General features: G+C 42.3%; 2 protein-coding genes across 4 annotated transcripts in view; one reads left to right on the top strand and one right to left on the bottom strand.

Annotated features, from left to right (window-relative positions):
- Window positions 1-45,135: 45,135 nt before the first annotated feature.
- On the top strand, window positions 45,136-50,511 carry RFK (riboflavin kinase). The gene is made up of 4 exons (XM_081103714.1): window positions 45,136-45,562; window positions 46,199-46,350; window positions 48,857-48,959; window positions 49,289-50,511. Exons 1-4 carry the CDS (start codon window positions 45,481-45,483, stop codon window positions 49,417-49,419), a joined length of 468 nt encoding a protein of 155 aa, XP_080959840.1. The 5' UTR covers window positions 45,136-45,480; the 3' UTR covers window positions 49,420-50,511.
- A 17,716-nt stretch (window positions 50,512-68,227) lies between these two features.
- The window catches only part of PCSK5 (proprotein convertase subtilisin/kexin type 5), a gene marked incomplete at its 3' end in the record, with an annotated part of 420,910 nt that continues 417,048 nt past the window's right edge, over window positions 68,228-72,089 (bottom strand). For all 3 annotated transcript variants that reach the window (XM_081103066.1, XM_081103067.1, XM_081103068.1), the window contains 2 exons: window positions 71,882-72,068; window positions 68,228-68,631 (listed from right to left, as the gene is read on the bottom strand). In XM_081103066.1, coding sequence (XP_080959192.1) covers window positions 68,228-68,631; window positions 71,882-72,068 — 591 coding nt within the window. The remainder of the gene's footprint in view (window positions 68,632-71,881; window positions 72,069-72,089) is intronic.

Raw genomic sequence — 72,089 nt, 5'->3', positions numbered from 1 at the left:
AAATCAATATTTTTTTAAAAACTTTGGTGCTGTTATAATCAAAGTTATCTCAAAATTAAGGAAATTGTGAATGTTAGTAGTTAGCACGTATTTTGCCAAGCATTTTATATACATTTTCTCTTTAATTCACACATCGCTGTGAGTAGATACTTTCATTCCCACTTAGTAGAGAAGCTGAGAAACTGAGGCTTTAGCTGCTTTGAAAATGGTCATTTGCTCCAGTTTACCAGCAGCAAAGAAGTAGGGTGGAGTTCAACTCAGGGCTGACTCTCCAGGGGACCGAGGGAACAGAGCAGTCTCACTTTCTGGCCAAGAACAACACTGGGTCCGGTTATTAACACCTTTGAATTATACCTCACCCTACCTCACAACCTTTCAAGGAGCCTCAGCACCTTCTAAATTTTCCTGAGGGTATAAATATGACACTGTCCTGAAGGCTTCAGCCCTAAAATACATCACAGCAACCACTTCAACTCTCAGAGAACCATTTGTGATCTGAGCTCTGAATGTTAACCTTTAAGAAGCTTCACTTGAGTGGCAAACTTCGTCATCTTCATCTTATCTAAATTACTCTTAAGCATACTTGCTGAATTTAAAATAAGTGCCAAAGCCAAGAATGAAGGAATTCTCTATGTCATGACATGAAAAAAAGGTTCTTGAGATGAAACATCATTCAGAGATGAGCGGTATTTCAGTCTGTACAGAACAAAACAAAGCAAGCCAACGATAAATGTGCACTGGAAAAATCTGAGACGCACACACCCAAAACTATCTAGTGACCTTTTGATTTGGTGGGGGAGGGAGCCGGCATTTATTCAAACACATCTGTACTGCGTGCAATTTTAATTTTCACTTCAGGAATTCTTTTAAATTGCAAATTGAGACAAAATGGCCCCAATGTTCCAACATAAGCTCCAGTTAAATATGTTTGCAAAGCCTTCCAGATTATTTCCAAACAAAGGAAAAGTCACTTACAGCCCCACATCATTTCCATGTGCCTTGCTGATGTCTACCCAGGGACACTGCTGGCTTACATTTGTGCTCAGGTATAACAGCTGCAGGGATTCGGTTTCCTATTTTCCCTTTAATCAATATCAAAATCTCTTTTTTTTTTTTTTTTGGCCACAATTAGTTTGTGCCTCATGGTTGGATATTAAGGGTATTCCCAAATTATATACTGTTTTAAACGTGAGCTATGAACACTTTTAGCTTTGTTTTCTTTTGTCTTTTTAAAGGATTTCCTTGGAATTCCCAGGAAAGGGATTCTTGGATCAAAACCTCTAAATTTCTAGGCTCTTGATTGCCTTCCAAGTGGACTATTCTTATACTGCCACCAATAATGTTTGAGTACCATTTCCTCTACATTTGGTATATAATTACCTTCATTACATACAACATCTGCATATACTGTATAATTATTTTCATCAATATTGCAACAGTAAAATGGCACATCACTGAGGTTTCATTCTGTGTTTTGTTTTTACCAGTGGCTCAATATTTTCTCTTGAGAATGTTTACATGTAAGAGGTAGGAGGGTTTGGTAGCAATGATTTCAGCTCTGGAGCCAGATTGCCCAAGTCAAAAACTGGCACCATCATCCACAAACTCGGACCTCTCTTCAAGCTTCAGCTTCTTTACTGGTTAAAAATTTAATTAGTCAATTTAAGTGTTTTAATTGGGATAGGGATCATACATACCGCTGTTTTTATAAAAAATAAGTCAGCCAATGTGTAATGTGGTTACACTGTATTTGTCACATAAGGAGCCCAAAGGAACATTAGCAATTTATTCCTTATTATTATTGATTGATTGATTTTAGAGAAAGAGAAAAAAACATTGAACCTAGCCTGTGTGACTTGGTGGTTGAACCAGAGATCGTGGTTCAATTCCTGGTCAAGGTACATGCCCAGGTTGAGGGCTTGATCTCCCAGAAGGGGGCATGCAAGAGGCAGCCAATTGATAATGTTTCTTTCTCATCGATGTTTCTATCTCTCTATCCCTCACCCTTCCTCTCTCTCTAAAAATCAATAAAAACACATTTTAAAAAATATGTTATGCATTCATTGATTGCTTCTTGTATGTGCCCTGACCAGGGATCAAACCCGCAACCTTGGTATATCAGGACAATGCTCTAATCAACTGTTTCATTATTGTTTATATCTTGTCTTGTCTGGACTTTGTTCAGATCTTCAGTTCATGTCTAAATGTAACTTTTTCAGACCCCCCAAATCAGAAACTGTCTTTCAAGTTTACTAACAAATACCTGTCTATACCCAATTTAATTCCACAACAAGCATCTCTTGTACAAAACAGAATCCTAGGTTCTGGGGTTAAAACAGTCATAAGTAACGCATCTCCCAGTACCAAGGAGCTCACACAATGGGTATTTGCTGACCCTTCTGGGAGAAATTAGAGGGTTGGTCAGTAAAATTAGTTATTTTTAGAACAATGCATCCACTGTAGAGCAGAAAGGAACTTTGGAGGGCACCTAGTCCTGCTAGAAACACCAGCTCTGGGGCTGTTACTAGGTTGTGGGGGTGGGATGGACTCTGATCCAATATTACCAGAAATGTGATCATTAAGAAAGACAGGACTCTGGGCCTCTTATTTTTTAGCCTTTAAGTAAGGCTCCCTGTGAATGTTTCAAGACAGGGACATGGTATTCAGCATTTCTCAAAGTTATTTGATCAAGAAAATATTTTAGAGAGGAGTATATTACCAGCCCGTAAGGGAAAACTCCATCTAGTCCCAAGTCCGTCTCTCCTCTTTAACTCAAGAGGAAGCTGGGGCCCAGGGGTATAAGTGCTCTTCTAAGGGTCAACTTCCAGAGCCTGGCACTTCACCCTGTCAGAATGTGTCCCTTCACACTGTACTGCATTGCCTCAACTCAATTCTTTTTTTTTTTTTTTTTTTTTTTTGGAGAAAGTGGGGGAAGGCGTTTGTTTGGTGGGCCACCCAAAGAACCCCAGACAAAAAATCTGACAATCCTTTGTGGTCAATAAAACCAAAGAAAAAAAAATCTGTATGAGTCAAACGTAAAATCTAATGTATGTTCTCTCTTTATATTTACACTTTATTTTTAACCCCTTCCAAAAAATGGTATGACTGAGCATGATCAATCTACCTTGTAAGGCAGATTTTCTCTGTGTTGCAAAATCACACCCACCATCAAACACTGGTCTCCTTCCTAATGGGTCCAATTTGGCACCAAGGACAATCCTCAGAATGGTCGGAAATGTCTATTGATACTAAGCAAGGTGTTTATGTTGAAGGCACTCACTTTGACCTGTCCTCATATTTTAAAATCCTGTATTTTTACAGCCATGTCTCCTACTTTCTGGGAATTCAACGGTTCTTTGAGAAAAGACAATCAAAACAACACTGTCAGGTTGTCTATAATGTACTTGTAAAATAGTTCAGCATAACCAGTAAGATACGTGCAGGGTTTCATATATGCCCTGGGGGCTGGGGAGGCTAAGAGCCCAAACAGGATCACATTCCTGGGACAGCCACACTCCAGGTGCATCTACTGCTGTCCATGTGCCTCAGGCATTTTCTCTGCAAACCGGAGGTTTTGTTTAATTAGCAGGAGTGTTACAACTGGATCTTCCTAGGTGAGTTTGATGACTTTGATTAGTTTAACAAATGTGTGAAAAGAATGAAGGAAGATGAGATCAGGGTGCTCCATCTATGTGGATGGGTTAGGGACATTCAGAGGCACATCCTGAACTTACAGCAAAAGAACAAACAAGTCTGGCAAATCCAATAGCCTGCGAAGATGCCCTAGGTGCATGCCTGGGTCCAGCTGCTGATTCCAGAAAAGGCATGTTTATTAGTCTCCAGCCCAATGGTCAGCTGACTCTTGTCACTGGAATGATGACAAATGTGCCTCTAGTGAACCTTTTGTAGGAGATGCAGAGCTTCTAGGCCAGTGATGGCGAACCTTTTGAGCTCAGCGTGTCAGCATTTTGAAAAACCCTAACTTAACTCTGGTGCTGTGTCACATATAGAAATTTTTTGATATTTGCAACCATAGTAAAACAAAGATTTATATTTTTGATATTTATTTTATATATTTAAATGCCATTTAACAAAGAAAAATCAACCAAAAAAATGAGTTCACGTGTCACCTCTGACACGCATGTCATAGGTTCGCCATCACTGCCCTAGGGGCTTTGATGTACATCTGAGAGGTAAGCTCTCAGTTAAGCATTACTGCCGTTAGTCTTCAAGTGCAAGGTCAAAAGTGGGAAATAATTGTAGAAAAGATGGTGAGAAGATTCAGGTGTATAGAGCTGAGCTGTTTTTACAACACTTCTGACACCAATTCAATCCTGTCATTAACTACCCAGAGTTAGCACAGACCCCAGATTAAGGGATCAGTCACATAAGGCTGTCCCTTTCAGATGTCAACTGCAAATGGGTGCCCATTACCTTCCTTCAGGTTAGAAAAATATGCTAGCACAGCTAGGACTCCTGAAAACACTTTACGTACTAATGCCAGTTTATTAGAAAGGATTTTACTCAGGAACAGCCGGTGGGAGAGCCACAAAGGGCAAGGTACTGGGGAAGAAGCACAGGCTTCCATGCCCTCTCGTGGCACATCACGCCTTGAGGTGTTCATCAACCCAGAAGCTCTCCAAGTGTGACTGTTAAGACTTTTTATAACCCAATTTCTAGGCACCTCCTTCCCGTTCCAGAGGTCAGTGTGCAGGTCGGTGGGTAGGGCTGAAAGTTCCAAGTCTCTGGTCTGGTGGCCAACCCCATCCTGAGGTTCCCTAGGGGCCCCCACACCTAAGTCACCTCATTAGCATAAACTCAGGTGTGGAAAGGAGCTTCTTTATGAATAACAAGGTGTTCCTATCAATCACTCAGGAAATTCCAAGGCTTAGCAGCTGTGTCAGGAACCAGGACAAAGACCAAATATTTCACAAGGGCCAAGCCTAGTAGCAATCTACATCATTGCTAATACTTTCCAAGGTGCCTACCACAATGTTTGGCACTAGAAAATGTTTCATAAATACTGGCTGACGAAACATTTGACTTGGCACACAAACACGCCAAACTCACCAGATGCTTTTCGTCTGCTCCTTCAGAGAAAAGAGAAGTCCTTGAAATTCTGGTCCCCAAATCTAAGACCTCTTTACTCATCCTTTCTCTCCCTCTGTCCACCAAAGACCCATGGCCCCACCTGAATTCTGGAATCCATCCGCTTTCACCTTCTCTGAAACCTGGACCTGTTGTTTATTTCTCACTCTCTACCAGAAACTTCCCAGCAGCATTAGGATATGTTCAACTCTCTCCAATCTCAAGTCAGGTAAAAAATGTCCTCCCTATCCTGCATGCGTATTTGCCTTCCAAGTAGCCTTAACCAGCTTCTCCTCCTCCAAACACAACACTCTTACTTTCTGGGGCCAGCCTCTTTCTCTGCTCATCTGACACCCCAATTTGGATAATCTCTTTGTATAGGCATGATTATTTTTATGCAACAGCTCTCCAACATGGATTTCCACCAGTTGCCTTCTCCTTGATTCCACTTGGGTGTCTCAGAAGCAAACATGTCCAAAGGGAATTATCTCCCTCCCCCACTTCTTGCCAACCTGCTCCTCCTCCAGTGTTCTCTAGCACTATAAATGGTTTCACCATTCTGTCCCACTCAGTTCTTTATGCCAGAAACTTTTGAATTATTCTTGTTCCTTCTTCCATCAACTATAGCCAAATAACCACTACCTTCTCACTGAGTTTAACTACAAGCTCAGTCTCTCTCTGTCCTTGACAGGTTCAGCATCACTGCATCATCCCTGGGTGACAGCAAAACCTTGCACTATTTGCCCCCACCCCATCCCCGCTATGGTCCTGTGTGATTTTATAGGCTATGCCTGTGCAGGTGACTGGCTCAGGGGGCTAGAGCCTTTGGCCTGGCCTAGCCGGGACCAAGCAGGACATCTTTTCTAACTGGTCCACCAGGAAGGGAAGCCTTTTCGTAGTTTGCACAAAGGCACTGTGTGTGCCAACAGGACCTCCCCCACCAAACCCTTCTCCACCCAGCAACGATGATCATTTACAAAACCCAAACCTAAGCGTCTCATCTCCCATGTAAAATCCTTCAACTGGGTTCCCACTACCTTTTTGTTAAAGTCCAAAATGCTGAAAATGACCCAAGAGGCCTCACCCCAAGCCACATTCCTGCCTAGGTCTCAGCCCTTTCTTTCTGGAACTTCAACCCCTAATTCACCTATTTTCTACTCATTTTAAATATCTATTTTTAGGGAGACCCACCCTGAGTAACCCTTTCCTCTAAACCAGGTTAGGACCCCAGGTTAAATGTTCTTTGGATATCTGGTGCTTTCCTGAATTACCACTTATAATGTGATGGCCTGTGTGACTGTGCACTGATCTGTGCGTGCGGACACACACACACACACACACACACACACACACACACACACACATGCCTCCTCCCAGCTACTGGATTAGTTGGCTCATAAAGGCAGGGACCTTCCATCCTGTTCCCAGCTGTAGCCCCAGAGCTGACAATGTGTGGAGTCTAACAGGTGCACGGTAAATAGCTGTTCAATGAATGAATAAATAGGTCACTCAGCCGCATTTTGGCTATCTCTTTAATAAAAGAAGAAAAGTTAGTAATTGGGGCAATTTCTTAGTATATTTAATGCACTGATTACCAAATACATGTAGGACTCCTGATGGGCAATGAATCAATGAATCAGAAACTCTGAGTGTTCTGTGGCAGCAGTAACATTTCCTTCTTTGGATTTGCGTCTGTGATCGCTATCTTCACTTGAGCTTCGGGCAGTTTTACCAAGGCCAGCTTCATGGGTGTGCAACCGGTGTCGTCACACAGGACCCTGCACTTTGCTTAATGCCCATCTGTCGCCATCTTGAAATTCTCAATGAGAAACTTTGAGGTCTTAGAAAACAAGGGGCCCCGCAAATTATGTAACCTGTCCTGAGTCTTACAAATTAGTTTGATTTCTGGAAGGGATCCAATGGATAGCCCATCTCTAGCTAAGGATGCATTTTTTATAACCAGAGCTATGTTTTCAGCCTCCCCAAGCTTATGGTAAAAAAAAAAAAAAAAGAAGGTTATAGTTTAAGGACATTTTTTTCATCGATATGTTATCATGTATTGTGTAGGGGATGGGGTCTTTTTCATAAAGTTAGGATTTTTCAGACCACAGAAATACATGATTAAATTAGCAACAGGGAAACAGTATATAGGAACTCTGTATTCACAATTTTTTGAAAGTCTAGAACTTTTTTAAAATAAAAAAAGCTTATTTTTTAAAAAAATACATGGTTGTCTTAGTTCTTGTTATTAGGTAAAAAGCTTTGTAATTTTTCCTAGAACTAAATTCTAGTCTGCACATGATCTACACTGAATCTCATTATTCAAATTTTTGCTTAGAATTTTTTGTTTGGGGTTCTAATATCAGAGATTGTGTCAATTTTCCCAAATTAACAAGCATGGGCCACTGATACTCTATCACCTTCAAAAGGAGAGTCTACTAAAAGGAGAAAATTGAAAACTACCACAGAATTTGTTTTTAGTTTCCAACATTTTAAATTTTAAAAATTTAATAACTATATCAGAATTTCTTTGGATACAACCTGGCCAGACACATGTAGCCATTCATGAGGAACAACACTGGTTTAGTCATCTTTATTGTAAAAATATTTAAAAGTCAGATATTTGGTTAAACTTTACAAATAGCTTCTCAAGTCATTAGAAGGTTAAAGTTAATTGTTTTTACTTAATGTTTAGTTCATACATGTCTCTAGACTCTAGAGCACTTTAAATATTGGCTGTTTTTTCTTGTTTGTTTTTTTGTTTTTTTTCTCAAGTGGGTGACTTTGTCTCCCAAGGGATGTATGGCCATGTCTGGAGGCATTTCTGGTTGTTATAACTGGAGGGAGGGGACTATTGGCATCTAGTGGGTAGAGGCCGAGGAAGCTGCTGCACATCTTACAAGGCACAGGACAATCCCCACAACAAGAGGTTCTCTGGCCAAAGGGTCAAAAGTGCCAAAGTTGAGAAACCCTGGTCCTCCATACATGGCATTCGCCACAATTTGACAACCGTAAGCCATTCCTCCTCTGTCAAAGGCAATGTGGTTAAGAATTCAGTCCCCAGGAGGAAACACACCTGATTTATATGAACAACCATGTGGGAAGTGATGTATATATTTATATGAACAGTCATTTGGGAACTTCCTTTTTGAGGCAGGGAGTCAGGCATTTGACATCCTGAGCCAGAACCATGAGTACATTTTTCACTAGACTTAATATTAAAAACAATTACACAATTCCTTGGATGCCCCGTAAAGGACTCAATGCAGCGGAAATAATGTGCATGTCATAAATCAAAAGAGATCATTTCTAATAGTATTAATTTTTTCCTACCACCTCATTTCATGAAAAATGTACATTACCTACATCATAGAATTTTTCATTCGCCTGAAAATGTAATTAGCAGGTATAGCAGTTTCTAAGACAGATGCATGAACCAAATTTGATTTGTGTTTTTAAAAAAGAAAAATTAGCCAATACTTATATTAAATCTGATTTCACATTTTTTTAAATAAAAAAATTCCGCTATTTGTGGGGCAAGGGGATGGGGAGAAAAAAGCTCTGGCCAAACTGGGCCAGAATTCCTGCATTGTTTCGTGGAGGAAATGGCTGATATCCAACCTGATTTTAGCAAGTCCTCTGGAGGTCACCAGGGACCAGGCAAGTCCCACTCAGCTCTCAGGCCCTGCAGAGAGTTGATTTTGTAGATAGTTAATAGTTCTCAGGGAAAACATTTTTCTTCGTGTGTAGCAACTAAATTACAAATGGGAAAGAAGCAACTTGTGACTAGAAATAGTCCTAAAACTAGTCAATAATGAGCTGTAATTAGTGAAAGATGAATCCAGTACATATTCCGGGCCAAGACTAAGGAGGTCCTTGCCAGGGCCAGCCTGAAGGGAAGGAGCTGACAGGTAAACCTTCAAACCCTCACCATGAAACAGGGAAAAAAAAAAATCTTACTTGATGTGCCAGTTAAACTTTATAAAAGAAAATTCATGATATTGTTTTTTAAAGTAGAGGATTTATGTGATGATTTGGGGGAAGGTAGGAATAGAGGAGGGTAAAGGGGGGATAAATGTTGATGGATGGAGACTTGGCTTGGGGTGGTGAACACACAATACAGTGCACAGACAATGTGTTGTAGAACTGCGCACCTGAAACCTGTATCATATTGTTAACCAGTTCACCTCAATAGATATAGTAAAAAGGGCAACAAATTAAATAAATGGTTAAAACCTAAAAAAATAAATAAATAAATAAAAGTAGAGGCATTAGCCATTTCTAAGACCTCAAAGTTTCCCAAAGCTACCATCCTTAAGGCCTGCACAAAATTCATTAAGCAATAGCAGATATCCAGAGCTTTTCCTTCTTGCCAGAACTGAAATCTGTTACCAAATCCTCTGGCTTGTCTGGAACTGTCTGGGCTCCTAGCAGGTAATTTACACTGATCTTTGAAAACCATTCTCCCCTCCACCTCCCCTCTATAAAACAAGCCTGCCTTTCAGAACAGCTCTGAAAGGGGGGCAGGATGCCCAGAGGAGGGGACAGGTCCCTGAGAGAGTCCCTCACCTACCACTCACCGAATTCAGGCCACAAAAAGCTGTGGCCAGGTTCTCATCTCCAGACACTATGGCTTTCTCCGAGCACCCTATACCCTCCCGATTCGCCTCTTGTTCTACTTGTAAAACGAAGACTCTCTTCCCTCTAACAAAGAAATAGCAAAGCAAAGAATACGCAGGATGCCAGGTAACTACAAAACTTACCTCCACTGGGCAGCCCATGGGTCCAGCCTGGATCTGCAGGCGTCCACCGTGAAAGATGGTGTGTGGCAGGCAAGGGTGCCTCTGTTTTGCTCTGTATCTGAGAGAAAGCGCTGCAAGGGGGGAAAGGGCTGTGAGCAAGAGCTAACACGTCGGAAGCTAATGACCAAAACCTGGAAGAATGGTAATCAGAAATTGGATGCTAACAAAAATTTTAAAAAGAATCCTAGGTAGGGATTAAACTGTGTTTAAGAAGAATCGCCTGTTTTCATAATAGACCCGGCAGCACGAGTTTCCCAGCCCTGCGCATGAAGCACAGCGAGGGAGCAGGAAGACTGGGGAAGCCCCAAGACTAGCGCCTCTTTTCCAGTGGTTCCAGTCGCCCAGGTTGAGTTATTTGTTATCTGGCGTCGGCTTCTTGATCAGTAAACTAGAGGTAATGTCTCTTTGCAGGGCTATGGTTAGTGTTAAAGTCCCTGGCACCCAGAGGATGGCAGTGAGTAACTGTTTGCTTCTAGCCTGTCCATGCCTGCAGCCAACTCTCCCGATTTCTAAGCTTAGACTCCCTTTGCAAGGCCAGAAAAAGTGACTTCCAGGTGACACTGGGTACCAGAGTTCTGGACCCGGGCACCACTGATCAGGCAGAAGGGCAGGGTCAAGGGAGAGCGCCCTGCGCCATCCCTAGCCCAAGGCGCACTCGCTCGCCGCGGGTTCCCACCGCGCGCCCTCACTTCCAGCCCCGGCTCAGCTTCCTCCACCCGGATGGAGCCCATTCCACTCGGAGCAGGGGGGCCCCCCGACTAAGAGCCCGCTCCCTCCTCCCATCCATCCCATCTCTCCCCCGCCACCGGGCGGCGGAACGGGGAAGTCGGTGGGGAGTTGGTTACCTGCGGCGAGCGTCTGGCCCGGAGGCGCAAGAGGGTGCGGTACCGCGTGGCGCCCCAGAGAAGCCACGCGGAGCCGTTCCTCACCCGCCGCGCACTGGCCGGGGTCTGCGCTGAGCTAGCGGCGGTCTGGAACCGAACCGCACCTCTAAGCCTCCGGGTCCCCGCCCGCGCCACGCCCCTGGGACCGCCCCCCTAGGCCCCGCCCATCCTCTCGCCGCCTCACCCGCCTCCCCGCGTGCGGGGCTGGGGCTCCCTGCTGCTGGCCGGGTCCGTGCGCCCTCTGGGCATTTGCGCGCTCCCGGAGGAGAGCCCGCATCCATGTAGTTCCTCCCTCTGCTTCCTCAGGTTCGCCTTGGTTTTTAGTTCTCCGAAGGGGACAAGGGCTGGGCGCGTGAGTGGGGTCTTTTTCAGAATTTTATGTCCCCTTCCTCAGAGGCGGAAAACTGGAGGAAGCACTGCCTTTTCTGATTTTTTAAAAAATGAAAATGTTTTGTAACAAAAGGGGGAAAAGTAATGCCAAGGTTCTTGATCGCATACAAAGTTTAGAGAGGATCATGTATTTTTTTTTTCCCAATGAGCCTTGCTTACTAAATTTAGCATTTAAAAACTCCTTATGTCCAGGTGTATTTTCACATAAAAACTAAGATTAAGAGTGGAATAAACCACAGTGCCGTGCAAAATAGTAAACACCTCTCTCCGGCCCTGACAGCATGTGGCCTGGTAGTCATTTATAAAAGTTGACACAGTCTCCTTTGTTGCAAGAGGAACGTTGTGCATTTGTCTTCTTCCGTTGTTCTTAGTAGTGGTGTCATTTATTAATTCAACGACATGCATTGAAGTAAATGAAGGAGCATACGCAGTCCCGCCCACCGTGTTCTGCTGGATCTCTATGGTAAAGCTGAGACCCTGTGAGTAGGTGGGTTTCCCTGTAACTGGAAGCTTGCTTGCTGACCGTCATTCTAACAAAAGAAGGTCATTGCTAGTCTAGGGAGACACAGGAAATGCAGAAGGCAGGGCTGGGCTGGCCTAGAGGGCACCGCTGAACTCACCCTTTTGGGCTTTCTACCTAATGAGGTTAAATGGGAGGTGGGGCATTCTGGCACAGGTCCATACAGAGCAGAGGTTGGCATTGCCCCCTAAGTGGGGCTAATAATAAGTGGAGCTAATGAAATATTCCTGGGGGAAGGTAAATCTTGCCTCCTTCCCAAGGAGATTCCTGCTCCAATGATAACCTTGGAGCACCTTACTTTAATTTTATTTAGGAAAGTAATCTTTTTATAATACATTAAGAACTCATGAGCTCCTTTTAAACTGTGGCATATACATATATATATTATATATTTTTTTTATTGACTTCAGAGAGGAAGGGAGAGGGAGAGAGAGAGAGAAACATCAATGATGAGAGAGAATCATTGATTGGCTGCTTCCTACATGCCCCCTACTGGGGATCCTCCAGAAACCCAAGCAAGTGCCCTTGACTGGAATCAACAGGGGACCCTTCAGTCCATAGATAGATGCTCTATCCACTGAGCCAAACTGGCTATGGCTAAACTGTGGTTTATATTTTTTTATCATGGGAACAAAAGTGTGAATCCTAAATACTTTCTGCAAATATACACAGAATTTGCATTTCGGTCAAAACTAAACACACACACACACACACACACACAAAAAAAAAAGCACACAAGTAATTGCAATTTGTTTTCTCTGTCTATTGCTAATCCAGGTGACCTCTTTTACTAAGGTACCTAATGATATTTTTATGTAAAGACATTATGAAGGCAAATATATTATAAAAAGCTTCACAGGGCATTATGGAATTAAATTCCTAACTATTATTAATTCAATGTTTGAAACTAAACCTCACTTCTTTCCATTAGACTAACCATGTCTCCTTGACTCTCACCTGACCAGTTTTTTCATACTAGGCTTACATCAAGGATATTTTAAGTTTGTTTCTAATCATCAATACTTAGAATATCTACAAGAATACTCTTTAATTTCTAAAGAGGTAATCAGATTTGCTTCCTTTTGAGTTACCTACTCATATCATTAAACATTTGTATCTGAAAAACAGAAAGAGAATAAAATGTACACATCCTATGATCTAACAATTCTACTCTTTGGCATATACTCAACAATTGTATTGGCTAGTGCAGTAGTCACTTAGCCACATGTGGCTATTGAGCAAATGAAATGTGTCTGGACTGCATTGAAATCTGTCGAAAGTGTAAAATACACATATTTTAAAGATTTAATATAAAAAAATTTTAAATACCTAATTTAAATGTATTTTTAAATATTGATTATAGTGGAAACAGGAATATTTTTGGATATAATAAAGTTATTAAAAATTTTAAAATAAAAAGTAAGAAGATGAATAAAACTTATTAGCACAATAGTTGAAACTTTGAATATGCATTTCTGTTAAAAAAAGAAACCCAAACCTGGCTGGTGTGGTTAAGCCATTGATTGTCGACTTATGTACCCAGAGGTCACCAGTTCCGTCAGGGCACATGCCCAGATTGCAGGCTCCATCCCTAGTGCAGTGGGTGCAGGAGGCAGCCAATCGATGTTAATGGTTTTCTTATCAATGTTTCTATCTCTCTCTCCCTCTCCTTTCTTCTCTCTCTAAAAGTCAATAAAAACAGATTAAAAACAAAAAAAGAAATACAGGCCAAAATGCAGTCACTTTGCTAAGCTATGTCACCAAACCAAAGTTTAATAACTAATTTAATTGCAGTTTCAGCCTCAGTAGAATTTTGAACCAATCACTCTGGAATTTTCTGATGAAATAGTGAAGTAAACCGCCTGATAAGACCCCTACCTTCCCAAAGAGAAGGTGGCTTTGCCTAAAATAATCCACTCTTTTAGCTTTTTTCTAACTATAAAAACCTTCCATTTTGTACAACTCGTGGAGTTCCTCCTAGTTGCTGCCTAATTCAAGAAACTATATATATATAAAAGACTAAGCAACCGTTACAACTGGTCAACCGAACGACTGGTAGACTGGTTGCTATGATGCACACTGACCAACAGGGGGCAGATACTCAATGCAGGAGCTGCCCCCTGGTGGTCAGTGCACTCCCACAGCCAATCTCCTGCAGCCAGCCAACCTCCCTCAGTCCCTCCCCCACCGGCTGACCCCGATCGGCCCCAATCGACCCCATCACCAGCCAGGCCAAAGAATCCCACCAGGGCACAAATTCATGCACTGGGCCTCTAATATATATATATGCCTAATATGCTAATTATCCCTCTGACCATTCAACCAGTTGCTGTAATGTGCGCTGAGCACCAGGGGGCAGACGCCCCAACTAGTAGGTTAGCTTGCTGCTGGGGTCCAGCAGATCGGGACTGGGCAAGACAGGCTGGACACGCCCTGGAGCCCTCCTGCAGTCCCTCCCTGGCCCTGATCATGCACCCGTGGGGTCCTTGGCCTGGCCTGCACCCTCTCGCAATCTGGGACCCCTCAGGGTATATTGAAGTGCCGGTTTCAGCCTGATCCCCGCAGGCTAGGCCAACGGACCCCACCAGTGCACAAATCTGTGCACCAGGCCTCTAGTTACTTAATAAAGCCAAATTTGCTCCACTGAATTCTGTTCTTTAACATTGCCAAAACAATGCTAATTCTGTTCCCTAACACAATTTGTGCAATGTTGTGCTTCAGATATATTACGAGCTTTGGTGAATTGATCTGCTCATCAAATTTTAATGTGTAATATTGTTTTACCTGGAAAAATAATTTCAAGATTCAAACAATGGATTTATAAATTAACTTTTAGAATATAGATTTTTGTCAGTTGGACACTGGGTGTATCCTATAAATGTCATTTAGTTACCACAATAACAAACCTATCATAAATCTATACAAGGAGTTCAAAGGGTATTTCTGAGTTTCTTAGGGGTGTCAGGGTCTACTCATAAAACAGAAATCTCAGCAGCTATTTTTACAGAAAAACTTTAAGGAATTGCTTAAACAGGCAATGGAGGGTTAGAAAGGCAAGAGGAAACATTGCAGTAACCGAGAGATAGTAACTGCAGGAAGCAGCTGCCACTGAGAGATCTGGATAGAGAAGTACTCGGATTATCAGAAACTAAGAGATGGAAGAGGGCCTGGAGGGAGCTGGGACTCAGGCTTCCAAGGAAGGGACTGTACCCCCCAACCCCCTACCCCGGGGTATTTCTGAAGGTAAATGTTGAAGGTTGCTGGATCTGAGAAGGTAGATTAAAATCTAGAATTTGGAACCAATTTCTGCAGCCAGGGAAAAGAACCATTGCTGGGTGATGTGGCAGTTATGAAAACGAAATGTGCGGTTTGATTCCGAGTTCGTTGTCTCACGAAATAGAAGAATGAAGTCGCAGAACAAACCGGTCAGTGGAACCAGTTTATTAAGAGAAGGAAGTCCTGGCAAAGGGCCAGCTGGGGTTAGGAGTAAGCCAGTGTCCAGAGCTTCCTTTCCATGTTAGAGTCAGGCGTTCAAGTCTATTAGTCCATGTGCAGAGTCCCACATGGCCATAAGCCATGTGGGCGCAGGGGAGCATATCTCCTGCCATCAACCCAGGAATCTAGCACACATGGGTGGGGGGTGGGGGGTGGGGAAGCAAGAGCAAATGTCTGATTTTTTTTTTAATAATTTTTATTTCTTGAAGTATTACAAAGAGTATTACATATGTCTCCTTTTTTCCCCCCCTTGACACTCCCCCGGCCCCCACCCCCCAGTGTCTTGTGTCCACCGGTTATTCCTATATGCATGCATATAAGTCCTTCAGTTGATCTCTTAACCCCCCCAAACCCTCCCCAGGCTTCCCACTGTAGTTTGACAGTCTGTTCAATGCTGCTCTGCCTCTGCATCTACACCTGTTAATCAGTCTATACTGGTCCCCATTATCTGTCCCAATCTCACTGGAGCCGTCCCAATCTCACCGGGGCCCTGTCGGCATCACTGGGGCTGTTTCAACCTCACCGGGGCCATTATGACTTCACCGGGGCCATTTTGGCCTCACCGGGGCCGTCCTGACCTCACCGGGGAAACACGAAGTTTGGCACTCTGTCCCCTGCTGGGCAGTACTCCACCAGACAAAATTTCCCGGCGTTCCTGGTGGCTGAACATCCAGCACGCCTGCTCGGACTTCACCCTCCACCAAGTGCACAGACTGCCCGTCTGCCATCCCCCAGCGTCCCGCACGAGATTGGAGCCAGTGGGCGTGCTTGTGCGCCTGCTGGTACAACGGTTCCACATCGCCGACCCAGCCGGGACTGGCCCCGACCTGCCCCAAACCCAACTCCGCCCCCGATGCGAGGAACCGAAATCTGCAGCCTGCTGGGTTGGGCTCTGTACTTGGTGTCTCTGCACATCCTACTCAGTCTCAATTCTCTTCTTACTTTCCTTCCAGTTGTAGAGCTTCCACTGGGCCAGCTTTCCCATGGTTCCGTATGATAGCTCTTTGTCCTATAGTTGGTAGTTTCGATGTTGTTGTGGGAGGCAGCACACACAGGTCTGTACCTTACGCTGCCATCTTGGTTCTCCTGCTCCTTGAGCGCGTCTCCCATAGGTGTGAGGAGTTGAAGTCTGCAATTTGTTGGGTTAAGCTGCAAAAGCGCAGGTGGGTCTTTTTGTGCCCCTGGCACAGCTTGGATGGGGATGTAAATTGATTAGGGCTGGGTCTCAGGGAGTTGCTGGGGCGGGGCAAATAGCAATGGCAGCGTCTCTGCGCCTCCTCGCCTCTTCGGGAAACCGGGACTTCGTGTCCCCCAGTGCCAGCGAGCAGCTGCGCGCCAGAGCCTCCCTCGCTTTCCAAACGCTGCAAGGCTGTGCCGCCTCTCCCCGTGGGGTCTAGGGCCTCGGGGACCCGCCCCGAGCAATCCGATTGAAAAAAAACCACGCATCCAGTTGCAGCCCGCCTGGCGTGCGACTGTGTACCTTTGTTTTTGGCGCCTCTGTAGCTCCTACTCAGTCTCACTGCGCTTCCTTCTCTCCTTCCAGTTGTAGAACTTCCACTGGGCCAACTTCCCCATGGTTCTGAATGGTGGTTGTTTGTCTTAGAGTTGGTAGTTTCAATGATGTTGTGCGAGGCAGCCTGCACAGGTCTACTCCCTACGCCGCCATCTTGGTTCCTCCCAAATGCCTGATTTTTAATCTAGGGGGCTGGATACAGCCTTGCTAGCTCCTGCTTGGCCTTTTCAAAGAATTCTGCCATAGCAATATCCTTGGGGTTGGTTTATACGCCTCATTGCCTTGTGGTTGGTTATCTGAAACCTGCTTGTTTGAGCAACAGTCCATGCATTTTAAAGTTTGTCTCTCCTGTGTGCCCTTCTTTCCATGCCCAGCTGGGTTACCTAGCAATTCTGCCTAGCTGGGCTCCCCAGTGTTACTTCCTCTCTCCCCCAGCCCCAACACCACCATGGTCCCCGTTCCTGACTGCCAGCTTCCCTCTGTCTCCTCAGTTACAGCAAACTGATATCAAGAAGCAAGTCCCTTCTTTCCACTCCAGGCTTCCAGTCTCCCAAGCACCCCTTATGGGCAAACTTTACAGGAAATATGGTTTGCTGTGTCACAGCCACAGCATCACCAGAGTACAGAAGGATGGGTTTGAACTTCAAGATATACCTTCAGAACCAGCATAAGGAGCAAATCCATGATTACAACTATCAAGTATCCTAATATAGATGCAGGGAAGTCCTAGTAAACCGAGCTGTTATAGTGGTAATTTAAGACAATTATAATATATTTTTTAAATATACTATAACTATGGTTAAAAGTACAACTTCCCCTGGCCATGTAGCTCAGTTAGTTAGAGCATCATCCCAGAGGCTAAAAAAAAATTTAAGTGTAACTTAAGTAAGGGGATAATGTTGAACTTGACCCAAACTGTGCTTCCAGAAGATAGTGATGGCTAAAGAAACCTTCACACGCACACTATTCTGTGTTCCAGAAGACAGCTTACTGGGAAGAACCACCACCTTTGCTCATGACTCACTTAGAATAGACTCACAGAGAGCTTCCTGTTTACCTGTGATGAGGCCAGACACAGACCCTCCAAATTCTCTTTTTTGTCTCATAAATGATTCACTGAGCTGTTTGTCCCCACTGGCCAATCTGCACAAAATGCCTGCTCACTTTCCTTGATCAAACTTTATTCTGGCTTCCCTCCCTTCCCAAACCTTTGAGCTTTCATCCACCCTCAGCCTAAGCCAGCATTGGGATGCAGAACAAAGCCCTAATGGCCCCTTCTCATCTGAGCTCAAAGATGCCACCTGCGTATCCCTGTTGTAGGCAGTGGGAACAATACCAGGTGTCTGACCAATGGGGTCAGACCAAACCTGGGTTCAGCAACCTCGGTACTTGGGTTCTGGCTAGGAAAGAATTCAGAGCCAAGACCCAAACTGTAAGAGAACATTTATTTGGTAAATCACAGAGGTAGAAGTAATTCCTAGAAGTGAGCTTAGGAAACAAGTTATAGAGGTAAAGGAAGCGCCCTTGGAGCTTGGGAATGAGGAAGCTAATGGCAACGTGCTCCCAGAAGGAGAGCACTGGATCCTCCAGTCCTAAGGGTTTTAAGGGTGGGGATTTTAGGGGAAGCCCCAGGGGAAGATCTCAAAGGAGTATTCAGCAGTCTTCCAGGTGTGTCCTTTCAGGGTTGTGGTCTCCACTAACTGATTGGCCAGCACCAGGGCAGGGAGAGGTTCATTATTCAATGCAGTTGGTCCTGAGGCTGTTTTGTTGCTTGTCTGGGCCTGTAGCTGAAATACTTCTGAGGCCTAGATGTTATCTCTAGGTAGGAAAGGCCGAGTGGTCCTGGTCCAAACTGTGTGCCGGCAATATGCTAGGGGAGGAAAAGTCACCCTGGGGACTAGGTCCCATCCTACAATGGATTGTCTGTTGCTAGGCACCTGGGGCTTTCCACCCTGGTGATCTTCGGTACAGGTACCTGGCCCATCGACCTTGCTCTGCTCTACTCTGTCTAACTGCCTACAACAATCCCACTCCCTGAGATAGGATCTTTCTAGCCACTGGACTCCTCCCTATAAGAGACCTTCTGCCTGGCCTTTCAAAAGCTTACATATCTTACAATGGAAGCATTTTCCCTATTACACCCTCTCCCCCTTGTAGTCCAATAGACCCCTTCCCTGTTGTGGTAATTCCTTTGAACAAGTCTTCCCTTCACCTAAATTCAGATTTGCTTTTATTTGACAGTTTAATGGTGCTGTGACCCAGATCAGGATTATACCTCCCCTAGGGACCCCCACATTCAGCAATTTGAGATCCTTTGGTGAGTTCCATTCTTGAGCTAGTGCTCAGGACATCTTGTCTGTTGAAGTTACTTTAATTCTTTTCAGCAAAAAGAGAATATTCTCCAACAAAGATTCTTCTTTGGCCCTCCTGTAAGACCTTTTCTGTTCTCCTTTTGTTCCTCAACCCAGGGATTAGGCCAGGGAATTAATGAAGTGGGATTCTTTCTCAGCTTCTTTAAAGTTTATTTTTGGGGATTAACTACTGTTAATCCCACAGATAACTCTTACTCGATCCGGCACCCTCTATCTGTCTCTCCCATAGTTGTCATTATGGCATTAATTTAGTTTAATATCTTCAGGAATTGGCAAAATTTACCAAAGGCAATTCAGGACTCCCAAGGCCTTTTTGGGAAATTTGGTATCTTCCCAAACTATCTCATCTGAGACCTTTCCCTTCCCACTATCTCCATTTCTCTTTTTTATCACCTTAACATTCTCTTCAGCTGTCTTGAACCCTTTAATCTATCCTGTCAGCACCTCTACTGACTCTACCTCCTATGCACGCCTGTGATACCCTTCCCTACCCACTCCAGCCCCTTGAGATATAGGCTCCCTCTATCATGCTCACCTCTTCTTTACCTCATTGGTGAAGGAAGAATGATCCCTGACCAAATAGTATGAAATGGCCAAGATGGACACTGGACAGATGAGATTGATAACAGTTTATTAGTCACAAAGACACAGCCTGGGGAGGAGGACACTGCATGCCTTCATGGAGACAGAAGGAAGCTAGGTAGACAGGGAGGGGGCCATGGGGGAGGGTGGGAGGGGGTGGGGATGAAGAGAGAATTGTAGGACAAAACCAGAAAAAATGTAGAAAGTTGTAGAAGTTTCTCAGAGAGGGAATTTTGTCATTGTCAAAGCTGGCTAAGGTTTTTTTTTGTTTGCTTGCTTTTAAAGGTTTGATGGTTTCATTGATAAGAAGTTTTTTTACAGCTTTAGTGTCAAATATGATACTGATTTTAAAAAACAGATTTTGGGGTTCTTGCTGTTAAAATGATAAAATTTTCTTAGATTACTGGTCTGCTCTTAATAAGAGGTTGTAATCTAGTTTTGCTTTACCTTCTGAGTAATCTGCCTAGAAGGCAAAGATTCTATGTCTTAGAATAATTTTCTGCGCCTTATGTTTATCATGTTCTTGGTTTTTTAAAAAATTCTTCTCATTTTTAAAAGAGCTATGGTTATTTATAATTATGTTATCCCAAATGTTTGCTTTTAATATCTTCCACTGCCACCTTGACTTTGGTTTGACTTCAGTTTTGCATACCACAAAAACAAACACATGTTCTTGCCAGTTACATTATTTTTGGAAATAGTTCAATGATAATCGACAGGGCTAGAATTTATAACCCCAAAGGGTATGCTGTAGACAACGTATAGTCTTTCACTGAAACAGCATCTTTTAAAAACAGTTTTCATTGATAGTGTAGGGGTTCAAAACAAGTCACCCAAGATGTGCCCCTCTGCCATGTGAATTATTTAGATCTGAAAACGGTCAAAGCCCAGAAGGCTCATGAAGAACCTTTGACGATCCCCCTAACTGCCTAAAAGAATTTAGACAAAGGGACTTTCTGTAAAAAGTGAGCTACCATTATAGATGAGTAGCTATAATAATAAAAACGTAATATGCTAATTGGACCAGACGTCCTTCCGTACGACCTTCCGGATGAAGCCAGGGCTGCGAGGGAAACCCGGGTCCTGGGTGCCAGAGGGAAGCCGGTGCCAGCAGCTGGGGAAAGGAAGGCCTACTCTTGCACAAATTTCGTATATCGGGCCTCTAGTATTTTAATATAAATATAAATAGTTTAATATAAACTAGGGTGAAACCTAGCAAATCCACTTTGATCCACGTCCTCTCTGTGTCCCATTGTTCCAAGATGGTTCTGTATACATTTGTTTACTAAATAATAACTCTTTTCATCTCCCTGTGAATTGCCTTACTGCCCCCTCCTTAGTTCTGAATGACATGTATACCTCATTTTGCTTCACTGTGTTTGGTATTTTCATGCTTATGTGAATTCCCCATATACATGTATTAAAACTTGATTTTTCTTCCTTTAATCTACTGTATGTCATTTAGATTATTTGACCAGCCAGAAGAACTAAGAGGGGAAGGGGAAAGTGTCCTTGGCTCCCAACAGTAGAAAAATGGTTATTTGTGCTGGTATTATGCAGCTGTGAAAAAGTGGTGGGAATATCATTCTATATTGTCATAGAAAGTAATGTTAATATATGAGTGGATTTTTAAACAAGGGCATTCACTACACGAATTATTACTCATGATCAAAGATATAAATAAATAATGCATATTCAGTCATGTCCAGGGATTTTTACATTCTACTTCTTAAATGTTTGGATAAAGAAAAATATACATATGAATACTTTTTGCAACCATCATAGCTTTAAAAATATATTTCCACTTTGAAAAAAAGGATAAAATACATGAGTAAATAAACTAGCCAGTAATAAATTGAACATTTTTATCAGAAAGGAAAATAATTTACAGTGAGCAAATGCCTATCATGATGTTTATGAGAAAAATCAACCTAAAAGAAGTACCTGTCTGAATAGATTGTGACATATCCATGCAATGGAATACTACTTAGTTAAAAAACGAAACTGATTCACACAACAATATGGATAAATCCCAGAAACATTATGCTGAGGTAATGATGCCAAACATGTAAGAGCACATATCATTTGATTCACATTTGTGTATTTGGATTTCTTAATAGGCAAATTTAATTAGTAGTGATAGAAAGGAGAGTAGTTGGCTTTGGCTGGTGTGACTTGGTTGGCTGGGCATCGTCCTGTGGGCTAAAGGTTGCTGGTTCGATTCCTGGTCAGGGCACATGCCCTGGTTTCAGGTTCAATCCTCAGTAGGGGGCGTTCAGGAGACAGCCAATTGATGTTTCCCTCTCACATCAATTTCTTTCTCTCTCTTGCTCTCTCTCTCTCTCTCTCCCTCCCTCTTCCTTCCTCTCTCTCTAAAACTCAATAAAAACATTTTAAAAAAGAAAGGAGAGTAGTTGTTACCTGGGGCTGAGGGGGATGGACTTACTTTTTAGGGTGATCAAAATGTTCTTTATCTTGATCATGGTAGTAATTACATGGGTACATACATTTCTCAAAACTCAGTGAACTATACACTTAAAATGGATACATTTTAATGTATGTGACAAGAAGGAAAAGTAATTCTATCTCTATGCTTATAGATTCTTGGCTGAGAACCCCTGTGGAAAAAGTCAGATTAACAGGACAAAAACAAACAAACGTTTCATAGCGTACCTCCTGTAGATGTGGGAGATACCCAAGGAAACTGATGACTCCCTGAAATGGCCCAATCCACAACCTTAAATACCATCTGCAGCTAAAGACAAAAGAAGATTTGGATGGGGGTGGGGGGTGGGGGTGTGCAGTATGAGAGGTTACAGGAAAAGCACAGTAAACACAGCTATGGTTGTTATAGAGATATAAGTCTTTAAATTGTTGTGTTCTCCCCTGATAATTGTTTCTAGAGTTTTAGTCACCCTGTGTTCCTGGTACAGAGCAGGAGACACCCTTTCAAATAGAGATTTCCCTTGTAAACGTAAATATTCTTACAAAAGAGTCACCTGCTCAGTGTTGAGAGCTTCTCCCATGTTTGCTGTTTTAAAAAATAACCAGCTCAAGTTTATCCTTATGCCAAACAGGCATATTCTGGGGTCACAAGTTCTGTTCCCCTTCATATGTAACCTATACCTCAATAAAACAGATTTTTTAAAATGTCTGTTTAAAAATACTAGAAGGGCCAAATAGAAAGGAGAGAGCAAATGTTGGGCATGATTTGGACACTGAGTTTGAGATGATGATGAACTCTCAACAAGAGAAGCTCCAGGCCTCAGAGATATGCCTGGACTCCAGTTTTCCTATCTAGAAGCCCCTTGGAAAGGGGTGGCTGGTGCCACCAGGACACGAAATGCACTCTTTTGAGAGTGAGAGGGCCCAAGAGAAACTGTGGGGCATTTTTACAATTATGAGGCCCTGGCCCAGCAAAGGAAGGGGAAAGGGTTGGAGAGGGTGGAGGAGAAACAGATTAACACTGTGTCCTGGCCACCAGGGAGAGTGGGCTGACATCAGGTAGGCTCACAGAGTATTTCAAACTAAAATGCTAACTGAACAAGAACGTCCCAGATATAAATGTATTTATTTAATACTGACTTAACAGTCCAGTTTGAAATGTGGCAGAGGTGCCCTCTGGTGGTAGAATCCAAAACCAAATGTTTTACTTCTTTTTATTGAATAATAATAAAAGACATGTATGCCTCTATTCCTAGGAAAGCTGACTCTTCCACTTGGGCACTTGAACCCCACAATTCTGTCATAATCCAGAACATCACCCAGTAATTATCTCTTCTACAACATTTATTTATTCTTTCTACTGAATATTTCATATCAGCATACAAAAATGTTATGCGCCCCCCCCCCTTTTTTAAACCCTTTCTGGAGCCCCTTGATCCTTTAGCCACTACCCTAATTCATTCTCATTCTCTCTCTCTCTCTCTCTCTCTCTCTCTCTCTCTCTCTCTCTCTCTCTCTCTCACACACACACACACACACACACACACACACACACACTCACACCAAAGCTTGGTGATCTTTTTTTGTGGAAAGAGCCAGATAGTAGATATCTTATAGTGGGCTATGTGGTCTCTATTGCAACTGCTTAACTCTGCCCCTGTGGGTGACAGCAGCCACAGACAACACACAAGCGAGTGGGCGTGGTCATCTTTGCCTTAGTTCACTGACCCCTGCTTTACAGAAAGCTGATGTCATTCACCCTTGCAGTGACCTGTCAGGACAGAGCTCCAAGCTGCCCTGTGCCCTTACACTTGCAGGCATCTCACTGGGATCTCTAGAACATTACGGAGAACCCCAGGGGGCATAAACCTCTTGGGAGTAGCGCAAAGGGAATTTCTGGAAGAGTCTGATTGTTTGTGTCAGAAGAACTGTCTGTGTCTGCTGTCTCCAAATATTATAGTACTTCCCGCCATGCCCCTAGGGAAACTGCTCTTGTCAAATTCGGCTCCACAGTACTACATCCAGTAGGCATTTATCTGAACTCATCTTACTCGTCATCTCAGCAACATTTCCAACAAATAATCACTCTTTGTCCTTGTAACCTTTTCTTCAACTGGACACTGAATCCTCCCTGTTTTTCTCCTGTCACTCCTCTAGGACCTCACCCAGCTCATGCTGTTAAATATACCTCTACTTCACATCTATATTTAAACTGACAGCTACCTAATTTTTATCTTGACCTCTCTTTGGCCTCCATCTTCTACTCTTAAAGACCCTGTGATTTTAGGGGTCCGGGTAGCTCATTGAGGGGAATCTCCCAATCTTAAAGTTAGCAACCTTAATTTAATCTGTTAATCTTTTTTAAAATATATTTCTATTGATTTCAGAGAGGAAGGGAGAGGGAGAGAGAGAGACAGAAACATCAATGATGAGAGAGAATCATTGATTGGTCGCTTCCTGTACACCCCCTGTTGGGGATCAAGCCTGCAACCCAAGCATGTGCACTTCACCAGAATTGAACCTGGGACCCTTCAGTCCGCAGGCTGACACTCTATCCACTGAACCAAACTGGCTAGGATTGTTATCTTTTTATTTTTTATTTTTTTATTGTTCACACTATTGCAGATGTCCCCCATTTTCCTCCCCTTTGCGCAACTCCACTGAGCCTCTGCCCACTCTTCTGTGGCTCTCACCACACTATTTTTTTTAAATATATTTTTATTGATTTCAGGGAGGAAGGGAGACGGAGAGAGAAATAAAAACATCAGTGATGAGAGAGACTCATTGATCAGCTCCTGCACGCCCCCCAACTGGGGATCGAGCCCACAGCCTGGGCATGTGACTGAGAATAGAACCGTGACCTCCGCATTCACAGGGCCACACTCAACCACTGAGCCGCACCAGTCAGGCCCTCATCACACTATTGTCTGTGTCCATGAGCTATGCATGTGTGTTTTTTAGCTAATCCACTCACCTTCCTTTATCCATTCCTCCCCACCCCCTTCCTTCTGACATTTGTCAGTGTGTTCCATGTATTCATGCCTCTGGTTTTCTTTTGTACATCAGTTTATTTTTGTTTATTAGAATCCACGTATTAGTGAGATTTTTTTTGGTACTTGGCTTTCTCTGACTGTTTTGTTGTTTGTTTGTTTGTTTGTTTTTTCACTTAGCACAATAATCTCCAGGTCCATCCATGCTGTTGCAAAGGATAAGAGTTCCTTCTTTTCTTATAGCCTTACTAGAGGCCCAGTGCACAAAAATGTGTGCACTCAGGGGGCATCCCTCAGCCCAGCCTGCCCCCTCTAGCAGTCTGGGAGCCCTCACAGGATGTCCTACTGATGTCCCTGGGGCTAGCTTGAAGAGCTGGAGGAAGATGGCAGAGTAAGAGTTGGTATGAACCAGCGCCTGCTTAGCCAGACTTCCTAAGCTCCCCACTGGGCCCAGGCTGGGCCCCTACCCCACACCAGGAGGATCCCAGCTGAGGTCCCCTCCCTGCACCCATCACTCTCCTCCCTGTTCTACCACTGGGGGAAGGGAGCAGCTCACCTGCTCTGGACCCTGCCAACCTTGCAGGCTGAGGCACAGGAGGTGCAGCCTAGGGTGCTGGTGGCTGCGAGCCTTCTCCCCCTCCCTGAAGCATGGGTTGGGGTTGCAGCAGCTCACAGCCACCCCTGGGCATCATGCATAGAGACACCGCTCTCCACTGAGCCACCATCCACCTGGGACCTGTGGGGGTTGGGGTGGCCTCAATGGGCTCCCACTGGCCCCACTGAAGCCAGACTCAGCTTGGCCGGCTACCCGCCGCCGCCCAAGGGCTGCACATGCCCCTCATAGCCCTCATGAATCACCGGGGTCTAGCCGTCCCATCCCAGGAAGTGGCCATCCGGATCACCATGACTCACTCCCTCCCGGGTGCAGTTGGGCCTGCCCAGCAAGCATGTAGGCAGGAACTGGGCCTCTGAGGGGAAGGAGGAGGCATGCGCAGGACAGGCCAGAAGTGGGGAACTTGGTGGTATAAACAGAGCCCACACCCCCACATTGTGCCGGCCCCTCGGGCTGCATTCCCGAACCCCTGGGTGCCCCTGCACAGCACTGTGCTCTCGGACCTGGGGTGGGGGTGAGGGGCCTGGAGCTGTGGCCTGAAGGCAGCCCTCGCTGGCTTGGAATCACAGTGATCCATCAGGGAGGGATGTGGGATGCCAAATTCCGCCTCTCTAAATCTCTCTCTAAATCAATCTCTCTCTCTCTCTCTCTCTCTCTCTCTCTCTCTCTCTCTCTCTCTCTCTCAGTGGGCCCCATGTCTCCGGTGGTTGGGCGAATGCGAGGGCGAGGCGATGGGCACCGCTTGCCTTCGCCCCAGCCCCCACGCATTGGGACGTGTCTCTGGTGGGTGGGTGAGGTCTCGGTTGAGGCGATGGGCACCGCTTGCCTTTGCCCCAGCCCCCGCCCGCCCCCGGGTGGCATTGGGACGTGTCTTTTGTCAATTTTGAGTTTATTCTTGTGTATGGTGTAAGTTGGTAGTCTAGTTTCATTTTTTTTTTTTTTTTGCATGTACCCATCCAGTTTTCCCAGTGCCATGTATTGAAGAGAGTGCTTTTCTTCATTGTATGCTTAGCTTGACCAAGAGGCTGCTGGTTCGATTCCCGGTCAGGGCACATGCCTGAGTTCCAGGCTCAGTTCCCAGTGGGGGGAGTGCTGGGGGCTGCGGATCAATCATTCTCTCTCATACTTGATGTTTCTCTCTCTCTCTCCCTCTCTCTTCTTCTCTAAAATCAATAAAAATATATTTTTTTTAAAAGTTAACTGGGCACCCTGAGCTTTATCTGGTAAAACCCTAAGATAGCAAGGAATAGGGGGTAGATATTGAGTGGGGAAACCCACAAATCTGTCATGAGGGAGGTGACATTTATTCCAAAGGCTGAACCTGTGTTGGAAGAATCCAGGCCTCAAACACCGGCTGGGGGGAAAACTCTTCTGTGACAAAGTCTTTAGGGTCATATTGGCCTTCCGTTCATATAGTTGTAGGATATCCTGTGCAGTCTCCAGGTAAGCCAGGCTTTCAGTGGGGTTGACAGGAGGCGTCCACTCCGGTAATCCCCCCAAATCAAATGGCTCTAACAAGGGTCTGTCCTGCCCATCCCAGTGCAGAAATAGTTAAAGAGTGGAAAGGAAACTAGGAAAGTGACAGAAGCAGCCAACACACAGATCTGCTCAAATTAATCTATGCCCTTCTTTTGACTGATTCGCCTTCTGGTAATGATGGAGTTAGTAATTTCTAACTTCAGCCCTCAATTAATCGGAAAAAAAGTTAATTAAAAATATGAAATTCAATTTAAAACATTAATTTTTTAGAATAAAAACTCTTCCCCTATCAACTCCTTTCCTTGAATATTCCCCCTCACTGCTGCAATTTAAATATTCTGTAACCCCCAGGATGTGGGTTCGGTAGCCTCACAGTGCCTTTGTCTGACTGACATTTGTGTTAAGCCAGAGCTGTGAACAGAAGTGTCTCCAGAATCACACGGTGTGAATTGCTATGGAACAAGGTTAAACTATTTTGATGCTGATTCTGACCACATGTGAGCATTTCCCACAGCTGAGTCACATTTTATTATTAAAACCCAAACTACATGATTAATTTTTTTTAAAAGCATGACCATGTTACTTCTTCAAATTTCAGGTTTCTCAGATATATAACCTTTCAGAAATTAATACATAAATTAATACAGGGTGATTCCATTCAAATTGCCTATATTATCTCCTGTATCACCCATTCTCCAAACTCTTTTTGTGGGGGAGGTATTTTAGAGAGAGAGGAAGAGAGAAGGAGAGAGAAACATCCATGTGAGAGAGAAACATCAATCAGTTGCCTCCCGTATACACCCCAACTGGAGATGGAACCCACAACCTGTGCCCTGGCCCAGAATTAAACCTACAATCCCTTGGTGTACAGGACGATACTCCAACCAACAGAGTCACACCAGCGAGGGATCCAAAGTCTTTTCGGTCCCAGGAAACCTCAAAGAATAATATAGCATTTACCATGTTTTATGCTTAAATGGGAGCAGAGGTAGTGGAGTGTGACATCTCCTGTTCACCTTTATTAAACAGTTCATCTGTGGTCTTCCTTGTATGAGTCACATTTTCTCTTTGTGTTTCACATGTAACATCTGTGGAACAGAGAGTGTGATGGAAATGTAACTCATTGTTATTTGAAGCACTTTGAACAAAGTGGTTATAGTGTCTTGGCATTGTTTTTGATTTTGTACGCCACGTAGCCCAGCAGTTCTCAAATGGCTGCACATTGGAAATATTACGGGAGCTTGAAAAAAATACTGGTGCCTGAAGTCTGCACTAAGGATTCCAACGTAACTGCTGTAGGGTGTGACCTTCTTAAAGCTCCCCAGCTGATTCTAATGTGCAACAAAGCCTGACACCAGGGAATACTCCTCTCGGGTAGCTATAAATGTCTCTTTTGGATGTGCCACTTCCTGGACCAAGTCCCTGAATTACAATGCAGCCTTCATTCTCCCAATAACCACCAGGAGGGAGGCAAATGAGTGGTTTGCAGGACCCCAACCACATGAAGGGGGACTCAGGTTGGAACAACGATCTAAAAGGGACCCTGGAATCTGACCCAAACAAATTGGAAACAGATACCATTGTAACTCAGGTTTCCTCCCTGCCAAGGTGTGGGAGTGGAAGTGGAAGTCACCTTCCCTCAGCACAGCCTTCCTGGGGTCTGGGGACTGGAATGCTCTTGTTCACAAGGCAAACAAAGTCTTCTGGCTCAATATATTTCCTTCCGTTTCTTTGAAGAAGGTGGAGGTAAAAACTTTCAAAACTTTTATGGGACTGGAACGGAACAGTTCTTCGAAGAAAAGTTCAGAGAGAAGGTGTGGAAGGAGCAGGAAGAGAAAGGCCACCCAGGAACTGCAAAGTCCAGAAAAGAGGTTTGGGAGAAGAGACATCCCAAGGCTGGAAGGGTATTTTTTTTTAAAAAGCAAAATCCTGGTACCATTTTATCCTGCTGCTCTCCTCTAAAATATTGAGTACATTTTATATTCCTCACTAATGCCCTAATCTAGCGCAAAGAGAGTATGGTTTTTGAAGAGCTCAAAAAAGAGTTGAGAACATCAGAGTATGAGTCACAATATAAAAAAAGGGACATGCAGCTTTTACAAAAAATATGCCTGCCCCCATCTCCACTAAATACATGCAGACAAATAATAAAAGACTGTTTCCTTGAAGGAATCCCTGGTAGTAGCCTGCTGAGACAACTGCATGTTTCAATTCTGCATTAGGGCAGAAAAAGCAAAAGAGGAAAGGGTAGTTAGAGTTTTTAAAAGGCTGACAGCATGGATTCTCAAACTTTAGCGTGCATCAGAGTCCCCAGGAGGCTGGGTTAAAACCCAGATTGCTGACCTCACCCCCAGAGTTTCTGAATTAGTAGGTGGGACCCATTTCTAACTAGTTCCCAAGTGATGCTGACGTTGCTGCTCTTTGGACCACCCTTTGGAAACCACTGGTTCATATGCTCTCATGGAAATTATCTCCCACTCTAATGCTTGGTATGGTCTGTTCTTTGAAATGTTAACAGGTTTTATGGAGAAAAAAAAAAAGAAGATTGTTATGGTCAAATGAGTTGGAGAAATAGTGGATTAAATGAAATTTAACAAGGTTTCTTTTGAGAAATTAAAATAACTTACTGTCTACACACAAAAAGCTTACTGTCTACATTTATCTGATGTTACTATGCCAGGAAATTCTTACCCAGAAAGATGAAATGGCAAGTAATTTTATTGTTTGTTCCAGGAACTTCCTGAAAGTCCATTAATTCGAACACTAGACTGTTCAATTTACTCTCACTAGAGTAAATATACTTTCTCAGGAAAACAGACAACATCTAAAGATTGTTTGCTCTTAGAGGCTCACCTGGAAGTTGTCACCTTGCTGGGTCCACCAATCCCGAACAAGTGTGTCAGAAACCTGCCCAATTTTGATCAAGCTCTGCATCAAGATAACCACCTTAATCCAGACCCCAAAATCTCGAAAGTGTCTTGCCTTTGCTTTCACCCTTCTGAGAAACTACTAAGAGCCAGTGACGATAGCGATCTCCCTTATCTCAACAAGCACAGAACTCAGCTGGGCTTTCTTCATGAGTTATTCTGGCGTCATTTTGAGGCAGGTTTCAAGAACCTACTTTAAAAGCTCCTAAAAGAGTAAATCTTAAAAATTGTAACTATGTGAGGTGATAGATTAACTAACCTCATTGTGGTGATCATTTTGCAATATATACACACTAGAGGACCGATGCATGAAATTCATGCAAGGGGCTTGGCCCTCGCAGCCCCAGCTTCATCTGGAAGGTTGTCCAGAAGGACATCTGGAAGGTTGTTCGGCTGTCTGGTCTAAATAGCATATTACGCTTTTATTATTGTAGATATCAATCATCATGTTGTATAATTTATGCAATGTTATATGTCAATTGTATCTTAAGAAAATAGAAAAAAAAAAAAGATTTGTAACAACAACAAAACCAGCCTATTGCCTTGACTTCCTACACTCGGTTAAGTCTCTCCTCTTATTCCCTGTCTTATTCACAATTTAGCATAGTGCCTAGAAAATAGTAAACATCCAATGAATATTATTTGAGCTCATGGCTGTGAAAGAACTTGGTAAAATACAAAGTAATGTAAAAGTAATAATATAATTATCATCAACAAGAATTAGTTTAAGAATTGGTGTCTTAAACTGGTTCTTTAAATTTTGTTATCTAGGAGATTTACAATTTTTCACATGTATATACAGGGCTTTAATGAGCATCTTGTATAATGTTGATTATTTCCATATGATTCATTCTCAGAAGTATTATAATTGGTGGGTCAAAGTATTCAATTTTTAAGATTTCCAATATTATTTTCAAATTGTCCTTCAAAAAGTAATACCAGCTTATTTTTATTTTTTTAAATATATTTTTATTGATTTCAGAGAGGAAGTGAGAGGGAGAGAAATAGAAACATCAATGATGAGAGAGAATCATTGATTGCCTGCCTCCTGCATGCTGCCCACTGGGGATTGAGCCCAAAACTCAGGCATGTGCCCTGACTTGACCTCCTGGTTCATAGGTCGACGTTCAGCCATTGAGCCACACCAGCTGGGCAGTAATACGAGTTTATACTACTGCCAACAGTGTATGAACACTTTTAACAGCACTGAGAAAAATATTTGCTTAATTTCTCTTTACCAGTTTGAGAGTTGTAATTGCTGTTTTAATTTGCTTTAGTTGGGTAGGGCTGCCATAACAATGTACCATATATCCGGTAACTTAAACAACAGGAATTTTTTTTCTCACAATTCTGGAGACTGAAAGTCTGAGAACAAGGTGTCAGCAGAGTTGGTTTCTTCTGAGGCCTCTTGCCTTATAGACAGCAGTGTTCTCCCCGTGTCTTCACATAGTCTTCCCTGTGTACTAGTATATGTCTGTGTTCAAATTTCACCAAACAAGGATACCACAGTCTTATTGAATTAGGGTCTATTCTAGTGAGCTAATTTTAACTTATTAAATCTTTGAAGACCTCATCTTCAAATCGTCTCAATTCTAAAGTATTGAGATTTAGGACTTAAATATATGAATTTGGAGGTGACACAATTCAACCCATAAGAGGCAATCAATTGTTTTCATAAATTTATTATCCAAATGAATTTTTCTATTAAAATTTTTCATATTTGTGTCCTTTGATCTTTTATTGTTTCTGGGAAGAAGTTTTGTATAGTCAAATGATACAATCTTTTTCTTTATAGTTTCTGGACTGAGTATTCCAAAAGTTTCATGAATATCTATATACCTAATGAACACTAAGAAACTTTTACTTAGAATATTACTTTTATAGGTTTGTTTGTTTTTTTTACTTATAAACGCTCAAAATTTTGATATTTAAATATGTTATCCAGATGGGATTCATTTCGTGTTTGTTATAAAGTATGGAATTAATTTTATTTTTTTTCTAAATATTTAGCCAGTTGCCTAAACTTGGTAGCCCATCTTTTGGGTAAATATTAAGTATATTAAAAATAAAATTAAAATAAAATGATTTACCCTTGTTAGCCTTTTGAACTTTCATGGTGGCTCAATGTCCTTTTTCACTAAAAGTTCTGGAAAAAGTACATTTGACTGTTGATTTTACTTGTAGGTTGACTGATTTCATTTTTACCGTTTTCTGAGGCGGGGTAAATGAATCATGGTTTTCTCAATAGCAATATGTAACTTTTTGGCCTTTCATTTTGATTAGGGCACAAGAGAGATCTAGCTACCCATCACCCAGGTCTATATTATTCCGAGTACTTTGGAACACACAGGTGCTGCATCCTACAGGTTCTGTTTAGCTTTTGACAAAAGGAAGGACTTTTTAAGTATTGAAGTACTGGATACTTTTTATAACATTAAACAGGATAGTAAAGGCTGATTTTTTTTTTCTATTGATGAGGCTACTTATTCATCTCACCAGGATGGGAAAGCACCTCTTCAGTACCCCTCCCTTCCCTCCTCCTCGCCCACAGATGGCTCCTTAGAAGCCATCACAGTTCAGGAAATATGTACACATTCCACTGCGATCACCTTCGACAAACAGGTAAGCCACTCTTTGGAGGCTGCAGCACCTGGTGTGGAACGCAAGGTAGAAAGGAAAATGTCTGCCCCTAGTTCTAATAAGGTCAATTTCACTGCGAACCTACCCTGTCAGAAAGCAAACCTTTGATCAAAAAATGTGTCAGTGATGAACAGGGACAGACCCAAAGACTGAGAAACAGCGATCAGGCTATCAATCCCCAGAAGGAAAGTAGGGGAGGGCGGGGGTGAGGGGAAGAGATCAACCGAAGGACTTGTATACATGTATATAAGCCAAACCAATGGACATGGACAACGGGGGGATGGGAGCATGAGTGTGCGGGGCGGGGTGGGAGGGGAGGTTGGGGGTTAATGGGGGGGATGAGGACACATTTGTAATACCTTAACTAATAATAAAAAAAAATAAAAAATAAAAAATTAAAAAAAATTTAAAAAAAATGTGTCAGAAACAAAGTATTCTCTCTCAGTGAGCACGCTGCCGTCCTGCATTGGAAAGTTTAACGATAGCATCGCACTGACTCACTTTTATGGTTTTCACGGCTTATGTTATTCTTTGAAGAGTTCTTGAGTCTTCATCTCATTGAGGCATGAAAAATATCAGTGACATTATCTGTCCCTTTCTAGTTGCAGATCTGCAAGGAACTTGTTATTTTGGGGGACAACTCTCATAATTCTTTTATTCATTAAAATCTCTTTGAAACTGGGAAGTATGATGACCTTGACAGAGGAAAACAGTGACTAGAGGCAAGGCAGTGGTGGTGATGAGGGGGGGTTAGTGAGAACTTACGCTTCACTCCATATCACTTGCACCTTTTCAGTTTTGTACCTTGTGCATGTATCATATATTCGAACTAAGTGGCTCTTTTAAATGTTATTTTTAAACAGTAACTTTTATGTTAGGGCTTCAATTATACGTGGAATAAATGCAAGTCAGAGTATAATAGTATGATCTGTACCACTGCTCCAGATAGAAACCTTTGATAGCCATTTTAAACAATTAATTTTTTTTTCATTAATTTATTCAACAAATATTTATTTAGGTAACAGCTCTGAGCCAGGCACCAGCCAATAATCATTAAATTAGATGGTGAACGTTGTGATGGGACTATAAAGGATTATGCACAGAGAATCTAAAGAGGAAAAAGAGATTATCGAGGTTACATGGATCATGCAGCAATCATAAAACAATCATAAAGGTGATTGATGTGTGAGATTTGCCAGAATCCTCCTGAAATGCAATGAGTTACTGGAAAAGTACACTGAAGTGGGTCATGAAGATGAGGACATATTTTGCTGAATATCTGTCACACGTCCTTATCTGCTGCAGAGGGGGAATTTTTTATCCATATGCTTCTTTTGCTGTCTTTCTAAGTTATAATCTTTGCTTTATAGTTTGAAGAGGGAGCCAAGGGAGGATTTGCTTTATTTTACTAATTGTGATTAAGGCAACTAATTTTATAAACTTCATACATAAGTAACTTTGTAAGTGATTCCAAATAAAATCATTGTTTACCTCATTGTTTAGATTTAAGGCAGATAGAGGACAAATTTCATGACCATAGTTTCTCATACTTTCTTAACTGCTAAATGCTAAAGAAGCAATCTCATGCTCTTCAAAACTTAAAAAAAAAAAAAAAAAAAGGTCTGCATTCCAGTACAAACTGAACGCTCTACGAGAGACTTGTTTTAGTTTAATATAAAGTGGTTGCTACCTATTTGCCAGCATAAAGAAAGTCAAGCGTGGCAATGGAACTCAAAACACTGATTAACAATGATTTGAGGGCAAAACAGGAAATTTCAATGGAAAGACAAACAGGAAATCTCAGGGTTGTTTTTCTTTTCTTCTATTTTGAGGAAGGTGGAGAGAAATACTTTTCTAAAGCATCAGTATTAATTTATTTTAGTATCTGTTTACCTTCCTCAATAACCGTTACAGTTTATCTTCTACTATTGGTTTTTAAAACCAAGACAAATTTCCATTTCATTAAAAACTGTTCAATCTTCTAAGCAAAGCCTAAAAGCTATGAATGAAATTTGACCACATTCTTTTCACATTTTTAGTAAAACTTCCAAAACTCAGAGCAGTTAGGTAAACTTTTTAAGGAAAATTTTACACAAATTTTACACAAAAGGGTCTTTTGAAAGTATGATATAACTTTTTTAAAAAATATATTTTATTGATTTTTTACAGAGAGGAAGGGAGAGAGATAGAGTTAGAAACATCGATGAGAGAGAAACATCGATCAGCTGTCTCCTGCACACCCCCTACTGGGGATTTGCCCGCAAAGTAAATACATTAACAGCAGCTAGGATACACAGGACAGAAGGGAAGAATTAGGAATATTTTGTTAATATAAAGTACTTGTACTACCTGTGAAGAAGTATAGTGTTATTTGAAAGTGGACCTGAATTAATTGTTAATGAATATTACAGACTCTAGTGCAATGACTAAAAGTTTTTTAAACTATGGAGTATAGATATGTTAAAGAAAAGGAAAATGGAATATAAAATGCTCAACTAAAACCAAAAATAGTAGAAAAAAATGGAAGACACATATAGGGGGTGTGCAGGAGGCAGTCAATCAATGATTTTTCTCTCGCATCATTGATATTTCTATCTCTCTCTCCTCCCTTTGTCTCTAACATCAATAAAAATATTTTAAAAATAATCATAATTATACACAATGATTAAGTGGGTTTTATTCCAGGTATGTAAAGCTGACTCAGCATTTGAAATCAGGTTATATAATCTGTCACATCAACAGACTATATAATAAATGCAGAAAAAAAACCATTTGACAAAATTAAATACCCAGGCATGATAAAAATGGAGAATTTCCTCAATTGGATAAAGAATATCTATAAAAAAACCTACAGCTAAGATCATACTAAATAGTGAGAAAATAGATGTTTTCCCACTATAAGCCAGCTAGTTACAACAGTAACAGTAACTCTGATATTTTGTCATGGTTTTTACATGAAGTTGAGAGAACATAGGACAGGAGGCTCTCACTGAAGATAGAGAATAGCCATTTTTATGATGAGTAAATCATGCCTTAAAGGTGTCAACGTAAGATATGTCCAAACCTGTAGAGAATTTTTATGAGTTTATTTGAGCCAAACTGACAATTGCTGGAAAGCAAAATCTCAAAGGATTGAGAAAAATGCTCTGGAGAATGGCAGTTTTACAGTTAATTTTGTACATTAGAATCAAAGGAGGAGACATCAAAGGGAGTGGGGGTCATACAAAATTCATCAGTGGTAGATTAAGGAGATGGGAGAAAGCCAAGTGAGGGAATCTCTGAGATTGGTTCAAGAGTGAAATGGAGAAACACATACTTCTTTTACACTGGTGAGTATAAGATAGCTAGCAACGCCCATTTACAGCACAGAGAGGTGGTGTTCAGGGAATAAGATAACAGTGAGGGGGTTCTGTGGTCTTGTGCTCGGTTTGGTGGATGGGCCAGCCAGAGGGGTCTGGAAAAGATTACTCGGACATTTCAAAAGAATGTTATCTTAGATGCAAAAAGACAGCAAGCTCACTTAAGGTGAAGACTGACCTTTGTCAAGGAACCTACAAGCCTGGGACATGATTACCTGCCACGACTCCCTTTCAATTAGGAATTTTTATGTACAGTCCATCCTGTGTGGTTACTTGCAGTCTCTGAGTTTGTATGGTCCACCATTCAGGCCTCTCCTGAGCCAGTCAGGTTTAGTACGTGGTCCCTTTATCATCCTCAAAAGGAATTTTTACTTCAGAAAAGGTATTTCACTTATTTGCACCAAATATAGAATTAAAACCTTTTATTTTATTTTAATGGGAAAGAAGTCTGCGATTTTCTATTGTATAATTATGGCTTCTCTTCTTCTCCACCTTATCTTTCTTCTTTTTTAAAAATATGTTTTCATTGATTTCAGAAAGGAAGGGAGAGGAAGGTAGAGATAGAAACATCAATGATGAGAGGGAGTCATTTATTGGCTGCTTCCTGCACGTTAGACCGTGCAACCCAGGCATGTGCCCTTGACCGAAATTGAACCTGAGACCCTTCTGTCCCCAGGCCGGTGCTCTATCCGCTGAGCCAAACCGGCTAGAGCATCCACCTTGTCTTCCTTAATGAAACATATATTCAAAGAAAGCTCCCCCCCAAATTTTAACTTTTCAAATTAGAGCAATCTACTATCAAATTCTTTTGTGATTGAGAAAAGAGGTAGTGAACAATGGTTAGGCCTCCCCAATGTAACAAGTCTAAGTGCATGAAGCAGAGTAAGACAAACCCTTCTGCTGAGTATAGAAGTATCCTCCGCCTAGCATAGCGCCTGAAGTGAACATAATTCCTTAACTGTGATTTTCATTTTGCTTTTCTAATTTCAAGTATCAGTGAAATAAAAATAAAGTGTTAATGTGCCACCTTGTGGATGTATGAAGAATGAACTGATGTAGGGGTTTTGTTTGCTTTTGTGGTGAGAATTTAATGTGTTTTTTCTTATGTTTTTTTCCCCCCAATTATACAAGCAATAATTGTTAAGTGCAAAATATACTGGAAAACATAAATAAGAGTGGAAATTCAAATATTACTGAATTATATGAAAAAAATTAGTAATCATCCCAATCTTGATTTGGAGAGTACCCTATTGAAGTAGTATAATGAATTAATAAATGAATTTTCCTTAAAAATCTTATTTTTCAGGTAATATGTTGGCCTCCAGGCCTGGCCTAACATTAGAATCTTATCTTTCAGAAATATTATTAATGTTCTATTTGGATAAAAGGTAACAAAATTTTATTTACATTTCATACAGGTAATAAAACATTTTTATTGTACTATCGACAACTCTCCATTTCTGTGTGTGGAGTGTATTAATTGAACACTCAACTAAACAAACATTTCCCTATTGGATATTTTGAGATAGTTTGATATAAAAGACCAGGAGAGCCCTAACTGGTTTGGTTCAGTGGATAGAGCGTCGGCCTGCAGACTGAAGGGTCCCAGGTTCGATTCTGGCCAAGGGCATGTACCTTGGTTGCGGGCACCTACCCAGTAGGAGATGTGCAGGAGGCAGCTGATCGATGTTTCTCTCTCATCGATGTTTCTAACTCTCTATCCCTCTCCCTTCCTCTCTGTAAAAAATCAATAAAATATATTAAAAAAAAAAAGACCAGGCGATCAGTTAATTCTTCCAGAAAGGGTGATCATAGGTTCACTGTCAGACAGAATTCAGAGCTAGATGGCTCCCCAATATTTTCTAGAATATCATTTGCGGGGGGATTAGCGAGTCTCAGGCTCGAGGTCTCAGTTGCCTTTTCTGTGAGATGATAGTGTTAGACCAGATTAGTAATGTTCCCACTGTGTGCTTCAAGGAGAGCCAAAAACTTGATTCAAATTTTGTTGTAAACATATTTTATGAATTTATGTATATTTCCTGAATTTAGTATGTTAAAAAATTATATACAGTGATATGAACCAAAATTGGATGTATTGGAGACTGTCTACATGTTAAAGAGACAACCACAGGCCCCAAATGGCATTACGGATGCTAAAAGCCTATGATACCAAACCTAGATTTAATATCTGATCCCATTGTAATGTAATCTTAGTCAGTCTGGAATTTTCAGGTTGAGTACCAATAGGTTAATGTGTCACTGTGGGTCCTCTTCATTCCTCTGATAGAAAGAAGAGGCAATGTACATGATAAACACCCTTCCCATTCTGTTCTCTGAAAAAATGAAGCCCAGGAAAGATGGCTGGGCCTCAAAATAATCTTTTCTTTTCTTTTATTAATAGCTCCCTTGTCCAACCCTGCTTCCTATGAAAACCTTCCATCTGTACAATCCAATCAGCTAGGTTCATTTGTAAGTGATTCATGATTCACTTAATAAAACCATTAGATCTTCAATTTTACTTCATTGAATTTTGTTTTTAAACAATGTTGAAGTGGTCCTGGCTGGTTTGGCTCAGTGGATAGAGCATCAGCCTGCAGACTGAAGGGTTCCAGGCTCAATCTGGTCAAGGGCACATACCCGGGTTGCAGGCTCAATCCCCAGTGCGGGGGGTTGGGTGTGCAGGAGCAGCCGAGTAAATTTAACTATACAAAGTAAAATTTTCCAAGTTTGAACTACAAAGTATATTTTTGGTGACTATATTTTTTGTTTCTTTTTTTATATTAGGTTTCATGGGAGATTTTATGTCTGTTTTCAAGGGTGAAATTCTGAAGACATTATACCTCAGCCAGGTCATTTGTATAATATTCTGGTTATAATAAATTTTCTATTACCAATTAACAGGTACTCATAATAATAATAGTTAATACTGAGGGATCACTGCCAGAAGCAGGTCCATCCTTGCTGCTTGACACAGTCGCTGCAGGAAAGAAACATCTGCACAGCATATGTTTCAAGGGACCTGGCGTATATAGCATACTGTTCTTAATATGTTTGCTCCCCTTAGCGCTGTGTGTTTTAACCAAGGTCACCTCTCCGAGAAAGGTTGTTTCCCCAGGTAGGGATTTTCCCCTGAAGTCAGGGAGGGGATAAAACTCCTTAACTAAGTGCCAGGCGGGTAGTTAATCACTTTAACTACGAATAATCACGCTTAAGCTACATAATCTTTACTCCCTGGAATTGAGATAAGAAACACCCTAACCTTTGCAATAGAGATTGACAGGATTAAAATCAACTGGTATAAATATGGATGTAACAAGACAATAAACACCAGAACTTCGCTGGAGATCCAGACCAGAACTTGGCTGGAGATCCTGGCTAGAGATCCTGGCTAGGCTGCTGATCAACTGAACGCTGTCTCTGTGTCATTCCTTCTTCGCCGACTCTGTCCACACCTTTGGGGACCCCTGGACCTGCTGGGGTTGGACCCCAGCAGATCACTATGCATAAGATGCTAATTAACAGCAGTCCCCCCTTATCTGAGGTTCCACGTCCCACAGTCAACCATAATCAAAAAATATTAAGTGGAAAATTCTAGAAGTGAACTGATGTCCATTGAAAACAGGCTCTTCCATGGAATGATGAGAAAAGCATTTCAAGGATCCATGCATGGGAGATTGTGATGTGGCTGTGGCAAGATGATTCATTTGTGATGGCTGACCCTGAGCTTCCAATGTCCCATCTCCCTCAGTCCTGCCATGGAAAATGTCCCATCTTGTCTTCAGCAGGGCCAAAATAAAAGCCAGTGCCCAGAGTTTCTGCTTCATATTAAAGCTTAGTGTTTTCGGGGCCCACTCTGTCTCCAGCATCTGGGCAGGATAGAACATGGACAAATGAGTGAGTGCGGGTCACTGAGGGAGAAAGAGCGTCTTAGTTCACCCGGGATTCTGTATTCTCAGGCTTGGGAGGAACAAGCTTTTCCAAAATAACCAATCAGCTTCCCGAATTTTCCCAGGCTTGCACTGGCTCCATCCCAGTAGCCAAGTATCTCTTCTCAGGTCAGAGTGGTAGGCCTCTATGGTCAGCGCCTCCCCCTGTGTCATTCTGACTTCATAGCCCATGTGCTTACCTTCCCTTTCCTCTACTCCAGTGGTTCTCAACCTGTGGGTCGCGACCCCTTTGGGGGTAGAACAACCCTTTCACAGGGGTCACCTAAGACTGTGGTTGGCAAACTGCGGCTCGAGAGCCACATGCTCTTTGGCCCCTTGAGTGTGGCTCTTCCTAAGCCTTAGAAGTACCCTAATTAAGTTAATAACAATGTACCTACCTATATAGTTTAAGTCTAAAACATTTGGCTCTCAAAAGAAATTTCAATCATTGTACTGTTGATGTTTGGCTCTGCTGACTAATGAGTTTGCCGACCACTGATCTAGACGAGTCTTAACTGGGCTGACTGGGCTCTTCAAGTCTCTGCCACGTATCTGTTCCATGCCAGTAGCTACCTCAGGAATGTCCTCATGGAGGTGACAGAAACACAAGAAAGAGCAAGGCCTCTCGAGTTGTAGACTTAGAAGCACCATACTTGCACTTCTGCTTCATTCTATTACCCAAAGCCAGGCACATGGTCAAGTCCAGAGACAGAGGCAGAGGACACTTCAAAGTTAAATGCCCAAGGGGGTAGAGGCAGAGAGGGTAAAAGATCATTCAACCCATCAGCAAGACCTATCAATTCTACCATAGAAATACTTTCCACACCTGTCCAATACTCCTTCTATCTTATTGCTACCACCCCTTCAATTCACCATGATCTCTCTTACCTATCACCACCTGACTGCTCTTTCCAAATCTTTCTTGTCCATTCCTTCTCAGACCATTCTCAATGCAGCAGTGAGAATAAACTTTAAAAGAAAACCTGCTCTGACCACTCATTTAATTAAGTCTGCCAAATGGTTTCCTATTGTTCTCAGGATAAAGGTGAAAATCCTGAGTAAGGCCTGAATTGTTTTCAATTTTCAATTGAGGGGTTATTTTAAAGCAAATAGGTGAACCTGGTGAAAGGGAGAAAGAGAGTGAAGAGGGAGTGTGGGAAAGAGAGGCTTTGTAATGATTTCCATCTGAAGACAGCCTGGGACCCCTTTCTCCAATGTCATCTCCTTCCAGACTTTCTTTCACTTTATGGTTGGAACACATCATAATTCCCCAACTTGTACACTATTTCAAGCCTCTGGGGTCTTATTTGGACTGCTCTGGAAGAACTGCAATAAAAAATTAGATATTAGGATGAGATAATAAGTAGTCAATATACCCATAGCTCTCCTAATATTCTCTCTTGATGTTCTCACCATCTTTTAATGTAGATAAACATGTACACATGGTTATGCTAGGGTGAGGTGAGAGTAGGATACAGGTGTGAGAACTCATCCGAGAGGTTTTTGAGCCTGAGTCTGAGATACAACTGTTAAATTGGCTTTGTGGAGAAGAAATCTAAGAGGATGAGTCAGAGGAATGGGATGGAAAACATACACATGGTGCAACTTCTTCACTAAGTTAGGCAACCTGCTCTCTGGAAAAGGACTATTAAGCCAAGACTTTCTTCAAGACTGAGGCTGATCAGAGATGCCTTTTAGTCCACAGGGAGTTCTCCTGTTATTCTTTCAGAGTTCGAGGAGGCTTATCAGGAGCTAGGTACACATAACCTTATTCCCTGTCTCTTCTCCCCAATTTTCTTGGGGGAATATATCTGAATATTAGAGACATGGAAAAAATGACATATTCTCCTTTTCTCTCTCCTCGTGTAGGGATTTCACACTTTAACTCCAGGGGCCCTGTAGACTTCTTTCCCTCTCAGTGATCAACAAGAGGCAAACGTGAGCGCTTTAACCTCAACAAGTGGTATTAGTTGAATCTACCATTGAAAAAAAAAAAAAGGTGATTGAAAGCCTCTGCTTTAGGCCCTAAAAAAATAGAGAGGAGAAGAGTGTAGATTGGTTTGGCTCAGTGGATAGAGCATCGGACTGGGGATTGAAGGGACTGAGGTTCGAATCCAGCCAAGGACAAGAAAGAGCGTGAGTGTGAGCAGGCCTCCTCGCCCTTTGAGGGTGGAGAGGCCGAGGGAGAAGTACAAACCATTTCCTCTGAAGTGTCCTTGGTTTAGGGAAGATGGGATTTACTAGGTGGCTGCAAACTGCTATTTTCCTTAATTGTCTTAGTTTCCCTATCCCACTTGTCCTGGAATGTTCCTAGCTTCTTATTATTCTGTAGCAATGAAGTTTATTTACTTTTATTCTTTAAAGTTTTAAAATATCATTTCGTATTGGTTTCATGTGTACAGCATAGTGGTTAGACAATCATATACTAACAATTAATAAGTTTTAAACTGCCTGCCATTCTAAGTAGCATGATGAGATCTTGCATCATCCCTCTTGGTCCCACCAGTGAATGTAAGTAATCCCTTTGTCAAGAGTATCCACCCTGTATACACTACTCTTCAGATAGTCATTTGGTGACTGGGAAATGATAGATCCTCCCTTCCCCCAACTGGTGGGTGGAGTATGACGTAACCAGCAGCCCAGAAATACCTGAGTGACTAACCAGGTACCTTATATGGACTATACCTTGGACCACCAATTCACACCTGCCAAATACCCTAAGCCCTTGTCCTGTATGGACAATGCAGTAAGCGACCAATCAGTGTGCGCCGAGTACACTAAGCCCCCCACCCCTTCCCATTCCGCCCCTCAAAAGGCGTGCCCACCCCTGCACGTGTTGCTGCTCTCCCCTTGCGAGACAGCCCGGCAGGTGCTTCTCCTCTAATAAAGCCTGTAGTCCTGGTTTTTCGCCCTCTGTCTGATTTTTCAGGAAAGTCTGAAACAACAGTTGGGTCAGGTATTAAATCTAGGTGAGAGGGTTAACTTGAAAGGCAGGCAGATAAGGCAGGGGCCCAGTGGGAAACAAAGGCAGGAGGAAAAGGCAGGGGCAGACACGGCAGTTTGAGCAAGCATAATCACAGGAACCAACCAAGCAGAAATAATAAAATGTTTCTGGACTCAAAGCGGGAGGCAGGGAAAACAAGGGAGGGCCTGTAGGAACAATGTGTATGAACGCATGGAAACAGAGCAAGTTCAGCGTAGGAACAGCGAAAGAACACATAGAAACCGGGAACGTTCAGGTCCCTTGCTGAGCAAGAACAATGAGGGAATCAATCAGGTGACACAGATATAGAAGCAGGCTTGTAGCAAATATATACCCCTGGACCACAAGGCTTAGGGGGGGCGGCCCATTACTGGGCCCCCACTCCCCATGAAGGGAGTCTGAATCTGCTTGTAATACATTTTCCACGCTCTTGCTTCAATCTTCTGGTCTGTGCAGCTCATTCTTCAGCACTGCGAGACATGAGCCTGGGAAAAAGACCTCGGCTCACCATTCTGGTTATTGTAGGGTTGGTGTCCAGGAATGTAGCACCAGGGACACCATTCTGGGCTGGTGGATTTTCTCGGTAACAAAAGTAATAGCTAAGTCTGGACAAAACTTCCCACACATTTGTAGTGTTCGTGAAAAAAAAATTTCCTCTACCCTTCAAGGTTCTTCTGGGTGGTGTAACGATTAAATTGACACAAAGCAGACTAGCAGGAGAAAAATTTACATTTAATAACACGCAGGCCTCCTTACACGCAGGAGAGACCCAGCAACACCAAGTAAGTTGGCAAAATGGTGGAAGCCATCGCCTTAAATGTCACCTTCAGCTAAAGGCAAAAGATGATGTTGGGGGTGGGAGTCGGTGACCGGAGGTACCCAGGAAAAGCAGTTAACAAGGATAAGACTGTTACGCAGAAGTCCACACCCTCTTCATTGTTAACAGCTTTACAGAGATTTTGATAGCCTCCTCTTCCGGGTACAGTGAGGGCAACACCCTTGCAGCTTTCCTTCACAAACGTGAATATTCTCTTACAAAGGGCAACTTATACTTGGTTTTCAGAGCTCCCCCCACACCTGCTTTTTTATATTCACCAGCCTAAAGTTACCCATGTCCCCAAAGAGGCATCTTTTGGGGTGGCACACTCTGCTCCCCTTCAGTAGGGAAAGGTAAAAGAGGACTTCTTAAGACTGAGACAAGGAGGATGACTTTGTGAGTCATGTGTATCTCCCGAGCTGTCCTTCTGGGGGTAACCTTGACACTCACGCATTTGCATTGCAGCGGAGATCAAGCCTTTCATCAGGGTCATGAAGTGGCTGGAACACAGCCTAGGAGGGAGCGTGGGTAGGAGGCTGCGTGCCTCCTGGGGTGCGGGGGTCGGGGACGGCATCATTGTAGCCTTCCACTGGTCACAGACGAGGCCCTGCGCCTCTGGAGCTCACATTCTGATAGAACTTCAGACCACGGTCAAATGGAGGCCACTTAGGGCAGGCAGGTGGGAAAGGCCTCTTTTTTAAAGCTTTTTTATTATTTTTTAAAATATATTTTTATTGATTTCAGAGAGGAAGAGGGAGAGACAGAACATCAATGATGAGAGAGAACCACTGATCGGCTGCCTCCTGCCTCCTACTGAGGACCGAACCGGCAACCCGGGCATGTGCCCTTGACCGGAATCGAACCCAGGACCCTTCAGTCTGCAGGCTGACGCCCCATCCGCTGAGCCAGGCCGGCCAGGGCGGGAAGGCCTCTCGAAGAGGTGAGCTCTGACCTGGAATTTTGGAACTTTAACAAATGTTTAAGTGCGGGAGGAGTGAATGACAAGCAATCGAGTGGTTGCCAAGGACCCAAAGAATGTTTCTATTTGGCGTCAGGATCTTAATGAAAACGAGGAAGGGAAAAACAAACAAAAAAACCACTGAGTATTACGGTCCCAGAACGGCGCCTTCAAAGCCGCCAGGCTGAAAAACCGAGTCCCCGCCGCAATTCGAAGGGCCTGGGCGTGGAAAACTCCCAGAAGCAGCGCACGGCCTGGGGGCGGGGCCACGGCGGGGGCGGGGCCCAAGCGGAGGCGGGGCCTCGGTGGGCGGGGCTACGGAAGCCGGACGCGCTCCGCTTCTCTGGACCGTGAATCTGCGCAGGCGCGTGGCGCTCGATTGGTTGGGGGTCCCTCCGCGAAGGCCCGCCCCCACCGCCCTCCACGCCCACCATCGCATTTATCCCGGCCGTCCCCGCCGCTCCCGAGGCGGACACCCAGCGTCCCAGTCGCCAGGCAGCTTCTGTTGGATCAGCAGCGGGAGGGACTTGCCCGGAGTGTCCTCGGCGCCGCGCAGCCCGTTGTGCTCCTGCCCGGCCCGCCGGCCGCGCTCCCGCCCGCGTCCCCCGGCTGGTCCGGGGGTCCGGGCACCACCTCCACGGCGGCTCCTCCGGACCTGAGGACTGGGCCGCAGCCCGAGAGCCGAGCGGACGGCGTCATGAAGCCTCTGCCGTACTTCTGCCGCGGCGAGGTCGTGCGGGGCTTTGGCCGCGGCTCCAAGCAGCTGGGCATCCCCACGGGTGAGCGCGAGAGGGCGCGGGGCCGCCGAGACGGGTCACGTGGGAGCGGGACGTCAGTCGGGGCTCGGGGCTGCGGCTGCGGCTGCGGACGGGGTGACGCCCTCCCCTCTGCCGATTCCCGCGCTGTGTAGGCGGAGGGTCTTCAGTAGGGCCGCGGGAGCAGGTCCTGGCCCGTGGCTTCGGGTTCTCCGGGCTCCTGGCTTGAGGGGTGGGGAGGGCAGGAAGCAGGAGCTGAGTTTTGGGGTCCCCCTTTGCCGCCTGTATAACCTGTCGTGATAGAGCTGCCAAGCGTGGCAGGAGCCTTGGCCGTTAGGAATCGTAATTTGGGCAGATTGGTTAAATTCTCAAGCCAATTGTAGGGTTATTTTTTTAAAAAAATCTTATTATTAGATTGTGCCCAAGTGATAACATAGGCAGCTGGATGAGAAACAGGTCAATGGGGTGGGGGGAGGGGGGGGAAAGAGACATATATAATACTTTAACCAAAGAATTAAAAGTTTAAAAAAAAAAATGAAATGGTAGGATTGATCCATAGGAAAAGCCCTAGAAATCTTTAGAACCTATTTAGCTTTGGGTACGATTTTTATAAAGGTTGTGAAACTCTTAACACTCAGAATATTTACTTCTGTTTTTAAGCCAACTTTCCTGAACACGTGGTCGATAATCTTCCCGCTGATGTGTCCACTGGCATTTATTACGGATGGGCCAGTGTGGGAACCGGAGAAGTCCATAAGATGGTGCTGAGCATAGGATGGAACCCATACTACAAGAACACGAAGAAGTCCATGGTAAGAATGTGTTTCACTCTGTAACTGGAAATGGAATGGCGATTTAGATCAGTGGTTCTCAACCTTCCTAATGCCGCGACCCTTTAATACAGTTCCTCATGTTGTGATGACCCCCAACCATAAAATTATTTTTGTTGCTACTTCGTAACTGTAATTTTGCTACTGTTATGAATCCTAATGTAAATATCTGATGTGCAGGATGTATTTGCATTGTTACAAATTGAACATAATTAAAGCATAGTGATTAATCACAAAAACAATATGTAACTATATATGTGTTTTCCGATGGTCTTAGGCGACCCCCAAAGGGTCGCAACCCACAGGTTGAGAACCGCAAATTTAGAGTACGATGCAGTATTAGGTATACGTATAGACGTATGGGCTCCGTCAATGGTAACCACAACCTAGTGTAAATTCCAAATTTTTGGCATCACACTTGAAGGATTTAAAAGCTAAGTACTTAGTTACTATTTGACTGTAACTTTTCCCTTTCATTTTAAAACTTTGTCTCTAGATCTAAAGTGAATCTTGTCAGTGTATAGTTGGCTCTTATCTTTTTAATCATCCTGCTAATCTCTGCCTTTTGATTAATCTACTAATTGATAAGGAAGGACTTAAGCTATTGCTATTTGTTTTCTATATGCCTTACAGCTTTTTAGAAGCTTATTGTTGAAAGTATTACAGATGTCCCCTTCACCCTCCTCGCTCCCCTCCCCCCCCCCAGGCCTTCACATGTCTGTGTCCATAGGTTATGCATATATGCATATAAGTTCTTTGGTTAATCTCTTTCTGCCCTCCCCCCGCCCCCCCCCCCCCATGAGTCCTCAGTCTGTTCCATGCTTCTCTGTCTCTGGTTATATTTGTTCCTCAGTTTCTGTCATTATAAAGAACTCTAAGATTTTGATTGGCATAGCATTGAATCTGTATATCAATTTAGGGAAAGTGGACATTTTTGTCATTTCTCTCCTAACTCATCCCTCAATTACAGATGAGAAAACTGGGCTCCAAAGAGGTTAAGGTATCCTTTTAAAAGCCAAATGTGCGACCTGAGACTTTATCTTAACTTAGTGCTCTTCTCTTAAGTTCAATTCTAGTATAAACAAACGGTTTAGTCATCTAACAAAACCAAAGCTCTAATAAGAGCTTTAAGAAAAGTTTCTCTTTTTTTTAATATATTTTATTGATTTTTTACAGAGAGGAAGGGAGAGGGATAGAGAATTAGAAACATCGATGAGAGAGAAACATCGGTCAGCTGCCTCCTGCACACTCCCCACTGAGGATGTGCCCGCAACGAAGGTACATGCCCTTGACCGGAATCGAACCCGGGACCCTTGAGTCCAGAGACTGATGCTCTATCCACTGAGCCAAACCGGTTAGGGCAAGAAAAGTTTCTAGTATCTATATTTTCTTTTTAAAAATTGTTTAAATCAGTTCTCTCTTTTTTTTTTTATGGACTTCATAAAATCCATAAACACCATTAATTTGCATGCAGAGTTTTAGTTAGGGACACTTGGAGAGAGCCCATATTAATGTCCTGAAAGGACCATGACCCTGCCCCACCCAAACAAACTCAAAAGATTATGAAAGACTAGGTTATAATAAAAGCATGATATGCTAATTAGGCAACCTTCCAGAGGAAGCTGGGGCTGCAAGGGAAGCCGGCAGCCGGTGGGAAGGAGGGCCTACTCTTGCATGAATTTCGTGCATTGGGCCTCTAGTTTTATATAAGAGAAAAAAGAAAACTTAGCTTAATAGATTAAGTTACACACTTGAAATTATACTTCTAGTCTCAAGTTACATGTTTCCAAATTGTGTAACCCTCTCAGTTCCCAGTGCCACCATCCCAATCCAGCCTCAACTGCCTTGTGCATTTGCTTGCTCTTTACATTGCTTGTTCTGCCTTTTGAGCTCAGGTTTGTGTTGTTTTTTTTATAGGCACCTACTAAATTCAGATTTCCAGAGCTGCTTCTACCCCCTGCACCATTTTATTTCAACACATGTTGTACCCATTTGTTACATCATTCCTAGATCAGGAACCTGCTTGGGCTCTTCTACCCCCCACATCAGTCTTCAGTTTTGGATAGCCCTCAAAAGTTTCTGAAATGAGTGTGTTAGAGACACATGGATCCTGGTTAACTTTACAGCTAGTTCTATTAGCGGAAACATCTCTTACAATGATTCCCTCTTCGATGTCTTTGCTCAGTTTTTTCACCTTGGTAAGACTCTTAATTACTTTGCTGCATGACTTTTTCTATAAGCAGCAAATCATGCTAGATTTGTGGTGTAACTTCTACTTTACTAATGTTTACATGTAAGGCCAGGGGCAGGAACAGGAACAGTGGAGGAATGCAGGAAAAACTATATGTTTTAACCTGTCTTTCAAGATCTAACCAGGGTTGATTGTTTTATTTAAATTATTCCACCATTAATATGTGTATTTCAAATTTCAGCTTTATTCTGTAAATGGGATGGTAATAATTTTTTTCTAAACATTTCTTGACTGCAGGAAACTCATATCATGCATACCTTCAAAGAGGACTTCTATGGGGAAATCCTCAATGTGGCCATTGCTGGCTACCTCAGACCAGAAAAGAACTTTGATTCTTTAGGTAAGTTCTTAGTTATATTAAGTATCGTTGCAGCTACTTCTCCTTCTATTAGTAATAACCATGGCAGTACAGATAATATTTGAGCATTTAATATGTGTCAGGCATTGTATTAAGTGCCTTACATGGATTAACTCATTTTATCCTCACAACAACCATATGAGGAATTATTCTTTTTTACTTAAGTCTGGAAGAATGGGTAGAACAATTACTAGATAACTATCCTGATCCACAGACACAGCCAGCCTTGAGGGGAGTATTTTGGAGAGGTTGAGCATAGGAGTAGTAAAAAGTATAGCTGCAGTTCTCATTATCTTTATATTCTCTCGCAGAGTCACTTATTTCAGCAATTCAAGGTGATATTGAGGAAGCTAAGAAACGACTAGATTTACCAGAGCATTTGAAACTCAAAGAAGACAATTTCTTCCAGGTTCCGAAAAGCAAAATAATGAATGGCCACTGATGAAAACTCATCTTACTTAGTCATTCATTGTTCTCTAAAATCCTACAGCTGTGACTTAATTTAAGCAGTACAATGTAATTTTTATTATGCTTCATGTTCAATTAAACCCATCATGCTACAGTACTAACAATATTCATTTTAAAAATCCAGATTTTGTCTATGTAATATGTTGACTAAAATTTACCACTAGAAATATCAAGTGTTTTATAAGGGAAATGAAATGTATAAAGCAATGGGTAAAAAGGCAAGTCACTAGTTTGAAATGAAAACTAAATTATAGTAAAAGACTAGCGTGTATGTACTTGTATAGCATGTGCTGCTAAATAGAAGGCTTTTAAAAGTAAATGTATTAAAACAGGTTTGATATCTTATAAACCTAAGAGGGAAAACTCACACATTGTATTTTTTATATTTTGTGCATTAAAATATTACTACAAACATAAGTACTCGTGAAATTTTAATTAGTCATGACTAATTTTCTTTATGGAAAATTAGAGGTCAAATCATTATATCATGTTTGTTTGTTTTTACATCTGCCTCAGCTATGATTGGTCTGGACTCTCTGCCTATCAGTTATTTTGGTCTGTCTTTTAAGACATTAAAATGAGTGTATTTTGAATGTGTAGGTTTCATTTTTGTATTGTATAGCACTGTTCTCTTTAAGAGTAGATATTCAACATTTTTTTCTTGACTTTGATTATTTTTTTCCTTTAAACAATCGCATGTCAAGTTTTTTCCATTTAGAATATCCTCTGACTTGCAAAGGATTGCATCTATCGCCACCATTCCAGCGTTCACTATATGAAAACCCCCAAAAGCTTCATCTTTAGGTTTACTCAAAGTCTAAGTGAACATGTAGCTCTTCATTTATATATGCCAGTTTCTTAAAGAACACAAAACACTTTTTTCCTCCTAGGGAAACTGTTTATGAGCCAATTAAGCTATGAAATAGAAAACTATTTATACTTAATGTGATGGTATGTTCACATAATACAGCAAACTGTTGTGATTGTGTATGAACATGTGATTTAATGATAAAGAACGCTTGTAGCTTGGGGGTAAACTATAATAAAGTCTTAGTTTCATAATGTTCATACTGTGCGTTTTTTCTTCCTAACAACTAAAGTGTGTTTTGGTCACTGAGACTTTTGTTTATATTGACAGAAGTTAAAAATCTTTGGATGCTTAAGAGATTGATTACAGAGTCTTTTGGGCCCCAGAAGCAGTACATTGATTGTATTATTCACTTTGGCATCAGATTTGGTTGGGATGGAGACAAAGGTATATAGAAGATAATTTTAAAGATAACTTATTACAAGTCCTATTTCCCTAACCTACACAGAGAACTGATTTTAACAAATATTAGGTATCTATAATAATAAAAGCATAATATGCTAAGTAGACCAGACGACCTTCCGGACAAAGCCAGGGCTGTGAAGGAAGCCCGGGTCTCATGAGCCAGGGGGAAGCCAGCAGCCGGGGAAAAGAAGGCCTACTCTTGCATTAATTTCATGCATCGGGTCTCTAGTTTATAATATTTAAAGTTAATGTTGGAGAAGGGGAAGCATGGATAAATTCATGGCAAACAGTGTATCTTTTTTTTGTTAATCCCCACCCAAGGATATTTTTTTCTTTTTCTAGAGAGTGGAAAGAAAAGGAGGGAGAGAAGAGAAACATTGATATGAGAGGAACATCGATTGATTGTCTCCTTCACGATGCTTAACTAGAGCTGGGAATCAAGGTTTTTATTTTTTTGTGTATTTTGGCTAAGGCTTCATTATTCGGGGACAGTAGTGGCCTTGGTTGGTTTTGAGCTGCCAAGGATAACTGAACAAATAAGTTTCTTTCCTCTCTCATACTCTTGTCCAACGAGCCCATATAGTTGAGTTCTAAGTTACAAACACAAATATTCAGTGCACTGTGTCATCTTTTGTCTTTTCCATAGCAGACCTAAGCCTCGTATGTTATTACCACTTGAATTGGGAATCTGACTGGTCACAAGTAACAGAAATGGATTCTGGCCGATCTGAGCAGGGAAGGAATTTATTGGGAGATCATGGCTAGCTCAGAAAATGGATAGGAAAGCTGGAGACTGGGTGAGAAAAGGGGACCTCTGAACGGAAGGGTCAGAACCAGAGACAAAGTCACACCACAGAGCCAGTTCATTGAGGACAGTGCCACTGGTGCGGAGCAAAGGTGCTCTAGTCCCACCAAATGCCGCCAGAAACACATCCTCCACACTGCTGGCTGTCCCTGTTCCAGAAAGTAATCTTTGTACTATCAGAATCTTATTGGTCCAGCTTTGGACACCTGTTCAAGTGTTAGCTGCAAGGGAGGCTGGGAAACTGAGTTTCTGGCTGTTTCAGCTTCTATACAGAGACGTGCTTTTCTTATTTTTTTTAAAAATATATTTTATTGATTTTTTACAGAGAGGAAGGGAGAGGGATAGAGAGCCAGAAACATCGATGAGAGAGAAACATCGATCAGCTGCCTCCTGCACGCCCCCCACTGGGGATGTGCCTGCAACCAAGGTACATGCCCTTGACCAGAATCGAACCCGGGACCCTTGAGTCTGCAGGCCAATGCTCTATCCCAGCCGTGGGCAAACTACGGCCCACAGGCTGGATCCGGCCCGTTTGAAACGAATAAAACTAAAAAAAAAAAAAAGACCGTACCCTTTTATGTAATGATGCTTACTTTGAATTTATATTAGTTCACACAAACACTCCATCCATGCTTTTGTTCCGGCCCTCCGGTCCAGTTTAAGAACCCATTGTGGCCCTCGAGTCAAAAAATTTGCCCACCCCTGCTCTATCCACTGAGCCAAACCGGTTCTGGCCAGAGTCGTGCTTTTCCACTAAGACGCATACAGTGGGAGACAATTCTCTACACATAAGGAGGTGGTTAGGTAACTGGGCAGTTAAAGAAAAAGACATATCTAGCACCCTTATCTAACTCTGAAGGAAATGATAACCTGAGTACATGCTGTCCATGCACTTTTTCAGCCATTCAAAAAAAGCATTTCTTACGCTAAGTTAGAATGTTCCAGAGACTGATAAAACCTTCTTAATCTGAAGAAGGAAAAGTACATAACCTATAGTGTTTCCCTTTTTTATCTTGCTTTGTGGGAAGCTCAGGGCTGATGTCCAATCATAAGAGCTCTAATAACTACCAAACCTGATTTTCAAAATGGTCTGCAAAGACCCTGAGGGCCTCTTGGAAGTGCCCTGGGTGAGAGGGCAAACAAGGGAAGCTCTGCCCCTGCTCACCCTGCGTACTTTAACTGTTTTATATCTGTGGGTTCTACTGAAGACTGCATTTGATTAAAGGCCTCCATTGCTAAGTCATACTTAAACTTCTGTTTGAATTGATTAGGTTACTTGCCTCTCCCTCTCTCAAGGTTCCCATTCTCTATTTCCATGCACACCATTTCATTTTGTATACATAATAGCACCATAAGCACTTTCCTGGAAGCAAAGGGGACATAAATTCTAAAAAGGGGACTTTCCTGGTGTGGGTTGGATCCTCTAAACAAATACCTATTGCTGAGTCACTCGTGGGCATTCCTGGTGAATGTCAGGGTCCCTGTAGGCCTCTCTGAGTCTTCAAAGTATTTTCCATAGCTGCCCAGTGAGTTGTTTCGCTTACGAATTTGCTGGTTTTTTAATTTATTGAAAGTTCCCCACACCAGTACAGTATCTCTGTCAAATGAAGTTTTTTATTATGTTTTTTAATCTACTGAACCCCAAAACCCCTAATAATACTCTGCTTTTCCACCCATATTTCCAAATGAGGATTTTCACCTGGCCCTCAGCTTGACCAACTAGACCTGTCTTCTACTGTTTCCTATAGATTTAATTTGAATACTTTTTTGAAGTTTTAAAAGATGGAAGAAAGTGTTCAGATTCTGTCCTTTTTGAACATTTATTTTCTTTTCAGACAGTCTTGCAAAGGGATGGATAATAGGAAATATCTATTACTGCAGCAGCTTAGCTACATTGAGGATATCATGTTCTTTGTAAGAACACAGTTTTAGCCCTGGCCAGTGTGGCTTAGTGGATAGAACATCAGCCCTCGGACTGAAAGGTCCTGGGTTCAGTTCTGGTCAAGGGCATGTACCTTGGTTGCAGGCTCGATCCCCGGCTTGTGCGGGAGGCAGCCAATCCAAGTGTCTCACATCGATGTTTCTGTCTGTCCCCTGCCCCCCAGCTCCCACTCTCTCTAAAAATCAATGGAAAAATATCCTCGAGTGAGAATTAACAAAAACCCAAGAACACAGTTTTAAAAGTCAAATACAGATACAAGGTGCTGGGGTCCAGCCCCAGCGGGTCCAGGGGTTCCCCAAAGGTGTGGACGGAGTCGGCGAAGAAGGAATGACACGGAGACAGAGTTCAGTTGATCAGCAGCCTAGCCAGGATCTCTAGCCAAGTTCTGGTCAGGATCTCCAGCCAAGTTCTGGTTAGGATCTCCAGCCAGGCTCTGTGTCCATGTTCTCTTGCTAGGTTCTCCAGCCAGGTTCTTCAGGTTCTCCAGCCAGGTTCTGTAGCCATGTTCCCTCGCTAGGTTCTCCAGCCAGGTTCTAGTCAGGTTCTCTTGCCATGTTCTATCCAGGTTCTGTAGCCAGGTTCTGTCTCTAGGTTCTTCAGCCATGTTCTCTTGCTAGGTTCTGTCTCTAGGTTCTGTGGCCAGTTTCTGTCCAGGATCTTTTGCCATGTTCTCTCCAGTGAAGTTCTTCTGTCTCTAGGTTCTGTGTAGGTTCTGTGTCTAGGTTCTGAGTCTAGGTTCTGTGTTCTAAGTTCTGTCTCTTGCTGTCTTATTACATCTGTATTTATACCAGTTGATTCCAATCCTATCAATCTCTATTCCAAAGGTTAGGGCGTTTCTTATCTCCATTCCAGGGAGTAAAGATTATGTAGCTTAAGCATGATTGTTCATAGTTAAAGTGATTAATTACCCGCCTGGCACTTAGTTAAGGGGTTTTATTCCCTCCCTAACTTCAGGGGAAAATCCCTACCTGGGAAAACAACCTTTCTCAGAGAGGGGACCTTGGTTAAAACACATAGTGCCAAGAAGGTGAGCAAACATATTAAAAACGGTATGCCATATATGCCAGGTCCCTTGAAACAGCAAGGATGGACCGGCTCCCGGCAACAAGGCACACATTGAAATTTCAGAAATAGTATGTAAGTCAATGGAGATTCAAGAGATAGGTGATTACATTCTCTCCATTTCATCTACTGACCAATGGGAAGTGTTAGCATTTGTAGCAACAGGAGCTTCAGTGTGCTTTTGTTTGCGTCACTTCGTGGTTCCCCACTATCAGATGTTACCACACTTCAGATGAAGAAACTGAAAGTCAAAGAGAAACTCAGTGACTCAAACTGCACAGGTAGAAAATGCCATAGCTGAGTTGGAACTCAGGTCTTCAACCTCTTTCCAGAGGAATACCGTCTTAGTAGACTCAGGCATGGTTGCCTGGCCTTGTTGGAGTTGTGCCCATGGGCCCTGGGAGCTATGGATGGTGGAGTAGTAGGTGATCCCGAGGCCCACTAGTTAGCGCATGGTTCTCAACCTGTGGGTCGCGACCCCTTTGGGGGTCGAATGACCCTTTCACAGGGATCGCCTAAGACCATCGGAAAACACATAGTCCACCCATCTGTAAAATCATGTGAATGTGAAACTCTTATTCCTGGAAGAGCCTGTCAAGGGTAAAATCTTTGCAGTAGACAATGCTAAATGCCCTTGTATTGCAATACTAAGCCCTAAAAACGCAGTTCATGCTAAGAGAAGGAATCCTGTTCTGCCCATCTCCCTCCTCTTACTTAAAGAGGAGTGGGGTTGAAGGGGGATGGATTCCTTTGGAGATAAATTTCAGTATGCTCTGTCTATCCTCTTCAAGGGTATATCTATCAGAGCATGTGCCCATTGGGAGGAGGGACATGAGGATTGTATGAGAAACTAGCTATATTGGCTTTAGGCAACAGAGCAGGGAGAAGGTGGCACATTTGCTCTCGGTGGACGGGGAGAGGGAAGGAGGCACCGTGTGTGCTCTCCATGGACCAGATATGCAGATGTGTCTGGAGCCATACCTGAAGAAATTACCCAAGGTGGCAGCCTGGGATGGCGAGGTGACGCAGAAGAGGGGCAAAGGGAATATCCAGAAGCTCAGGTCTAAAGAGCCTAGAGCAGGGGTGGGCAACCTTTCTGTGAGTGCGTGCCAAAACCAGCAAAATCTCTGACTCAAAATTCTTCTGCATGCCAACCCTAATTTTTTGAGAACATGTTACGCCTACTTGATATCTCTTAAGGTGTACGTATGTGAAGAACCTTGAAGAAATAATAAAATTCATCGAGCAACAAAAACACAGTATTTGATGATGAAAAATACATTTACTTTTTAATGTATACATGTACACTGATAGTCCGACAGAAAACTTTATGACTCCGTTTGATATTATCAGTGGGACTTTTGCTGCTGCATCACTGATGACAGAGATTTTACATCAGGTTTATATTTCGTGACCTTCAGAGATATTCACGAGCTACTACTTTCATCCGTCAGGCTATTCCTATTACGAGACTTAACAAAATTCATCACTGAAAACAAAGATTCACAAGCGTATGTGGATGAAACCAAAACACTGGCCGGATCTAGGAAGGCAGGGAGAGTTAAGGCAGAGGCATAGAAATTGCTCTTCCCCTCTCTTGTCAATCCATGTCTATGGTTTTTAAGATAACTTGTTATGTAAAATTATTTATTTATCTAAGATGCACCTACACTGAATTTATCTGAAAAATAAAAAAGTCAATATTAAGAAAAAAATTGTAAATGGAAGATTATAAGAGAGGGTTTCGCGTGCCAGCAAAAGTTACTGGCGTGCCATGTTTGGCACGCGTGCCAGGGGTTGCCCACCCCTGGCCTAGAGGAACCTTTGGGCACACCACAGACATTGCAATTGAGTTGCCCCAGAAGGGAAAATTCAGAGAAAGAATCTACTTTAAGCTCAACAAGCTCAGGAGTCAGCCAGGTAGGGCTGGGATCTTTCCCTTAACCCAGAGTTTTTAAACGGTGTGTCATAAAATCCAACTAGTGGGTTCTGATCAGCTTCATTAGAGGATGATACAAGATATGTAATTTAGATAAGTATTGTTTCCTGCAACTTGTGCTTCAGGTTTATAAATAGGTGTTGGTGTGTATTTTTTCTCTTATTGTGGTTCGCAGTCCAAAAAAGTTTGGAAGCTCCTGTTTTTGTTTACTCTCCTTGTGTTTGGTTCTGGGGGATTAGGCCGCTGCAATCTGGGAGATTAGAAACGACCTCTGGAGCCAGTTTCTATGCTGGTTATCTTGCCTCTCTGTGGCTTAGTGTCGTATCTGTGAAATACTGGCTAACAATAGTGCCTACTTTATAGGGCTGTTATGATGGTTAAAGGGATTAAACAAATTGCTCCATGTAACGTGCTTTCTTTAAAAAAGATTTTTTATTGATGTTTTCAGGGAGAGAGAAACATGGATGTGAGAGCAGAACATTGATCAGCTGCCCCCTGCACCCCCCTACCAGGGAGCAAGTCAACATCCCTGGGCATGCGCCCTGACCAGGAATCAAACTGGCAATCTTTTGGTGCACGGGATGAAGCCCAACCAACCGAGTCACACGGCCAGGGCAAAGTGCTGAAAAACTGTATGTACTTGATAAATGCTAATTATTGTTGTAATAGTGGTCCCTTGGCCAAAGGTAACCTTGTAATTGCCACCATCTTGAGAGGACCCAGCAAATTGTCCCTTAGATCATAGTATGTAGGGTCCAGTGTTATTCATCTGTAGACAATGATTTCCGGGAGCACATAGGCACTGCACAAATATTTATGGGACAACTACTGTGTAGTAGAATTCTTCTGTGCACTGGGGTACAAAGTGGAATGAGGTGATGTCCCGGATGTTGAGGAGGAACAAGTCTCCCAGAGCAATTCCAATTTATTGGACGTTATCTCCATCATCCCATGTGGTGCCTGGTATATTTAGATCTCCAGGAAATATGTGTTGAATGCCTTTCTGTGGGAGGAATCATAAACTCTTTACCTCACCCAGCTGTAGGAAATAAGGGAGCACCATGCCCTTCATTTTTTTCTGGTACCTTCAGGATGTGGAGGAAAGAACAGCATAGGAGACTTCTGCAAATGCTCAAAGTAAGAGTCTACATTTGAGGAAAGATGAGTTTGTTTCTGTAAACATCCTCTGGTGTCCATTTCATAGTGTTTATTGAAAAAAAAATTTTCAGGAAAGAGATGAGAAAGGAAACAGATGGCGCCAAACGACAGAGAAGAACCTTACAGATTTCTTCTGTCTTTGCTGCTCAGAGCAGCTGGCGAGACCGCAGGAAAACGAGCAGGGGTTGCCGTGTGGCCTCCTGAATCATTCATGTGGTCTCCTCCCTCCTTTCCAACATCCCCTTCCTTCACCCTGCAAACAGCTCTGATGTCACAGCAGAGGAAGGTCAGGTCGGGTGAGGGCGGCCAGCCCCTCCTCCTGCAGCCTCCTGCCCATTAGGCAAAGACTTCTAAGCAGGTTACACACGAAATTAATAAATAACAGGGTGTTTGTTTTTTGTTTTTAGCCCAGAAGTAGAAGAAACCAGGAAGATATTTTTAAAAGTCTGATATGGGACAATGTAAAGCCCTCCCTACTTTGGAAGGAGTATAAAGCTGCACATAGGTGAGGCCCGATGTCAGAATGTGTGTGCCTTTTGTCTTTTATTTTATTTTTTAAAACTTTTATGAGTTTATTTGAACCAAACTGATGCCAATGCTAGGAAGCAAAATCTCAAATGCTCTCGTATGTGTCTTTTTTTTTTTTTTTTAAAGGGCCAAGGATTACCTTATAAAATGGCAACAGTAAAGGTTTACACTTCAGTTGTTCTACAGTTTACAAGTTTACTATATACATTATCTCAAGTGACTCGGCCAGCGTCACACAGAACCAAGATAGAAAGGAAGATATCTTGCATTTGAAAACCAGGTCTCTTTGAATTAATTCTCTGTGTCTTGAAAATAAATTCTTCTTCTTCCATATCAAGCCATCTTCCTCAGTGCTTTCTTTCTATCTACATGTTTTATGGATCTTAAAAAGCTCTTCATCCCTTATCCCCAAAGCTGCCAAAATTCTTTGACCTTGGGGGTGGAGGTAGATGCAGTAGCTGATGCATTTTACAAGTTTCACAGTGCTCCAAATATATTAAAGTTCACGGTCAGCTTCATGGGAGGGTCTTTTGGGCAATTGCACAGGAACTGATGTTTTAGAAGGGCCTCATGCCCTGGCCAGTGTTTCTCAGTGGTTAGAGTGTCAGCCCTTGGACCTGAGTTGCAGGTTCAATCCCTGGCCCTCGTTTGGGTGAGTGTGGGAGGCAACACCTCCCCCCCCCCCCCCCCCCCCCCGCAACCCCCTCACTCCCGTTCTCGGGCATCTCAAACTTCCTCCTTCTCCCCCTCCCTTTTTCCCTCTCTTCCACTCTTTCTAAAAATCAATGGAAAAATATCCTCGAGTGAGAATTAACAACAACAAAAAACAACAACAAAAAAGGGCCTGAGGCTTAGTTCTCAGGCCACTTTCCAATTCTGTATTGTAAGGGGTTTCCTACATGGATTCAAAGTAAAAGTGACAGGGAAAGACTGGATTGCTGTCCCCTTTCCTTTTCAAATGTTCTCAGCACTCCTAAGATTACCTATGGCAGTGGTTCTCAACCTTCTGGCCTTTTAAATACAGTTCCTCATGTTGTGACCCAACCATAAAATTATTTTCATTGCTATTTCATAACTGTAATGTTGCTACTGTTATGAATCGGAATTTAAATATCTGATATGCAGGATGGTCTTAGACGACCCCTGTGAAAGGGTCGGTAGGCCCCCAAAGGGGTCGTGACCCACAGCTTGAGAACCACTGACCTATGGCTTTGTAGCCAAACTCTAACATTTGAGTTTTTAAGACTTGAGAGAAAGGAGAGGTTTCTTGTAGAAGCCTGAATGCTCTTAGACAATCACGGTATAAATAGGATTCTATTAAGAAACTGTTCTGCTGGGATTGGAACTATGATTGCTTTTTAGAGAATGGAAAACTATGGGGAGATAAACATTTCATTAAAGGCCAAGCATTTGGCCAATGTGTTTATTGAATGTATGGCCCTTTAACAAAAACTTGTATCACTTCAGTGAAAATTGAGTTTAATTTTCTCCTGATTTTGGAGCAAATCTCTGTTTGGGATTCTGAAAGAACAATCTCCAGTTTCTCTATCTGCTGAGAAAACATGTAAGAAAATCCAGTTAATGATCTGGTTACTTAACACATTCATTCAAGTGTATTTGTTTTGCCAAGAAGAAAGCCTTGTGAACAATGATTGGGTGTGTCTTTGGTTCCAGATTATTATATAGAGCAAGTAGTCTACTTTTTTTTCCCCCTCCTGTAATCTTCACAAATCCTTTCAAAATAGTAGGTTTTTGGGAGGGAGACTATTAAGGAGCTTTCACTGCTGCTAAAATGACATGGGAGGGAGTAGAGGGGAAAAATAAAAGAGGTTTGTACTTAGGAGTAGTTTATGAATGGATGGAATGAGATGTTTTGTTTTTTTGTTTTTTAAGATTTATTTTTGGAACTGAAGTGAGGGCATAGTTGGTCAGACTGGTACTGAGCCAATATTTTTTGACATTTGTGGAACTTCCCCTTTTTTTTTTTTTTTAAGGCTCATTATTGTCTCGAGAACAAGAGCACAAGAAAGAAATGATGTAGGGAGAGAAGGTAGGGTCCAACAAAGATACCATCTGCTTGCTCTATTTATTGGCTTCTACTAACTTCAAGGAGCCCAGGTTTGCCTGAGGGCTAATGCCCTTCATCGCATGTAGTTGAAATTGACCTGTGACTTCAAGGTCAGGTGAAAAGTGCTTGCCATTTTGCAGACCACAGGAAAGTCGACGTGGAGACTTGCTGCCCATGGTTACTGAGCTCTTCATGTCCCATTTATTCTCCTAAACACTTTCCTCAACTTTTCTCCCAAAATAGCATAGATGTAACAATTTGCTTTTTCTAACATTCTCTGTGTTCCAATGATTTTATTGTTTTTTCCTTGAATTGTTGCTTTGCTTGCATTCTCCCTCGTTTTATTTGTACACATGTCTGGTTTTCTGCCTCAATATTGAGCTCTTTGGGGGCAGACAATGTTTTTTATCTTTGCTTTCTACAGTTTATAGCTTGCATAATCCACATAGGCTTGTAATTTCAGAAATACACTTGAAATGGTAGTGTACATAAACTTTTATTTCTTGCTTATTTTTATGTGTAACCATTATAGCATATTTTGTGTAGTTTTTACCAATTTACGTTTAAAGTGCTGTGAAGTAGTTTTAAATTATAAACAAAAACAAACTTTATTTTTGTGAACACTTCGGTTCTGTTTATATTTTCCAGCAAGGAATTGGTGAATTCAAATAGAACAAACCTTGAAAAGACTTGACATATTTTGCTAAATTGATTTCCAAAAGACTTTTGTAGGCAAATCCTAAAATAGCCCCTCAGGATTCCTCACTCTAATACCCAGGACTGTGAATGCGATGAGGTATCATGCCTACAATTATGTTGCATTAAAGCCAAAGGGAGATTGGGCCTAATCTAATCACATAAGCCTTTTAAAAGCAGAGTTTTCTCCGTCGGGTAGCAAGAAGGAAAGTCAGGAAGATTCTGAGCATGAAGAGGATTCAATGCATGAATGTCAACTTTAAGTGGGAGGAAGGCTGGCTGCCACGGCTTAGTGGTTGAGGGTTGACTTATGAACCAGGAGGTCATGGTTGGATTCCTGGTCAGGGCACATGCCCGGGTTGTGGGCCCGATCCCCAGTAGGGTGCATGCAGGAGGCAGCAGATCAATGATTCTTTTTCATCATTGATGTTTCTATCTCTCTTTCCCTCCTCCTTCTTTTCTGAAATCAATAAAAATATATTTAAAAGAAATAAAATAAAGGGGAGGGAGGGGGGACATTCACAAGACCAGAGAGTGGCTTCTCAGAGCTGAGAGTAGCTCCTGACCCACAGCCAGAAAAGCAAGTGGGGACCTCAATCTTGTATCCACAGGAAACTGAACTCTGACAGCAACCTGGGTATCTTGGAAAAAAATTATTCCTCAGAGCTTCCAGGTAAGAGCCAGCCTGGCTGACACCTTGATTTTGACCCTAGGAGACCCTGTTAAATTTGTGGTAGGTTGTTATGCAGTGATAGAAAATGAATACATTGGCTTACTCTTATCAAGTAATACATGAAATTGTCCATGTTACTACAGTGGCAGTGAATAGAACTCCATAACTGTGTGCTATATTAAAAGTCTTTGCTAAGACATTACTGATTAAATTTGTTTTTCTTTGCTGATGGAAATGAACAAGAAGTAATGATTTTGTGGCCTACTGATAACATTGGAGTGGGGGCACTAATGAAGAAAAAGACAGGAAATTCTGGGTGAGAGATTTGATATTGAGAGAAAGAAAACAATTACGGACGAAAAGATTCTATCTAAAAAGAGTGGTGTGTTGAATCTGGTTTGCCCCAGCTTGTGAAAGCAGGTGTTAATTTAAAAAAATATATATGTTTTTATTAATTTCAGAGTGGAAGGGAGAGGGAGTGAGAGATAGAAACATCAATGTTGAGAGAGAATCATTGATCGGCTGCTTCCTGCACACCCCCTACTGGGGATCGAGCCTGCAACCCAGGCATGTGCCCTTGACCGGAATCGAACCTGGGACCCTTCAGTCCAAAGGCTGATGCTCTATCCACTGAGCCAAATCGGCTAGGGTGCCAATGTTAATTTTATAGGAATTTTTGCAAGTTAGTTGTTAGGCATAGCTATTATTAAAAATTAAGTTATAAAACTTTCAAGTAAAGAAGTTATATTAAAAACTCATCACTCCCTTGTTGTTTTACACTTGATTATTAGCTATACTCTTGAGGTTGCTTGTATCAAATGCATCTGTATGGTAGAAACACTATATAATGGTTCACCTCTCTACCTTTCCTCCCAACTCCAAATTAAATGACATCACAGTTGAAGCTTGAAATTGGCAATGATGGGAGTATTTATACCATGGAAACTGCCAAATGCCTTTTTGAGCCGATGAGATACCACAAAAGTTTTTCTGAGACTTGGATCAGAGGAGGGCCTTTTTCCTATTGGATGTGGACCCAACAGGATGTGAAGCCTGGCACCCTGGCAGCCATCCTGCCAATGTGAGGAGTGACTTCCAGTGAGAATGGAGCCAACATAACAAAAGATAGAAGGGAGAGATAGAAATAAACCAGTGCCTGATATCATGGTGTGAGCCCTATTTTCAGCAGGACCTCATCCCACTTCTAGCCCTAGACTTTTTGATTAAGTGAGCCAATAAATTCCTTTTGTATTTAAACTGGTTTGGGTTGAATTTTGTACCATTGGTAACTGAAAGCAGCCTAAAGGATGCAGTAGAATTTGTATGTGGTCCAGGATCACTCCTAGCCACCAAAAAGAGTTGACTGATAAAAGTAATTTAGAAGGATGGTAATCCTGACCTCAATCTTGTTCTGTTCTCATATTACGGTTCTTTGTTTGACAAACACATAATTGCCTTATTTAAGGGTTTAATAAGCCTTGTATATATTATTTCCCTTGCAGGCTGAGATCAGTTTTTATCAATAAACACTTGGTTAGAGTGGGAGGCATTCTTCTCAGGCTATCTAACAGCTACCCTGTCCTATCCTTCTCTTCCTTGATATTAAAAAGCTTTTATTCTGTGTGGCAAAGCTCCAGAAGATGAGTCATGATTTTTCTAACCTCCTCACAGCCATTTCATTGCCCTTTATCAGATACTAGGGACCCAGTGCACAAATTTGTGCACCTCGAAAGGCACTGTGGGCCAAGAGGCTGCAGTGGGCACAGGGGCGGGTCTTGGAACACTCTCCGCACCCCCGCCTACCCCCTTCTGTCATGGCCCCTGGTCCCCTGTCTGCTGGCAGCCCCACTCCCACCGCTGCTCCCATGTGCTGACAGCGTGGAGCAATTGGGGCTGGAGCCAGCAGCAGGTGCAAGCGGCGGCTGCTGCCCCGACCATCCCTCAGGAGCAGGGGGAGGTGGAAAAGCCCTCAGGGATGATTGGGGCCAGCAGCTGCCACTCGCACCTGCTGATAGTACTGAGCAATTGGGGCCGGCGTGAGGCACCAGCAGCAGACGCAAGTGGCAAATCCAGTGCCAGCAGCGGGTGCAAGCAGGGCCGGCATCAGCAGCAGGTGTGAGCAACCAGTGGGACTGTGGCACACGGGAGGAAAGAATTTTTAGTAACTACCAGAGGCTTGCCCTGATGACAGCGACTGGTGCCCCACCTTGGTTGGGTGCCCCCACTTACCTGTTCCACCATCCCATCGCAGCTAATGCCCACCATGTTCCATGCTCTGCCACCTGCTGCAGATGCCTGCCATGTTCTACGCGTGCCCCCTGGTGGTCAGTGCACATCATAGCGACTGGTTGTTTGGTTGTTCTGCTGTTTGGTCTATTTGCATATTAGGGTTATAGATAGATAGATAGATAGATAGATAGATAGATGATAGATAGATAGATAGATAGATAGATAGATAGATAGATAGATGACTCTTGAACAACTTGGGGGATAAGAGGGACCAACACCCTCAAACATGAAGATCTGCTTTTAACTTTTAATTCTATAGTAGGCCCTGCACATCTGAGGTTGGTTTAACCTATGCATGTGGAACCCACAAAGAGCCAAACAAGAAATTTAAAAAGGTATAAATAAATAAATAAGTCTATAGAATAATTATATAAAAAAGGAAATTATTTTTGTACAGATGAACCATGTGGGTTTTTAAAAAATATATTTGTATTGATTTCAGAGAGGAAGGGAGAAGGAGAGAGAGATAGAAACATCAATGATGAGAGAGAATCATTGATGGGCTGTCTTCTGCATGCCCCACACTGGGGCTCAAGCCTGCAACCCATGCATGTGTCCTGACCAGGAATCAAACTGTGACCTCCTGGTTCATAGGTCGACACTCAACCACTGAGCCACGCCAGCCCAGCAGGATTTTTTTTCTTTTAATTCTCACCTGAGATATTTTTTCCATTGATTTTTTTTTTTTTTAGAGAGAGTGAAAGGGATGGGGGGGGAGAGAGAGAGAGAGAGAGAGAGATCGATTGGTTGCCTTCACATGTGCCCCAACTGGGACCAGGGATTGAACCTACACCCCAGGTACATGCCCTTGATGGAATCAAACCTGAGATGCTTCTATGCATGGGCCAACTCTCTAACCACTGAGCCACTGACCAGGGCTTTGACGCTCTAACCACTGAGCAACCGGCCAGCACTACGATGTGTCTTTTAAGCTAAGTGTTATTACAAAAGAGTTGAAAGTTAAAATAATTAAAAGTTTATAAAGTAAAAAAAGTTATGGGAGGCTAAGGTCAATTTATTATTGAAGAAGAAAATACTTTTTTTTTTTTTTTTTTTACAAATTTAGTGTATTTTTTTCTACAGTATTTATAAAGCCTACAGTCGTATACAGTAATGTCCTAGGCCTTCACATTCACTCACCACTTGCTCACTGACTCACCCAGAGCAACTTCCAGTCCTGCAAGCTCCATTCGTGGTAAGTACTCTATACAGGTGTACCATTTTTAATCTTTTATATTGTATTTTTACTGTAGCTTTTCTATGTTTAGATATGTTTAAATACACAGATACTATTGTTATACTTATGTATAATATTCAGTATAATAACATGTTGTACAGATTTGCAGCCTGGGAGCAATAGGCTACCCCATTAGCCGGGTGTAGAGTGGGCTGTACCATCTAGGTTTCTGCAAGTGCACTCTGTGATGTGCACACAATAATGAAACTGCCTAACAATGCATTTCTCAGAAAGCATCTCCATCATTAAGTGGTGCATAATTGTACTAATGCATAAAAAGTGCTCAGAAATAGTCTGTTAATAAGTCCCCATAGAATTATCTTGTCTTGATTTAATTTCATTTCCAATTTTAAATTACTTTTTATGAACTGGAACCTCCCAAGCTCTTGCTCAGCCTCTTGATGTGTTTCCAGTCTACAAGGATGCTCTTGATATTTCCAAGTTCTTTGCAAACAAAAACACCAAAGGGTGACTTTGTTTTCAAACACATATTTACCTATTTAACAGTTGTTAGCACAGTATGCCACGTAAGTCTGAGAATAATGTGGCCGACTAAAAACAAAGAAGGAAAGATGTCAAACTGAACCAATACACAGCATGAACCTTCTTTTCAGGCTCACATAGAGTAGCAACACAATTTTTATTAGTATTCAAGGTCATCTTGACTTCATTTAATCCTTACGTGTGTATCATAAACACCTATTTTTCTTGGAAAATGATTTCCAGGCTATACAAAAAATTGTCAAAGTCAGTCTATCAGAAGTTCAGAGTTGTCAGGAGAGATGAAAAACACAGTATAAACAAAATTACTTACTTTTATAGGTTACACTCTGTAATTACACAGCAAGAGATGAGAAATGTGTCCATTGATATAATTGCTATCTTACATGTATTTTTATTTTTTTCTAAGAATTACAAAGGGGAGTAGGAGGGCTTCAAAATATTTTAAAGAGATAGTTTTAAATGGTCCAAAATTTTGGAAGCATATCATATCTGGGTGTGATACACATGGTCTCTTAAGAATTTTTTAAAGATGAGGTCAGCAAACTACAGTCTGTTGGCCATTCTAGCCCATCACCTGTTTTTGTATTTCCCTGAGCTGTGAATGGTTTTAATATTTTTAAATGATTAAAGAAAAAAATCAAAAGAAGAATAACATTTTATGATATGTAAAAACTATCTTATGTCCAAATGTTAGTGTCCATAAATAAAGTTTTGTTGGAGCACGGCCCACCCATTTGTTATGGGCTGGCTTCATTCTTGCCACAATGGTATAGTTGAGTAGTTGTGCAAAGCCTAAAGTACTCACTATCTGGCCCTTTCCAGAGAAAGTCTGCCAACCTTTAAGCGCTTCCCCCTAAAGAAACACTGTGGCCTTCTATAAACCGAAGGCTTCTTCACAGAGATTTCTTGTGTCAGTGACACATTATGCTTTAAAAAATAATAAAATGCACAAATTTAGCAAAGATAATACAGTTGCCATATTATAAAATAAAATGATAGACAGGCCTTTATTAGATTTAGCATGTTTCTTTTCCCACTTTATGTCAGTGTAGCATAATTATTAAGAACATGTGCTATAGGGCCATTCTTTTTTCTTGAATCTTGATTAGCTTTCTGTGACCTTGGGCTAGTTACTTAACTTCTCTTAGCCTTGGGTTACATATAAAACAGAGTAATATGGTACCAACCTCATAAAGTTATGTTGGTATTAAGTGGGGAAATTTTTTTGAAAGGTATTTAGCTTGGTACCTGATATATAGCAGGTGCGCGGTAAGTTTTTTTTTTTTATAATTATCATCATCATCTGAAAACGTCACTTTCTAACCAGAAGTGGTTATCTGCTCCTGGTGTCTATGACTTCTGTTTTGACCAGGAAGTCCATAAAACCCTGCTTAAGTTATTTCTTAAGAGGACAGCAAAGAGTCCCTCTCTCTGCATTATCTGCAGAAAAAGTGTCCCGGATGCATGAATTCCAGCATGTACTTGACAGGAAAGTGGAAAAAGGGAGGCATAGAATATCTAGAAACAAAAATCACAGGGACAAAAGGTGTTGGAAGGCTGGTCAGCACCTGGATTAAATTAGTGAGTAGAAAGTTGGGATTTTCCAAGTGAGACTCCATTTCAACTTTTCTATGGAGAGTCCACAGTTCCATGACAGGCTATTGATGAAAGCTCTCTGATTTAGTAGCTAAAGTCCTTTTTTTTTTTAGAGTTTTGGTCATTCTACCCATTTTATGTTCGGTTAACACAGCCATTATGTTTTTATTACTTGATATGTTAGTTGATGTTTCCAACCAGAAACACTCTTAGAAAATCATGAGGGTGTAATGCTGCAATTCTTGGAAAGTTAGTGATTCCTTTCCTACTGGGTTTGCTGCTATCTCTTGCCTGAGCTGGCCTTGCCCTTAGAATCAAGATGACTCTGGATTAATGCAGATGAACCAGAGCCTAGCAAACACATGATTCCTCAGCTGCGATGTTACCTCCTTTTTCTTTCCTCATCTCTAAATAGGTCGTGACCAGCCTCAGTAGAGGTTGTCTCTTTTGTTCACCAGAGGTGGTCTGGAGTCAATTGTTAAATAGCGTGCGGAGGAGAACCTTCCTTAGTTGCCCTTACAGAACGAATATCTGCCTAAAGAGAGCTATTGGGAGACTAATCCCCTAAGATAAACAATTCATCTCCTTACCCCCCAAAATCATTGACAGAATTCCAGAGGCAGTAGATATCTCCACAATACAGCCATGAAACAGATTTTCTATAGGTCCATTTCCTTTTTTAGAAAAAAAAAGTCACAAAGAACAGTTTGTACAAATCTCACTTGTTTTTACTTCCTGTGTTTTGTGTCTGGACATACTAGTATTGTTTTGAAGAAAATCCTTTGAGATTTTATCCTTGTTCCTCAATGATGGTTGAACGATTCTGGTTTATTTGGTTTAGCCACTCAAAGGATGAATGAAATGTTTCAGCATTCTTACATAATCTAGTTGGAATCATGGTGAAGACAACAAATGCAAACACCCACACATCCACCTGGTGTGTGAGGATAAAACCCCAAACTGTGATGCTCACAAGCATGCCTGTGAGTAGAATGGGGTGGGTGGCCTCTGTTTACTGATAGGAGTAGCTCTCATCATCATATTCCAGCTCATCTTCATCATCATCATCCAGCAGCCCATACTTAAATTTCCGGTAGACAGTGCCATCCTGGCCCATGTAGACTATGTCATCCTCGTCATCCTCATCAAAGTCACGGTCCCTGTACTCAATCACCTGATCCTCTTCAAAGTTGGTGCTCTCGCGATAGTTGCTCTTATAGGAGGAGTAAGACTTGCTAGGGTCAGCCAGCTTTTCATAGCCCTTCTCTACTGGCTGGGCTCGGCCCCGCGATTTCCTCCAGACGATCACAGCTGCCCCAATCAGAAGCACCAGCATAATAAAGGAGGTGATGAACAAGGCTGTCTTCGAATGCTCAGGGGCAGACCCCATCTCACTTGCTGGAAGGATGCACTCGTCTGTTGGAAGATGACACCAAAGGAAGAGGGGAGAGAGAAAGGATGAGAAAAGATGGAATGGGCAAAATTAGTTTCTGATGTTAAGAACTTCACCTTTATCTATTAAATCTAAAATGGTAGAATCCCTCTCTGATTTTCTTAACAGTCACACCACTCTGCAGAACTGTGGTGTGTGTTGCATGAGAGTCCCAGTCTATGTCAGATGATGCCATCAAACCCTTCTAGAATGAAGACCAGTTTGAGACCCAAAGGAGCCCCCCCTTCCCCCCCTTCCCCATACCTCATGGGTCAGTCGCCAAGTGTCCAACCTTACTCATCGATTCTCCGGTTTCTTTTCCCAGAAAAACATTCCCTCTGGGGCCATGATTCACTTAATGCTAAATAAATAACTGACTTTCGCTAAGACTGTGTCCCCTTCTCAGCTCCTCTTAAACCTGGTCCAACATGATTGTGCCACCATTCAAAGACAGGAACAGATTATTTATAAAACCATTGACTGTGGGAAACTGATATAGGGTTGAGCCTCGGACTGACCTGCTGGCAAAGTCACAAACAAGTCCCAGCTTAGAGGGCTCAGTCCTCTTAGCATAATTAGGCTTGACCTTATAACACTCCCCAGATCTTACCTGGGAAGCTAATGGGCTGAGGGAAGTGCAGGGAGTGTAAACATGATCAAAACAGGTGAAACTCACAAGAACTGTAACTATGGTAACCACTGCATTGTTTACCTCAGACTATAAAAGGTCGGTGCGGACTGAGCATGGGTGGAAGTCCTTCCTCTTGAGTTGGACTTACCCGCCTGGTCCCCCAATATTTCCAAATTATCTCTTGTCTTTTCTATTTCATTTGTGTGCGGCTCCTCTTCCAGATATTGAACCCTGAACCACGCAGGAGGTGGAAGGAAACATTTACGACAATTGACTCTTATTTCTGTGCTGGGCCATGGGTTTACTTAGGTCAACCTGTTACTGGCCGTTGAGAAAACTGAGACCCACAGAGAGGACGTGAATTTTCACGTTGTCGGCGCCAAGGGCTTGTTTGTGGGGCAGTCAGGATTCAAACCCAGGAACCCTAACCTTCGTGCTGTAGCCTGGAGAGGTTAGGGTAACCACTCTGACAAGTTTTCCATTTCTTGGCATTATATGGCCCGAATAAGGCAGAGAGAGAAGAACCACCTTTAAATGTCTTCTATCATAATTAAGATTTCTGAAATTGAGAGTTTTCCCCCGTCAGTCACCAGCCTCCGTTTTGATGCATTAATTGAGAACATGGAGTAACCAAAATTGTCACAGAAGGAGAGATTAAACCATAACTTAAGTGATGAGTTCATTTTTCTTACTTTTCACCCCTTTATTCAGGTGGTATGATTTGAGTAAGTTACATATATTTTTTTCTCTTCTTTCACCCATCAAATGAGAATGTGCAAGAAAGTATGAAAGAACTAGAGAAAAAACTAGCAGGCCATTTTGGATGGACAAGCTGAAATACATACTGTTTTTCATAAACATTTTTTGAACCACATGAATCTGACTCCAGCATCTTTTATGGGAGGCTCTAGGTACATTGTACATACTAGCTTAATATATAATGCTCCTGCCAATTGTTTTAAGGGAAATTATTTTTGCTTATTAGATATTGGCTGATGATATCTGATTCATCACCACTATATCTCTCTTTGTTGGAGGCAGTACACTAGTGATAAAGAAGTTTTCTATTTTATTGTAACTTTCATTCTCATGGGATTTTGCCCATTAAGCAGAGTTCCTTCTAAAGTAACAGCACTATCATTATGGCTTTCATTAGCAATACAGCACAGAATTTTCCCCCGGAGGAAATATTAAAGCACCAGAGAAATGGATAAGCAATCGGTGTGTGGTACTTGGCGATAAATACTGCCTGAGGCAGGAGAATCAACAAAAGACCTTTGAATTACTAGGGTGCCATATGCAATCACATCTTATGGTTCCACAGTCTTAAGTCTGCAGAGTCAGGGTCGGCCTCTGTGATCTGGTTTCTTTGAAGGAGCAAGTGTCTCAGTAAAGAATGAGTAGGTAATCAAGAGTGTTTAGACTTCTGCAGAGTTGCCCCAGGTGGATCTTTGAGAGCCACAGAGGCCCAGGAAAGCTGACTAACTAATTTTTAATAGGAGCAGGCTTACAGAAACTCTGCACCCAATATGCACACACTTCTGGTTCCATTTAAAGCCATCGGTGTAATTAGGATTATTATTCTTAGCTGACACAGCATGAGTATTAGGCAATCAGACCCTGAAGGTGGATGTATATGAGGAGCTGGAGAAATCACCTGCTTGTGGGGGTGGGAAAAATGAAAGAAGGAAATCATTAGTTTTTGGAAAGATGCTATTTAGAATTTAATTGAAAAGGCTGATTAAAACCATAAAATAGAAATGGCTAGTAGCAGTTATGGATCCAGGATATACTTCACTTATAAAAGGACATGCTCCCAATAGTATTAGTCTGTTTTTGTCAGGTCATGATACATCTGAAGCCCACGGAAATGATTTGCTTCTGGGCTAGAGATTATATTTTAAGAAAGTATTTTTTATTTTTAAAAAGAAATCACTCCATTTGGGGTCTTTCTAAGTTTGTGGCCAATGGGAACCAAGTACCCTTAAAAATTGAGTTGGGAGTGGGAGACATTGTGGTGATTGGGAATTGGTTAAAAGGTTTGTTTCCTTTTATCCTTCAATGAAAGTTCATTTCTAAAATGATTTAGGTCTCTAATAGGAAGCCTAGATTTGGGCTGATTTCTACAGAATGATTCTTTATGATAATACTGGCACCAGATTTTTGATAGTTGATTCTTTTCCTTTTTTTTTCCCAGAAGGGAAGAATAAAAAAGTTATAAAGTAACATTAGAAAGATAAAATTCTAGACCTATTTGAGCTCTAATGTTGGAGGGAGCACAGTAGTGGAAATAAATGCAGGCTTTGCAATCCAAAGGACCCAGATTCTAATTCCAGATGAGCCTCTTAACGTTGGTGTGGACTTGGGCATGCTAATCAAACCCCTTGAGACTCAGTCTCCTCATCTGTAAAATGGGATTAATATTATCTACTTATATGAGATGATGGACAGAAAGTTTCAAGTACAGTAGGCACATATCATGCCTCAATAAAGAGATAGCCCTATTGATTCTTCTGATCTCTCTATCCTTCTCTCTCTCTTGCTCCCGTCAGCTTCCTGAGGCCATGCCCTTCCCTTGCAGGCTGCTCTTCCTCTCCTCTCACCTGTGGTATTCTGGCAGTCACAGCAGTCCTGGGTATCGGTGGGATCAGAGGTGTTGCAACAGTGCAGGCAGCGGCTGTCATCCATGACCAGCAGCAGGTTGGCGGGGCACATAGTACAGTTCTTGGCGCCAGGGCCTTTGCATTCTACACAGCTCTCGTGGCATTTTTCACAGTTAAATTTCTCCCCCTGTTAAGATCAGGAAATCCT

Source organism: Myotis nattereri, assembly GCF_964212035.1.
Source record: "Myotis nattereri genome assembly, chromosome: 12".
Lineage (NCBI taxonomy): Eukaryota > Metazoa > Chordata > Mammalia > Chiroptera > Vespertilionidae > Myotis > Myotis nattereri.
Note: the sequence above shows the minus strand (reverse complement) of the source record. Positions and strands in the feature narration are given on the sequence as shown.

Excerpts from the sequence above, each read along its gene's own strand:
- RFK (XM_081103714.1), top strand. The coding sequence starts at position 45,481 with ATGAAGCCTCTGCCGTACTTCTGCCGCGGCGAGGTCGTGCGGGGCTTT. Across the intron at positions 46,351-48,856 it reads AGAACACGAAGAAGTCCATG|GAAACTCATATCATGCATAC; the intron begins GTAAGAATGTGT and ends TCTTGACTGCAG. Across the intron at positions 48,960-49,288 it reads AAAGAACTTTGATTCTTTAG|AGTCACTTATTTCAGCAATT; the intron begins GTAAGTTCTTAG and ends ATTCTCTCGCAG.